This window comes from Rutidosis leptorrhynchoides, chromosome 8, assembly GCF_046630445.1.
Source record: "Rutidosis leptorrhynchoides isolate AG116_Rl617_1_P2 chromosome 8, CSIRO_AGI_Rlap_v1, whole genome shotgun sequence".
Classification (NCBI taxonomy): domain Eukaryota; kingdom Viridiplantae; phylum Streptophyta; class Magnoliopsida; order Asterales; family Asteraceae; genus Rutidosis; species Rutidosis leptorrhynchoides.
Window position 1 is genome coordinate 348,093,954 of NC_092340.1, and position 65,569 is coordinate 348,159,522.

The window sequence follows — 65,569 nt, forward strand, 5'->3', positions numbered from 1 at the left end:
ACAACCGATCGAATGGTAATTTAATTTTCTCATAGCTTACTCTTCCTGCATGAAAAATTTCACCTCCAGTCAATCTACCCCAAAAAGTAACAGTGTTAAAAGGCTCCTGCTTGTAAAATTCAGTCCTCAAATAATTCGAAAGTCGGATATTATCCAATTCCGGATACAAATCTAAAGCTCGAGCAATTTGAGACCGACTCATCGCTTGATTTTAACCACCCAAACAAAACCGCATAAAATTATGCTCATTCAGATCCCGGGTATTAGTAACCACCAAAGAAGAGAAAAACTCCGTGCATAACAACGGATAAATATCATCATGAAGCGAAAACACCCTCTCCTACGGGCGAAGAATCGTGTTATTATAAGACAACATTAGCATAGAATCAAACTCTCGACGAACTTGAGCTTCCTCAAGAAAGCTCCAATCAAAATACCAAGTGAGCCCAATAACCCGATCATTTATCCTTGCAAACTCAGTCAGATACTCATTCCTGATGTACTCAATCCAATCCCTCGGATCCTCTTGCAGTGCTTGTGCTTCTGCTGAAGCATTTGGTACAGTTCTAGTATGCTTTGCTTGACTCTGCATTCACAATTTTAACCACAAAACAACCACAAAAACTCAAAAGTTAGTGTTAGCTAAATTTAAACTCGCAAACATCCTCTTATTGATTAATTCTCCTTTTTCCAATTAAACATCACATAAGTCCATGTTTTAAAATTAACACTATTTTTCATGACAAACACAATCAACTAAAACCACATAATCAATAATATTGCATGTTTCATGAAAAGCTAGCATATAAACAAAATTCGATTTCCAAACAAACAAGGCTTAACCATTCATGAACACAAAATTTTAACCAACTCAAAATCACCTTTGAAATCCCCTACAACACATGAAAAAGTCCTATCAAACTCAACATACCCAAAATTATCAACTCTATTGGCAATCTAACTCAAAACATCAAATACCAAGTAGCTTCACACTTGACCCGCCCAAATTACCCCACACTATCATGAACTACCTCCATTAACCATCTAACACACAAAACCCTAAATTAAAACTTCAAATTCGGATTTAATCTCATAGCAAACCCTAGTATCAATAATATGCACTAATCAAATGTAAACATCATACAAACAAAGCATATTAGGCATTATTAACACTAATCATGTGAATCATTAAGCATTAAACGAATTAGGGTTAACCCCACACTTGAACTTCAACTAATCATCAATTAAAACATAACTAACACAAACAGAGATGAAATTAAGTGTAAGAGTAAGAGAAACGGACCCTAGGAGGCATGATTCACAAGTAATTGGAGAGAAAATCACAAAAAGTTTGAAAATTAAAGAAACCCTAGCTTTGAAGATCGATCATATATGTTTGTTTGTGTTAAAGTGGGTGTAAATTGGTTTAAAATAGCCTTAAAAACCCCTAAAAGTCGACTGGACCCATTTGAAATTCGGGTTATAAAAATTGGATTCGGATTTTTTAAAACAGCGGTTTGGACCTGTCAGCAGAAACGCACGGCGCGCAGAATGAGCGCGGTGCGCTTTTGTGGGTGTGTTAAAGTGCGCGGTGCGCGTAGTGATGCGCGACGCGCAGTATAGCGTGAAACAAAGTCAGAAATCCAACCAATTCTCCAGCTATATTTCTTTGCAAACGCGCGGTGCGCAGATATGTGTGCGGCGCGCATAGGTCCAGACATGAATTTATCCATACTTTTATCATACTTAGCGCATTTTACTTATCTCAATCAATTCCCATGAACCAAAACATTAGCATTGATCATATTGTACCTATTTCAAACATGAAAAATACAAACTACAAAAGCAAAATTATACAAACTCTACAACAAAGATCATAACCACGACTATCACACGTCGTTAGAGGTAAAGATGAGTTTGATCTCATCATCCACCTCTTGCGGTCCATCGACATAGTGTTTGATTCGATGACCGTTCACCTTAAACTCTTCCCCTTTGAATTAACCAAATCAACCGCCCCATGGGGATAAACCTTACGAACAATGAATGGTCCCGACCACTTAGACTTTAACTTTCCGGGAACAAACGGAAACGTGAATTGAAAAGAACCACACGATCCCCCTCCTTAAATTCCTTAGGATCTTTTAAACGACTATCGTGCCACTTCTTTGTCCTCTCCTTGCTAATCAACGAATTTTCATAAGCATCGAGCCTTAATTCCTCTAACTCATTTAATTGGCTCAACCGAAGGCAACCCGCCTCCTTAAGATCAAGATTGCTCATTTTGAGAGCCCAAAAAGCTTTGTGTTCTATCTCCACCGGGAGATGACACGCTTTACCATAAAATAAACGAAAAGGAGTGGTTTCGGTTGGCGTTTTGTACGCCGTTCTAAATGCCCATAAGGCATCATCAAGTTTGAACGACCACTCCTTAGGATTAGAACCAATTGTCTTTTCAAGAATCCTCTTTAAAGCTCGGTTGGTGTTTTCGACTTGCCCATTGGTTTGAGGATAGTAAGATGTAGAAACTTTATGGGTCACCCCATATCGTTTCAACACCTTTTCAAGTTGGGCATTACAAAAGTGAGTTCCCCGATCGCTAATTAAAGCTTTTGGGGCACCAAACCGAGAAAAGAGTTGTTTAAGGAACGCAACTACAACTCGTGCATCATTAGTGGGCAAAGCTTGCGCTTCAACCCATTTCGAAACATAGTCGATGGCAACAAGAATGTAGAGTTTATTATTAGATTTCGGGAACGGGCCCATGAAGTCAATCCCACAAATATCGAAAACCTCGCAAACTTGAATAACATTTTGAGGCATCTCATCTCGTTGGGAGATTTGGCCCGCCCGTTGATAAGCATCGCATGATTGACATATTCGGTGGGCATCCTTGAAGATAGTAGGCCAATAAAAACCAGCCTTAAATACTTTTCGCCCCGTAACTTGGGGACCATAATGCCCACCCGTTGGTCCATGATGACATTGGACAAGAATGCGCTCGCATTCATCTCCGGAAACACAATGGTGGATCATTCCATCAGAACACCGCCTAAAGAGATAAGGGTCCTCCCAAAAATAATACTTAAGGTCACTAAAGAATTTCTTACGTTTATGATGTGACCAACCTTTTTCTAAGAACCCCCCAACCAAGTAATTAGCAAAATCAACGAACCAAGGGTCTTCACACTCCTCCACCTTCATGAGATATTCATCGAGAAAATCATCATGAATAGTAGTCTCATCGAGAACCTCACAGGAGGGATTCTCAAGACGTGAAAAGTGATCGACCGCTAAGTTCTTGACACCCTTTTTATCCCGGATCGCAACATCGAATTCTTGCAAAAGCAAGATCCATCTAAGCAGTCGAGGTTTAGCATCCGATTTGGCGAAAAGGTACTTTAGAGCAGAATGGTCCGTAAAGACTATAGTCTTAGATAAGACTAAGTAGGACCGGAACTTATCAAACGAAAAAACCACCGCAAGGAGCTCCTTTTCAGTGGTAGTATAATTCAATTGCGCTCCTTGCAAGGTCTTGCTTGCATAATAAATGGGTCAAAAATGTTTCTCAACCCTTTGGCCCATCACACATAAGCTCGAATGGAAGGGACCAATTCGGAGCAATTATGATGGGTACATTGATCAGTTTCTCCTTAAGAAGTTCGAACGCCTTTTGGCACTCTTCGGAGAAATTCCAAGGTGTGTCCTTTTTGAGGAGTTTATTCATCGGGTTAGCGATTTTGAAAAATCCTTGATGAACCGCCGGTAAAAACCGGCGTGCCCGAGAAAACTCCGAACACCCTTAACATCGGTGGGAGGTGGAAGGTTCTTAATAGTCGTTACCTTTGCGGGATCCACCTCAATACCATCCCTAGAAATCTTGTGCCCGAGGACTATGCCCCCTTGTACCCTGAAATGGCACTTTTCCCAATTGAGCACGAGATTAGATTTCTCACACCTTACCAACATCCGCTCTAAATTAAGAAGGCATGAATCGAAAGTGTCACCGAAGACTAAAAAGTCATCCATGAACACCTCCATGCAATCTTCTATCATATCATGGAATATGGCTATCATGCACCTTTGAAAAGTGGCCTGAGAGTTACAAAGGCCAAAGGGCATGCGACGGTATGAGAATGTGCCATATGGGCACGTGAAAGTGGTTTTCTCTTGGTCCTCCGGCGAGATAGGAATTTGAAAATAGCCCGAAAAACCATCAAGAAAACAATAAAAGCTATTTCCCGCCAACCTCTCTAGCATTTGATCCATGAAAGGTAACGGGAAGTGGTCTTTGTGTGTGGCGTCGTTCAACTTACGATAGTCATTACAAACACGCCACCCCGTGACAGTCCGAGTGGAAATTAACTCGTTTTTATCATTGGTGGTAACAGTCATACCACCTTTCTTAGGTACACAGTGTACCAGGCTAATCCACAGACTGTCAGAAATCGGGTAAATCAGACTGCATCGAGGAGCTTAATGATCTCTTTCTTCACGACATCTTGCATGTGCGGGTTCAACCTCCTTTGACGTTGCACCACAGGTTTGGAGTTATCCTCAATCAAGATTTTGTGGGTGCAATAGGAGGGACTAATACCCTTGATGTCATGAATTTTCTGCGCAATGGCCGGTTTATGGGCCTTTAGCATGGTCACAAGTTCAGTTTTCTGACCTGTAGTAAGAGAAGAAGAAATAATTACCGGGAGCTTAGATTCCTCCTGCAAATAAGTGTATTCCAAATGATCTGGAAGTGGATTCAATTCTAACTCGGGAGGTTCTTCAATCGAAGACTTACTCTGGTAATCCACATCACGTTCGAGTTCTTTGAACTCCTCCTCAGTCGGCTCATAGCTGTTTTCCATCAAGGTGGTCAAAATATCCACCTCCTCAACCTGCAACTCTTCATCAATTTCAACCAATGAACATTCTCCTGAACCCTGTAACTCTGGAAATTCCTGCAAAAACTCAGACTGGACATTCACAGTGTTAAGAAAATAACATGTATCATCAGTGTAGGCAGGGTATTTTAAAGCATGGTCGATTGAGAAAGTTGCATGTAAATCATCTATCCTAAGGGTCAACTGTTGGCCATAAACATCAATGATACATCTAGCCGTATTTAAAAATGGCCGACCCAAAATCAGTGGAATCCTTTCATCCACTTCCATATCCAAAACCACGAAATCGGTGGGGAAAATCAACGACCCGGTCTTAACTAGCATATTCTTAATAATTCCACGAGGGAATTTAATAGAGCGGTCAACTAGCTGAATAGCCATACGCGTGGGTTTTAACTCCCCGGGGTCTAGCTTTAAATAAATAGTATAGGGCATTAAATTTATGCTAGCCCCCAAATCTACCAACGCTCTCATACAATCCAAATTACCCAGTAAACAAGGGATGGTGAAACTCCCAGGATCCTCAAGCTTCTCGGGAAGCTTGTTTGCAACTACTGCTGAGCACGCGGCATTCAACCTGATTGAAGACACGTTCTCCAGCTTCTTCCTGTTAGTTACCAAGTCCTTAAGAAACCTTGCATACTTGGGCATACCTGCAATCACATCAATAAAAGGCAAATTTATATTAACTTTTTTAATCAAGTCCATGAACTTGGACTTTTCTGCCTACAGCTTCTCCAATCTCTGCTTCCTCAGGAATGAGAGCGGTGGTTGATACTCTTTAACTACCGGTTTCACAACAACGATTTTCGATACCCTTACAACCTTCTCAATCACCTGTTCCGGTTCCTTTTCCCCCCCCCCCGGTTCACTAGCAACTATCGGCTCACTATCCTTAACCAACGGCACTCGCAAATCATACTCATCTGGCTTCTGCGGTGAATCATATGCTAAACCACTTCGGGTAGTGATAGCATTAACGTGCCCATTCTTCGGGTTATTATCTATTTTGCTCGGTAACTCCCTCGGTTTCCTCTCATTACTCTGATTAGCAAGTTGACCAATTTATTTCTCCAGATTCTGAATATCCGCTTGTTGATTTTGAAATATTTGATCATTCTTCTCATTGTTTTGAGTAACAGTAGTAACAAGCTGAGTTTGTGACATCACAAGCTTTTCGATCATAGCTTTAAGGTTGGACTTTTTCTCTTCAGCTTGGGGTTTCTGAAAATACCCGGGAGCTTGCTGTTGATATCCTCCACTAGAACCTGGCTGGAACCTCGAACCTTGATTATCTTGAGGATTATAGGGATTGTTGAAATTCCTATTAAACTGCGCACGTCCCTGAAACTGATTGTTATTTTGTTGACTAATATAAGCGATCTCTTCTTTCTGGTTCATAGTCAAACCTGCATAACAATCTTTTCCTAAGTGTAATCCCCCTCAAAACTCACAACCAACCTTAATACCATGCATGTCCTTCTCCAACTTCTCCAAGTGCCTACCAAATTTGTCTAACTTAGCATTAATATGAAATGTCCCGTTCTTATTGATTAAAAACGTTCCATATTAATTGATTTCGTTGCGAGGTTTTGACCTCTATATGAGACGTTTTTCAAAGACTGCATTCATTTTTAAAACAAACCATAACCTTTATTTCATAGATAAAGGTTTTAAAAAGCTTTACGTAGATTATCAAATAATGATAATCTAAAATATCCTGTTTATACACGACCATTACATAATGGTTTACAATACAAATATGTTACAACAAAATAAGTTTCTTGAATGCAGTTTTTACACAATATCATACAAGCATGGACTCCAAATCTCGTCCTTATTTAAGTATGCGACAGCGGAAGCTCTTAATAATCACCTGAGAATAAACATGCTTAAAACGTCAACAAAAATGTTGGTGAGTTATAGGTTTAACCTATATATATCAAATCATAATAATAGACCACAAGATTTCATATTTCAATACACATCCCATACATAGAGATAAAAATCATTCATATGGTGAACACCTGGTAACCGACATTAACAAGATGCATATATAAGAATATCCCCATCATTCCGGGACACCCTTCGGATATGATATAAATTTCGAAGTACTAAAGCATCCGGTTCTTTGGATGGGGTTTGTTAGGCCCAATAGATCTATCTTTAGGATTCGCGTCAATTAGGGTGTCTGTTCCCTAATTCTTAGATTACCAGACTTAATAAAAAGGGGCATATTTGATTTCGATAATTCAACCATAGAATGTAGTTTCACATACTTGTGTCTATTTTGTAAATCATTTATAAAACCTGCATGTATTCTCATCCCAAAAATATTAGATTTTAAAAGTGGGACTATAACTCACTTTCACAGATTTTTACTTCGTCGGGAAGTAAGACTTGGCCACTGGTTGATTCACGAACCTATAACAATATATACATATATATCAAAGTATGTTCAAAATATATTTACAACACTTTTAATATATTTTGATGTTTTAAGTTTATTAAGTCAGCTGTCCTCGTTAGTAACCTACAACTAGTTGTCCACAGTTAGATGTACAGAAATAAATCGATAAATATTATCTTGAATCAATCCACGACCCAGTGTATACGTATCTCAGTATTGATCACAACTCAAACTATATATATTTTGGAATCAACCTCAACCCTGTATAGCTAACTCCAACATTCACATATAGAGTGTCTATGGTTGTTCCGAAATATATATAGATGTGTCGACATGATAGGTCGAAACATTGTATACGTGTCTATGGTATCTCAAGATTACATAATATACAATACAAGTTGATTAAGTTATGGTTGGAATAGATTTGTTACCAATTTTCACGTAGCTAAAATGAGAAAAATTATCCAATCTTGTTTTACCCATAACTTCTTCATTTTAAATCCGTTTTGAGTGAATCAAATTGCTATGGTTTCATATTGAACTCTATTTTATGAATATAAACAGAAAAGTATAGGTTTATAGTCGAAAAAATAAGTTACAAGTCATTTTTGTAAAGGTAGTCATTTCAGTCGAAAGAACGACGTCTAGATGACCATTTTAGAAAACATACTTCCACTTTGAGTTTAATCATAATTTTTGGATATAGTTTCATGTTCATAATAAAAATCATTTTCTCAGAATAACAACTTTAAAATCAAAGTTTATCATAGTTTTTAATTAACTAACCCAAAACAGCCCGCGGTGTTACTACGACGGCGTAAATCCGGTTTTACGGTGTTTTTCGTGTTTCCAGGTTTTAAATCATTAAGTTAGCATATCATATAGATATAGAACATGTGTGTAGTTAATTTTAAAAGTCAAGTTAGAAGGATTAACTTTTGTTTGCGAACAAGTTTAGAATTAACTAAACTATGTTCTAGTGATTACTAGTTTAAACCTTCGAATAAGATAGCTTTATATGTATGAATCGAATGATGTTATGAACATCATTACTACCTTAAGTTCCTTGGATAAACCTACTGGAAAAGAGAAAAATGGATCTAGCTTCAACGGATCCTTGGATGGCTCGAAGTTCTTGAAGCAGAATCATGACACGAAAACAAGTTCAAGTAAGATCATCACTTGAAATAAGATTGTTATAGTTATAGAAATTGAACCAAAGTTTGGATATGATTATTACCTTGTATTAGAATGATAACCTATTGTAAGAAACAAAGATTTCTTGAGGTTGGATGATCACCTTACAAGATTGGAAGTGAGCTAGCAAACTTGAAAGTATTCTTGATTTTATGTAACTAGAACTTGTAAAATATATGAAGAACACTTATAACTTGAAGATAGAACTTGAGAGAGATCAATTAGATGAAGAAAATTGAAGAATGAAAGTGTTTGTAGGTGTTTTTGGTCGTTGGTGTATGGATTAGATATAAAGGATATGTAATTTTGTTTTCATGTAAATAAGTCATGAATGATTACTCATATTTTTGTAATTTTATGAGATATTTCATGCTAGTTGCCAAATGATGGTTCCCACATGTGTTAGGTAACTCACATGGGCTGCTAAGAGCTGATCATTGGAGTGTATATACCAATAGTACATACATCTAAAAGCTGTGTATTATACGAGTACGAATACGGGTGCATACGAGTAGAATTGTTGATGAAACTGAACGAGGATGTAATTGTAAGCATTTTTGTTAAGTAGAAGTATTTTGATAAGTGTCTTGAAGTCTTTCAAAAGTGTATGAATACATATTAAAACCCTACATGTATATACATTTTAACTGAGTCGTTAAGTCATCGTTAGTCGTTACATGTAAATGTTGTTTTGAAACCTTTAGGTTAATGATCTTGTTGAATGTTGTTAACCCATTGTTTATTATAACAAATGAGATTTTAAATTGTTATATTATCATGATATTATGATATATAATATATCTCAGTATGATGTATATACAGTTAAATGTCGTTACAACGATAATCGTTACATATATGTCTCGTTTCGAAATCATTAAGTTAGTAGTCTTATTTTTACATATGTATTTCATTGTTAATACACTTAATAATATATTTAATTATCATTTAACATAATTAACCAAGTGTATCAATATCTTAATATGATTCATATGTACCTAGTAAGACGTTGTTATAACGATAATCGTTATATATATCGTTTTCGAGTTTCTTAAGTTAATAGTCTCATTTTTATGTATATAACTCATTGTTAAAATACCTAATGAGATACATACTTATAATAAAAACATGTTAACTATATATATAACCATATATATGTCATCGTATAGTTTTTACAAGTTTTAACATTCGTGAATCACCGGTCAACTTGGGTGGTCAATTGTCTATATGAAACATATTTCAATTAATCAAGTCTTAACAAGTTTGATTGCTTAACATGTTGGAAATATTTAATCATGTAAATATCAATCTCAATTAATATATATAAACATGGAAAAGTTCGGGTCACTACATAATAGACCCATAATCATCAAATGCACCAGTGGTTTCGGTTCTCTTAACTGAAGCAGAACGGGTTGACTCATGATCTTGATGCCATTCATGAGTGTAAGCAGCTTGCTTTTCAATAATCTCTAGTGCCTCTTCTTTGGTCTTATCTATTAAAGTTCCACCTGCTGCTTGATCAATACTCTGACGAGTTGGTATGTCACACCCCTTATAGAAAATCTGGACCTTTTGTAAATCATTCAACCCGTGTTGCGGATACGAGTGTAACATATTAGAATAACGGTCCCAAGCATCAAACAATGTCTCACTACTCTTTTGTCTGAATTGCCAAATATCTGCTTGAAGTCTAGCAGCTCGAGACGCAGGGAAAAACTTTGCTAAAAACTGATCCACCAAAACTTCCCAAGAGGTAATCGCTCCCTCTGGCTACTTATCTAACCATCTCTTAGCTTCTCCCTTAAGAGTCCAGGGAAAAAGCCTTGTCTTGATCGAAGTATTGGCAACCTCATGCAGCTTGAAAAGATTGCAAACATCATTGAAAATACGAAGATGCTCGTTAGCATCCTCACTATCCTTGCCATGAAATTGGCAGTCAGAAGAAATCAAACTCAGAATCGGACCTGTAATTTGAAAAGGCTGAGTGATGTTCGGTTGAGTAATCGAATTGCCTTGGCCAGCTCGGGTGGCCTTCAACTTTTCTGCCATAGTCTGAGGATGATTTGGTTGTTCCAGTTGTTCAGCCATCTCTTCAGTCTCGAAAAGATCTAATGAAACGTAAGATTCTTCTTCTTCTCTGATTTCAGGTGGTGTATCGGGCACCACAATATCAGAACTACTACCCAAATTAATTATATTAGCACTCGAAGAAGAAGATGAATCCACTGTAGACTGTTGCTCTTGACTTAACACTCTGAATAACTCTCTTTCGGGTTCATCAAACGGTTGAAGAATCGGAGAATTAGAAGAACGCGTATGTGGAATGCACTACCTGTTATCTCGAAAATCACAACTAACAACTGATTAAACGCACCGACTCAACTGAGAATAAACGAAAATAAATAATAAACTACAACTAAAACTAAACTAAGAACAATTAGATAACAATCTTAATTTTTGACACAACTGTCCCCGGCAGCGGTGCCAAAAACTTGATGTGTAAAATTTATTATATAATTTATCTCTGGAAAATGCTGGTTTAAAGATTACTACACACTAACGGGCAGTGTACCCGATCGTGCAATAGTATAAAGTTGGTAATTCCGAAATCGTTCTAAGGACAGTTTAACGTGAGAATTAAGATTGCAACTAATAAAAATAAACTAAATTAATCTACGAAAGTCGAAAGTACGAGATAATTTTTTGTGTGGCTATTTAACGATTAGCCAAATCAATGATAGATTAAAAGTAAAAGACAATATTTTTGTGTTTTTAAGTTTAAGCTTTAAAGCAAACAGACAAGTAAAAATAAGATAGTTGTAATCAAATAGGAGAACGAATGTTTGTCTAGACCTTTTACACCTAGTATTGGATGCATTTAGATTAAGCCCCAATTATTATCTAACTAATGTGAATTATCTAGTCGATTCACCTGAAATTCCCCAGCGCAAACACTTCAATTAAGATAACACGACACGGAATTCCCCGTAGCTTAAGACCTCCTAATTGTGACCAAATATTCCAACTGAGATGAAGACTCGACCCACAATCACACCAACTCTCGTTGCGTATAATTCACCCCTATTTCGTCTAGCCTTTTGAATCCAATTTACTCTCATCTCCGAGTAAGCAAACAATCAATTAAGACAAATCAATTGTAAATTTATGTATTAAATTAATGAACTCTCGTCCTATCAAACAAATATACAACCAATTGAATCGAAAAGTCTAGCTTTAAAAAGAATCGTTCTTTAATTCAAACATTAAATCATCATTAATTAAAAGAATAACTGATAAGTAGCATCAAATACAAAGGTTTATAAGTCTAGACAAATATTAAATAACTTAGCCAATAACCATGGCAACAATAGAAATCAAAGAAACAATTAATAAAGAAAACATTGTTTGATAAGTAGAATTAACCTAACACGATGAATCTTAATTCGTGCTTGAATTGATCCTTGATAGCGGAATGATTAGAGCGTTAGAGTAACCTTGTAATTCTCCAAAAGTGCCCAAAAATCGCCCTAAGAGCTCCCAAAATCGGCTGTGTAAAGATTACCTTCAATATCAAAAACTGCACCCTATTTATAGCAAATAAAAATCTGGCTGACCTATTATGCGCGGCGCCAAGTATGTGCGCGGCACGCATTAATGAATAAAACATGCTGTCAATATTAAAATCTGACTGAACTCTCTCACAGTTATAACGCGCAGTGCGCAGCCTTATGCGCGGCGCGCACCCTGTATTCAGCAATTCTTCACTGTTTTTTGTATATCCCAAGTCTTGGTCTCGTCCCAAATCAACCAATAACACAGAAACTGCTGTAAATGCGCCATAAACTCCATAAAACACTCAATTAATCACTTCTCGGCCCTCAAATCATAATCTTCATAATAATCGCGAATAATAACCAAAACCGTATCCAACTGGACTAAAAATGACGGATATTGTCATGATAAATATATGAGAAATGTGCAATATCATATATATATATATATATATATATATATATATATATATATATATACAAATATAATTGTTTAAAAATATAGTGTACGCAATAAACCGTCTCCCTGTGGAACGAACCGGACTTACTAAAAACTACACTACTCTACAATTAGGTACACTGCCTATAGTGTTGTAGCAAGGTTTAGGTATATCCCATTCTATAAATAAATAATAAAACGTGTGTAATTTGTATCATATTTCGTAATAAAAGTAATAGTATTTCGTATACGCCACCTCGTACACATCAGTCTCGAGCATTAGGATTGTGATACACTATGACCCAACCTAGCCTGTTAAACATTTATTGATCAACATATGTTCTCTAGGTTGAAATCTATGATTACTTTGCATTCCGAGTTTCGGTCACATCTCGATGAATGACCTTATGTGCTGCAAAGGTGAGTTTCATTTGCTCCCTTTTTAATTGCTTTTGTAATCTATATTTTTGGGCTGAGAATACATGCTCTTTATTTTAAACGCAATGGACACAAGTACATATTAAATTCTACACTGAGTTTGAACCGACAATCCCTTAGCTTTGGTAACTAGTAACTGCCAGTTATAAGAATTGGTGGGCGCGAGTAGTTGTATATGGATCCATAGGGCTTGACATCCCCGTCTGTTCCAGGTATAGAAACCCTATCCTGAACTATAAAACAGACGCATACTATTTGAGTTTAGTACACATTGGTTTGCATGTATTGTACATGTTGGTTGCATGTATGTTAAAACAAGAGTAATTATTATAACGTTAAAGTTTAGTTACCAAGGTGCTCAATTTCGTAGAATCTTTTGATAAATGTTTCGGATGAAACAACTGAAATCTTGTGATCCACCTTTATATACAGAATATGTGCAACATTAAAACTATGAACTCACCAACCTTTGTGTTGACACTTTAAATCATGTTTATTCTCAGGTTTCTATAAGTCTTCTGCTGTTTGCTTATACGTTATACAAGATATGTGCATGGAGTCATACATGCTTTATTCAAGAAAACTTTGCATTCACAAAATCATCACCATGTATCTTATTTTGACTGCATTGTCAACGAATGTATTATGGTAAACTATTATATACGGTGATTGTCTATACGTAGAAATCATCAGATGTCGAAAACCTTGGATTTATATAATCATTTATGGTGTGCCTTTTCAAAAGAATGCAATGTTTAAAACGTATCATATAGAGGTCAAAACCTCACTGTGAAATCAATGAATGATGTATTCGTCCAAGTGGATTTGGACGGGTCATCACAGTTAGCATCAGAGCTTGAGGTCATAGGGAACCGGAATTTGCATTAGTGTGTTTAACTGGTAATTGTTAGGATGCATTAATGAGTCTGGACTATGACCGTATCTGTTTTTACCAAGTTTTGCTTACCATTTATTGTCGGAAATTACTTGCTTATCATTCCTAAGTCTAGACATGTCTTACTACATTTACTGCATAGATAGTGTATCGACAAAATTCATATCTTAGCGTATATGTTACTTTAAACTTTTCCTGACATCTTCCGAAAATTTCTCCGTAATTTATGGGATTTTGGTATTATATATACATATGTAAATTATGTATTGAAGAATACCAAATCTAAGTCCTATAATCTGTTTCACATCAAAAATCATTTCCCTGATTACACAAAATGGATCCTGTATCTAGTTCAAATTCCTTAAACTCCGACAGCTATTCTGATATGGATATTCACCTGAACTCCGAAGACAGTGTAACCGGAATGGATCAACCAATTAGCCATCACCTATTCTGGATGAATTGGGGATGGGTTCGTAGCCTACTTAGTCATTGGAGACAAGAAGAAGGTGATCTCTTTCATCCACCACATTCCCCTCTTGGCGAAGAACCTGAAGCACTTATTGGTGAACCTGTTCGTAATACCATTTTCTCTCTCATCTCCAGAGTATCTCGTCATGATTATATATACTATCTCAAATTCTGAATATTATTCATCTGCTCGTCCGAACCGTCAATCATCCCGGTGCAGTAGAAGAAGTCAACGAGCTTCGCGCTCGGGTAGTGGCTTTGGAGAATATGGTGCAAAGATTACAAGCACCAGCAGCATCACCAGCATCAACAGTACCACCATCATCAACACCAACAGTATCATTACCACTACCAACAACAACATCCGCATCCCACACCTCAACATCACAATCTGTAACTCGAACATCAACGTCATACGCACCATAGATACCAAGGAATACCAACAACAACAAATGATGAAGTGTTGATTCATAACTTCATCGAAGAAATATTCTGCAGAGAATATGTAGTTTCTTAAAGTTTTAGAGATTACTTATTCTAGTTCTAATTGTAAACCAGATGAGTGAGCGAATAGAAATGATAAAATAAAACCCTGATCGAAATGGTGTACGATTTACAAGCTAGATCTGTTTTACCATCAGCATCAACAGTACCATCAGCATCACCAGCACCGTCAGCACCGTCAGCATCAGCAGCATCTACAACATCACAAGCTCCGCCTCCGCCAGATCCATAATCACCGCAAACATCATCACTAATCAACAACGCGTATATCGTATCAACGAGTTATGAAGTATTAACTCATTCCCTCTGAAGAAATTATATGTATATTATATATATATATATATATATATATATATATATATATATATATATATATATATATATATATATGAATTTTGAGATCAAAATAAATCTTTTCGTACTAAGCTATTACGTGTGAATCTTAACTACGCGGTTAGTTCATGTTATTAATATGCTATGATGTACATCCTTCGTTAATGACTTAACAATCGTTAAATATAATCTCTGCTTCGACTTTATAGATTCCATTTCATAATAAATCAAGTGTATTATTCAAATACATGTTTGATTTTACACTTTCATTTTCGATGTACTTGAAACTTTCCAGAAAACATCATTCGTACCTTGCGAAGTTAGCAAGAGTTCCATAAGCACCAACATGATTCACTGAGGAAATATCAATAAAACAGAATAACGAAGTATTGATTACATTAGTGAAATACTCTGCGAAAATTATGAAATCTTTAATGTTCTAGAGATTATTCAATATCTAATCCAGCCAAAAATCAAATGAGCTTAATATGATATTAACTCATTAAATTTGTATTACATCTGAAGAAAATATACATACATATATTTTCATAAAGACTGTAATAAAATTCTCTGGTACAAAATATTACTTGTGAAACTTTTAACGGGTAGGTAATACCCGAAAGATATATAAATTCACAATTTATATGTTACATTCTTCGATTCTGATTCAGCAAATCATCAACTATACTCACTACTTTCACAACGATATATATTCTTTCATAGAAATCAAAACAACCATACTCATTCAAATTCAAGTACATATTCTGATTTTAACATATCAGAATCCAAGTCAAGATATTGATATCATCACTCTCAGATCCCTACACCTTTCAAAGCTATACTTTGACTTCTAAACTGTGCGAGAACATCACTTCTATTCACAAAGCCCAGAAAAATATTTGTATCATTCAAGACTATAAAACATCATATGTATATTGACAATTACAATCTTCATTCAAACCCTTCGAACTCTTGAAAACACCTCAGATTGATAACCGAAGATTCAGTTATGATAACTTTGAATGCTGATGAAGCAGCAAAACTGTAAATGGTCTTAATGGCCAAAAGTTTGATGATAAAGAATAATGTGTTGGAAAAGCTCAGAAAAGGAACTGTAAAACGGATTGAGCAAACCATGAAGGAGGTTGTGGACAAATCACAAAGACTAAACCTGCCTTCAAAGAATCCAAATGATTTAGTATCTGCTGAAGTCATTAACGAATACCTTGCTCCTGACTCTAAACCTTTACGGAAAAATCTTCTTTATCATCTTTCGATATTAGAAATTATAAGATATCATCGTATCTTTCATTATAAATATCCTCGATATTTCTGAAAATATTTTCATAACTATCCTTATCTGAAATCATTTATCTCCTCGCGTTATCTGTATTACATCATAAAGCAAACTGTTTAGTTTCTATATTCTGTAAACCTTCGAATTTAAAATATGAATGTTTTGAAGTAGTGTTGAGAACTGAAGCATGAGTTAGTATAATATAATGACACTTGATCAATGTGATTATATTACAGTAAGTCATGCTGAGTTTCTAATGGAACATGATAAAGGTTCACAGATCATACCCTCATGTTACATAATTCTTTCATTCTATTTAAACTCTAAACATATCAAGAAAATATTTTTCTTGATGATTCGACCTTTTCCGAGGTATTATGGTAATTTGACAAATCAAGATCGTGTCATTACAATTTCCTTCTTATAACATTAACTATGTTCATTCCGAAATTCATATCTGCGAATTCTGGACCATTACATGCGGTGCTTAATGGATAGAAGGGAAAACCGAGCATGAAGCTCCGAAATAGAAATGGGGGTATAAATCGCAGCAAATAGGAGAGAGCATTAACTATGGATGTCAATGATTATAGAAAGACAGAAGCAGGGACTCTGAAAAATAAGGAAAGATATAAAGCCCGACGACAACACATAAATTACAAACTGTGTATATCAATAAGTATTGCAACGTAAAGACACGGGAGAACTAAAAACACTATAAAGCCAAGAGTATAGTAAAAGTGAATAGATTCCTCCGGCGGCAGATGAAAAAGAAGAATGATAGATATGAAAGTTAGGAGTATATCAAGAACCAGAACTGGAGGGAGCATATTGACGAATACTTTTAAGTATGAGTTGAGGGAGGAAGAACAGAAGGTGAGCTGTGGAAATAAAGAAATGAAGGGAGTGGATTTATAGCGAAAAATCTGACAGAGCAATCGTGACTGGTTATCGCATTTAATCAAAGAAGATCCTAATTTTTTTAATTATCGAAGAATCAAATCTTATTATGAAGATTTTCTCTAAATCCCTTGAACTCCGGAAATCAATCCTATCTACGTCAAAAGATATGACGAATCTACATTTATTCATTTCACTCTTTTGTGATAACTTCAATCGTACTCTTCACAGAATCGAATTGTTTTATCTATATTACTCAATGATGATAAAACTCTAATTTTCAGCTCGTATGCGTCATGAAAACATACTTATTGTCAGCTATGACCATCCCAATCAAATTTCAGGACGAAATTTCTTTAACGGGTAAGTACTGTGACAACCCGGAAATTTCTGACCAAATTTAAACTTAATCTTTATATGTTTCCGACACGATAAGCAAAGTCTGTAATATTGATTCTCAAACTTTTTGAACTAATGTTATATATTCAGTTAACCTTTGACTATTGATCGACGATTCACGAACATCTATTTGTAAATATATATATATACAATAAGTTAGAATATTAATTATTCATAAATAACTTACAACGTGTATTTAAAAACTGATTTATGTATATTAATTAAAAATATATACATATATATAATTTCAAGTTATTTAGTAAACGATAGTAACATTCGTTTATTGATTCGATTGATATTTAGATAAGTTAACTAAAACGTTTAAGATGAACAAGTAAAACACTAATTTACTACAGTATTTTCGAATTGCTACAGTACCCGAAAAGCTACAGTGTTTTCGAAAATCACTATTTGCTACAGTAAAAATCATTTTGCTACAGTGTTTTCGAAAATCACTATTTGCTACAGTAAATACTATTTGCTACAGTAAAATACTATTTGCTACAGTGAAAAATATGTCGACGAACAAGAAAACAAAACATATTGGGTGCGTACCAGCTGACCATGCGATCGCATGGCAAATGGGCATAAAACCCATGCGATCGCATGGGGTTTAGTTCCAGGCCACATATATAAAGCTCGCGAGTTCTGACTTCAATCACACACACATAAACACATATTACTCTCCGTATTATATTTATTAATTATATTTATATTATTATTATTATTATTATTATTATTATTATTATTATTATTATTAAGATTAATATAATTATTATTAATCTTATTATTAATATAAGTATTATTAAGTATGTACATAAAATACTACAACGAGGTCATGAGCGAATTATCTCAAAACGGGGTTTTCAAGCGGGATAGAGCTAAGGAAAATATGGGTTATAGCTATGAATGTTATGGGTATGGTTCGAGGCTATTGCTAGTGAGTCAAACTAGTGTTTATAATCTCCGTTGCGTCTACGTACTTTCCTACAATATTGAATCTGATGTTATGCGAGGTGTATATAAAATAGCTTTATATTTTACAAGGAAATACTATTAAATACGATACAATTTTACACAAGATATTTATTTATTTATTGAATGGATATACTTAAACCTTGCTACAACACTTATAGGCAGTGTACCTAATCGTACAGTAGTGTAGTTTTTAGTAAGTCCGGTTCGTTCCACATGGAATCTTTTTCACAAAGCTTAACGCTATATTAGTTTAAATTTATAAAAATACAAATATATATAAGTAATATTATTATTATAAAGGGGGGTTTTTACCGTTTAATGACCGGTTTGTCGATTTTAAAACTTTAGTCGCAGTTAAAACCAAATGTAAAATATTAAATAAATAAAAGACTTAATTTAAAGCGTAAAGTAAATAACGATAATGAAATTGCGAATAATAAAAGTGCGATAAAATAAACTTGCGATAATTAAAAAGTACGATAATTAAAAGTGCAATTAAATACAATAACAATAAATAAAAGTGCTATAATTAGAAGTGCAATTAAATATAAAATAAAGGAAATTAAATATGAAATAAAAGAATTATGCTTATTTAAACTTCCGTAATCATGATGTTTGACGTGTTGATTTTAGTTTTATGCCCATGGGTTAATTGTCCTTTGTCCTGGATTATTTAATATGTCCGTCTGGTTTTTGTCCATAACAATCCATCAGTCATAAATATAAAGTGCGAGTGTCCTCGTCAAATTATCCTTATACCCGAAGTTAAATATTCCAACTAATTGGGGACTTAAACTGTAACAAGGTTTTATTACTTTGTTTAATAATTACACCAGGATGTCGACTGAGTGTAACCCAAGGTTTTAATACTTTGTTAACAATTATGCCAAGTGTCCTTGTACATAATTTCACCCCTGTTTTAATAATTCTAGTGGCTATTAATTCATTCCCGTGTCCGGTTAAATGAACGATTATTCGTACATATAAATATCCCACCCATCGTGTCCGATCGAGTGTATATGGTTATTTATAGGGACGTCCAATTGTAAATCTTTATATTAAAATTAACAAACTATCATTTAGTTAAACGAATATAAAGCCCATTAATAGCCCATAGTCTAATTTCCACAAGTGTCGTTCTTTTGTCCAAACCCCAATTATGGTACAAAGCCCAATTACCCAATTTTAATATTTTTAGCCCAACATCATGATTACTTCGGATTAAATAAGCATAATAATAACTTAGCTACGAGACATTAAATTAAAAAGGTTGAACATAACTTACAATGATTAAAAATAGCGTAGCGTTACACGGACAGAATTTCGACTTACACCCTTACAATATTCGCTAACATACCCTTATTATTAGGATTTAAAATTAAAATTAAAATTAAAATATAAATATTACGTTGAGTGAAGAAGAAAAAGATGTGTTTATTTTGGCCAAAACGCGTTGAATTTATAGGACCTGGGCTGGATTTCAGAGCCATGCGATCGCATGGCTTTTGTGCCTCCAGGCCATGCGATCGCATGGCCAGCTGGGAGAAGTCACATATCTTTGTTTTCTTTCTTATCGACGTTTATAAATAATAATATAATATATAAATAATTATAAGAATTATTTAAATATTATATTTTATTTATGTGCATAGTTAACTTGTAATTTTTAGTCCGTTGCGTCGAGCGTTGAGAGTTGACTCTGGTCCCGGTTCCGGATTTTCGAACGTCCTTGCGTACAATTTAATATCTTGTACTTTGCGTTTTGAATCTTGTACTCTTGTAATTTTGAGACGTTTCTTATCAATAATTGGAACCTCATTGATTGTATTTTGTACTTTTGAGCTTTTTGGTCGTTTGCGTCTTCAATTCGTCGAATCTGTCTTTTGTCTTCACCTTTTATTATTTAAACGAATATCACTCGTAAATAGAACAGTTGCAACTAAAAGTTTGTCTTTCTTGAGGAATAATGCTATGAAATATATGTTCATTTTTAGCATTATCAAATATTCCCACACTTGAGCGTTGCTTGTCCTCAAGCAATATAGTCTTGAAATACTAGAATCACTTCTTTATTCTTCACACTTTGTACATCAGTGATTTCTTTACGGCGGTATAAACAATGGTAGTAACGATGTGGTTTACAGTCCCACATGACTATAAAATTTAGATCCATTAAGGAAATTGAATCTTTATGAAAACAGTTGATCTTTTAAAAATTAAATCTAGTTTTTACCCTAGATAAGTTTTCCGGAATAACCCTTCACCGGTGTTTGCAAAATATTTTTGTGGGCTTGGTGGGTTTCAGATTTGAAAATTTTAGCTCAAAACTTGCGGTTTTGTGTCACCCACTTGCTAACCTTGTATTAGGAAAGCAACACGTCCAGTTTACTTGTCCCGTATATTACCTTTCGGTAAACTACCGTCCGGTTGTAAAGTAAAGCGTTGAACAAGCAACTGTTAAGGCAATGTCCCCTGACATGCTTTTAATTATGGTCTATAACGTGTTGGACGCAATTACTATTCTTTGTAGGAGCAATAGTAAAGCTCACCCTTATAATTTGTCGGTCTGGCACAAGGTCCTATCTTTAACCATGCTATGCAACCACCGTTCTTACGGTTGACACCCGATTTGGTTCAGATGACCTAATGAATTCCAGGTGAATTCCTAGGATTTTACGTTCAATGGTAATGAACGCATTGAAAATGGGTTTTCAGAAAACAAATCGGTTTATAATTTGATCAAAATATTTTCTCGTTCAAGCTCGAGTTTAGATATCATTGAATTCCATGAGTTTGAATTCTCAATCTTTAAGGTCAATCTCTAGGATTGAGTAATATCAGGCTTAAAAGCTGATTTTTAATCTTTAAGGAGATTATCCTTTCTGGGGATCTGATTCATTAGTCTTATCCAGCTAATTTGCACGGTGCCCCCCATTTTACGAGATAAATCCTTCTCATGGTTAGAATAAATCTGACCACTTGGCAACCCTGTTTAATGCTGAGGTCCGTGGATTTCCTGCTGATTTTAGTGATGACTTTTCTAGGTTTTTCATCAACCTACAGCTGGTCTGGACGACAACTTCATGACCTAAATCAAGAAGCGCGTTTCTTTTTCGGAAGACTTTACTTCCTTTTAATGATGGAATTGATTCATCGTGTAGATCCATCTCTTATTTTCTTTCATCGGGTAAAATAGTTTAGTTTAGTCCAAAGCAAAAGTATTTTCAGTTATTTGTTACAGAAATATGTGACATATGTTTAAGATAACTTGGTAATTTTTCCCACACTTGGCTTTTATTTTCCTTTTTATTGTCCTCTATTCCATTTTAAATCAATTTTAACATTTTGGTTTGTTTCTCAATTTATGTCCTTTCTGAGCTAACAATAATTTCGGTGTTAACACCTAGTTTTATCGTTCATAAATTTGTATAAACATGATTTGGAGTTCATTTAATTGAAAATTTTGAAAAATTTTACTAGAATTGGGTAGTCAGTATATAAGACTAGGGCTGTTCTTTATTATCAGAGAGCACTAGATTCTAATACCACTACTACGTTACTAGTATTTTTAATGATAACCAAGTGTTTAAGATAAAAATTTTAAAAATTCGAAAGAATTTAACCCCTTCCCACACGTAAGATCTTGCAATGCCCTCATTTGCAAGAAATCAGTAACAATTTAAATTATTGAGGGTGATTAGCGTAAAAATGATTAAATTTTACCAAAGTTTCCAAACATATTGGCGTTTGGTTGCTGAATGATAAATGGTGCATATCATTTGTTCATTTCGTCTGTTGTTACATCACATTTATTTGTCATCTTGTCGTCAAAATTAGTAGCTTTTGCTGAACTTAATGCCAGTATTTGAAAATGCGCTGTTTTACCCTGTTTTGTACAATTTACAATATACATACATACAAATATAAACATGCATGGCAATTTGAAATGGGACTTAATATCCCACTTTCAAATCCTAAATGTGAAATATTAGTACACAATAATAATAAAAATGATAAAGATTACATAAGTATATTCAATAACATAAGTTTAAACATGAATAAGTAAAAAGATAAAAACATAAAAATCATATAAATAACCAAATGGAACTAAATCAGTCTGGATATGGGTTCCAGTTCATCTCGTCAGGTGGATTCCATTGTTGGTTATAGGTGTTTTGATAGGCATGGTTATAGTCATACCGGTTAAAGGGTGGTCGGATATCGGGGCTATGTGGCGGAAAATGAGCAGGTCGAGTAGGTACATAGTTATTTGGTACCTGATATGATAGATGGCTCATGATTTGGTGCTGATGAACTAACCAGCTATCGTGTTGGAGTCGCCTATAATCCTCGTATACTCGTTCGAAGTTCCACTGCTCATACATACTATGTCTGGCCGCGTTCGTCATTGCTTCCTCATCTATACGAACGTGGACGTCAAGAATAGCATCTCGAAAGACATCCCTAATGTCTTCCACCTCCTCCATTTCCTCGTCTGAGCCTCTCTCTACCTGAGGATGAGATCCCTCATAGGGTACTGCCTGGTTACGTCTACTTTTCAATACCTTAGCACCCACATAAACTTTCAATCCTAAGGGCTCAACCTGTTCTCTACAAAGCTGTAATGGACCCCCTTGGTTCCTATCAACACCTAAATACTCTTCAATGAGAGTAACAAAAATACCTCCTCCTATTATACTCCCGTCCTGCATTCCCTCTACCATTTTAGATAAATAAAAAGCAACACAGTAAGGGATATTGACAAAGCTTCTAGGATCCCGAATACACTTTAGGTAGAATAAATCATGTAAGGTAATTTTTTCTTTATTATGACCTCTCTGTGTAATCGAGTTAGCCAAAAATCTATGAATAATACGAAGCTCGGCTCTGTCAATATGTGTATAGGAGTGTCCTCCTGCTCGTGTAAAAACATCAAAATGTGACATACGCCTCCAAATGGCGTCAGCGTCAAAGTTACTATCTACCCTTTCACCATAATGAATCAAATTTGTACAATCGGGTAATAGCAACTCACCAGGAGTATATATCTGTAAGGCCCTGGCCATGTCCAGCATGGACATTCTGTACATCCTACCACCAAGGATAAACCTAAGAAATCTTCTATCATCTATTCTAACTATATTTGTATCAAGTGATACAGTACTCATCAACTCAACACACCATTCCTTATATACAGGTCTACGAATGGTGAAAAGACGTTCCCAATCTGTAAAAGAAGAACTGCCATACCTTTGAACTAAAAGCTGTCTAACACGGTCAGCTAGATGGACCGTTTCCAAAGGGGCCCAATCGATTACCCTTGGCACCTCTACATTTTTTGTTATCAATTTGAATTTGTTCCTTTGATATGTCTCGTAATCTCTCCATCTCCTATCAAATCTCAGATTAGGATGCAGAGTGTGCTCAGGAATCATTGGGAATTCTACTGGCGGCCTCATTGGGAATACTATGAATTCATCAACAAACTGTACCGGATCATAATAAGGTATGTGCTGATCAGGCTGTTATTGTGGTTCTTGTTCGTGTTGCATTTCTGGTTCTGGTTCTGGTGCTGGTGCTGGTCGTCTAGATGATGATGCTCCTGAACCTCCAGTATCGGCTTTCTGCAAAACACATTAAACACAAAATTTGTGCATCCAAATATGCATTAGTGTTAGCAAAATAACGACTTAAAACAATCACTATAACATGTTAAATCAAAATTAAACGTATACACATTTTCACAATTTTTCACAATTCTACACTTTTCAAATAAGCACATATGAAAATGTATACAAAGTTCATAAGCATTTAACTCAAATAACATGTCAAAATAGTCATTACTAATAATTAAACAAGTCTCAAATGGCAATTACATCAAATTAATCAAGTTCATGAATTTTGGACTTAAAAAGTCCACTTTAATCTCCAAAAATCATGTTTAGGTTCAATGTTTGGATCATTTAACTATCTAAACATGTTACACTACTCAATTTAGCAATAATTCATGACAAAAATCGGCCATAACCTGTTTATATCAAAAAGCCCCAAATTGCTCAAGAACACAAACCCTAGATTTCTAAAATTTTTGAAGTTTTTGGCTTCAAATCATGTTAAATAGCATCAATCTAGGTTATACATGCATAAAATACTAACAATTTAACACTAATTACACTAAAAATTAACAAAATTGCATTAGGTAAAAAATTGGTAATTATCACAAAAACTAGGAATGTATAGAGTTTAGGGGTGTAATTTTTACCAATTTGCTGAAGAATGAGAATCTAGGCATGATTAGAGCAAGAAAAATGACGAATTACGGTGAAAAATGGGGAATTTTAGAGGTGATTTGGGAGTATTTTCGTATGTTTTGTGTGTGTGTTGGTGTGAGGCAGAACAGATAGGCTGTATGTATCAGGCCTGCATTTGGTCCCCATGCGATCGCATGGGTTCCAAGTGCAAACCCCATGCGATCGCATGGGGTCCAAGTGCAAACCTCATGCGATCGCATGGGGTGCCGGCTACAGTACTTTCAGTTTTTTTTTTTTAAACCTTATACTTTATAAAACTTATAATTAATTAAATTTTAAAAATTTTGTTTTCCTTTAGGAGCGAGGGCGTTTCGGATCGTTGTCCTAGTCTGTCCCTCGACAAAATTTTAAAATTTGTCAAATCAAAGCGCGCTTTTTTAAAAGTAAAGATTTTTTGGTTTTTTTAATGTTTTTGGCATACTTTAATTCAATAAGATTAAAAATAATGATAATAAAAGTTCTCGTCCCTCCCTTGGATAAAGCAATTTCGGTTCAAAGACCTAGTCTTCAACTTACGACGAATTTTAAAAATCATATTTTTAACTTAATGAGATAAAGTAAATTTTTGTTTTTAAATTCACACCAAACTTTAAAAAATACATAAAATTCAAAATTAATATTAAAAATTCACACCAAACTTAAAATTTGAAATGCATAAGATTAAAAATTCATATTTTAAAAATTAAAAATTCACACCAAACTTAATTTAAAAATTCAAATTATAAAATTACACCAAACTTATATTAATTTTTCAAATATTTACAATTTTAAATATATTGTTTTTACAAAGTTTACAATATTAATTTAAGATTTATATATTAATTTTAAAAACACGGTAAAAATAAAATTAAAAATCTTTTTGGCTTTTATCCCACTTTAATCGATCAAATATTATCAAAAATATACGCCCCTCTTTTCAGTAAAGTAATTTCGGTTCCATGACCTAATTTAACTCATGACGAATTTTTGAAATATTTTGTGTTGATTGATTAAAGATATTTATACCTTAAGAATAAACGTTAAATTTCGCAGTGATGTAATAAATTTTTGAATGATATCAATAATTTCGGTCGCCAAACCTAATTTATTTAATATCAATTTAATACTTTATAGCGAACAAATTAGCGTTTATTATCAAAAGGTTAAAAATAAAAATAAAAATAAAAACTGTACAGACTTACATGTGAGAAAGGTCCGTCTCTGCATAAAGTAACAAATTCGGTATTTGAATAGGTTTGATTATTTGAACATTTACCTCCATGTGACCATTTTACGCATTTGTGACATCTTTCTAGGTGTCGTGCTCTTCTTTTCGCTGCGGATTTTGATTTTTCTTTACCAAATTGTAACTTATTATCTTCGCATCTGGATTCTTTTCTTACTCCGTCCAATCTTTCTCTGATTACTGATACTATTTCACTCGGTAGTGTGTCATTATTACGTTTAGTGATCAAAGCGTGTAGCATTAGACCATGGTTTAGTTCACAGGCAGTCTTCATTTCGTAAAAACCTAAAAAAATAAAAATTCAGAATGGGGGAAGAAGACTAGTTCTTTAGGGTCTGCTAGGGAAAGACCATTCGAGTTCCATTTTCGAGAACTACACGAAAATAGACAATCTAACTCTAACAGAAATACATATTATCCTTTAAAGACTTGATTCTCCCCACACTTAGTTAGCTGTGGTATCGAAATTGTGATTAACTTCATTGTCGAATTCCATTGGACTATCTATGTAGTGTTTAACTCTGTGACCATTAACTTTAAATTCAATCCCATTTGAATTTATTAATTCTATCGTTCCGTATGTAAAAACTCTTTTGACTATGAATGGTCCAGACCATCTTGATTTCAATTTTCCAGGAAATAGCTTGAATCGTGAATTGAAAAGAAGAACTCTGTCTCCTTCTTTAAATTCTTTTAAACTTCTGATTCTTTTATCATGCCATTTCTTCGTTCTTTCTTTATAGATTAATGAATTTTCGTATGCTTCATGTCTTAACTCTTCTAATTCGTTTAGTTGACTTAATCGTAGACGTCTAGCTTCATGTATATCAAGATTACATGTCTTCAAAGCCCAAAATGCTTTGTGTTCAATTTCTACTGGAAGATGACATGCTTTTCCATAAACAAGTCTAAAAGGTGTGGTTCCAATTGGAGTTTTGTAGGCTGTTCTAAAAGCCCAGAGTGCATCCTCCAATTTAATGGACCATTCCTTCGGATTTGATCCTATGGTTTTCTCTAGAATACGTTTTAAAGCTCGGTTGGTATTTTCAACTTGTCCACTTATTTGTGGATGATATGCGGTGGAGATTTTATGAGTTACTCCATATCTTTTAAGAATTTTCTCAAGTTGATTATTACAGAAATGAGTACCCCGATCACTTATTAAAGCTTTCGGTGTTCCAAACCTTGCAAAAAGATGTTTTAAAAAGTTGACTACAACTCGTGCGTCATTAGTTGGGAGAGCTTGTGCTTCCGCCCATTTAGATACATAATCAATGGCTACGAGAATATATAGATTATTATGAGATTTTGGAAATGGACCCATAAAGTCAATACCCCAAATGTCAAATACTTCACATACTTGTATGACATTTTGTGGCATTTCATCACGTTGACTTATTTTTCCGGCCCTTTGACAAGCATCACAGGATTTGCAAAGAAGGTGTGCGTCTTTGTAAATTGTAGGCCAATAGAATCCAGCTTCATAAACTTTTCTTGCTGTTAGTTGAGGCCCATAATGCCCTCCTGTTGGTCCTGTGTGACAATGGTTTAAAATTTTACTAGCTTCATCTCCGAATACACATCGGCGTATTATTCCATATGGACAACTTTTAAACAGATGTGGATCTTCCCAAAAATAGTGTTTTATATCACTGAAGAATTTCTTTCGTTTTTGATACGATAATCCTTTTTCAAGGAATCCACATACTAAATAATTTGCATAGTCTGCAAACCATGGTATTTCATTATAATCTATCTTCAATAGATATTCATCAAAAAAGTTGTCTTGTATGGCCGATTCATTTAGAACTTCTAATTCGGGATTTTCAAGACGAGAAAGATGATCAGCGGCGAGATTTTCTGCTCCTCTTTTATCTCGGATTTCAATATCAAACTCTTGTAAGAGTAAGATCCAACGGATTAATCTTGGTTTAGCATCTTGTTTCGAAAATAGGTATCTAAGAGCAGAATGGTCGGTATAGACCACCGTTTTTGCTAGAACGAGATATGAACGAAATTTGTCAAAAGCAAAGACAATAGCAAGGAGTTCTTTTTCAGTAGTTGTGTAATTTGTTTGTGCTCCTTGTAACGTCTTACTAGCATAATATATAGGTTGAAATCGTTTTTCAATCCTTTGTCCTAAAACGGCTCCCATTGCAAAATCACTTGCATCGCACATTAGTTCAAATAGTAGATTCCAATTTGGTGTTATCATGATCGGCGCATTAGTGAGTTTCTCTTTAAGAATATTAAAAGATTTGATACATTCATCTAAAAAGATGAATGGAGCATCCTTTTCTAGGAGTTTATTCATAGGAGTGGCAATTTTAGAAAAATCTTTTATGAAACGTCGGTAAAAACCGGCATGCCCTAGAAAACTCCTAACTCCTCTAACATTGGTGGGATGTGGAAGTTTAGCAATTACATCTACTTTAGCTCTATCCACTTCAATTCCTTTCTTCAAAATTTTATGACCAAGAACGATGCCTTCTTTAACCATGAAATGGCATTTCTCCCAATTAAGTACTAGATTTGATTGTTCGCATCTAATAAGCATTCGTTCCAGATTAACTAGACATGATTCAAATGTATCACCGAAGACTGAAAAGTCATCCATGAAAACTTCCATGCATTCTTCTATCATGTCGTGAAAAATCGCCATCATGCACCTTTGAAAGGTTGCAGGGGCGTTGCAAAGTCCAAATGGCATGCGTTTGTAAGCAAAAGTAACATAAGGGCACGTGAATGTGGTTTTCTCTTGATCTTCGGGTGCTATTGGAATTTGAAAATATCCGGAAAATCCATCTAGAAAACAATAGTAACTATTTCCAGCTAGCCTTTCCAACATTTGATCAATGAAAGGTAAGGGAAAGTGATCTTTTCTGGTGGTGTCATTTAATTTTCTATAATCAATACATACACGCCATCCTGTTACAGTCCTAGTAGTAATAAGCTCATTTTTTTCATTTGTAATGACAGTCATGCCACCCTTCTTAGGTACGCATTGAACTGGGCTTACCCATGGACTATCAGAGATTGGATAAATTAAACCTGCCTCTAGCAGTTTAATAATTTCTTTTTTAACTACATCTTGCATATTCGGATTTAGTCTTCGTTGGCGTTGCACATACGTTTTATGACCTTCTTCCATAAGGATTTTATGTGTGCAATACGAAGGACTTATTCCTTTAATATCATGAATCTTCCATGCAATGGCTGGTTTATGAGCTTTCAACACAGAAATGAGTTGTGATTTCTCATTTTCAGTAAGAGAAGACGATATTATTACAGGTAATTCAGATTCACCATGTAAATAAGCATATTCCAAATGGTTTGAAAGTGGCTTTAACTCTAATTTCGGAGGTTCTTCTATCGATGATTTGTATCGATATCTGTCTTCTTCTTTTAGCATTTGAATTTCTTCTATTGTTGGTTCATATCCATTAGCTATAAGTGTAGCTAACATTTCAGCTTCATCAATTGGTTCATTACCTTCTCCTAAAGAACATTCTCCTGTTCCTTGTAATTCTGGAAATTCTTCTAACAATTCTGCATGTGAATCTATAGTTTGAATATAATAACATGTATCATCTGCAGATTGCGGTTGTTGCATTGCTCTATCAACTGAAAAGGTAACACTCTCGTCCTCTATACTTAGGGTCAATTTCTTACCAAACACGTCTATCATTGCTTTAGCCGTGTTTAAGAATGGTCTTCCTAATATGAGAGGAACTTGAGAATCTTCTTCCATGTCCAGAACAACAAAATCTACTGGAAATACTAAAGTACCAACTTTAACTAGCATGTTCTCCATTATCCCTCTAGGATATTTTATTGATCGATCGGCTAGTTGTATGCTTATTCTTGTTGGTTTCAATTCTCCAAGGTCTAGTTTAGCGTATAGTGAATACGGCATTAGATTTATACTAGCACCTAAGTCTGCCAATGCTTCTATTGAACTAAGACTACCCAGAAAACATGGAATTGTGAAACTTCCTGGATCAGATAATTTTTCTAGTATCTTATTCAACAGCACTGCTGAACAATTAGCATTCATAGTAACAGCCGAGAGTTCTTCCATTTTCTTTCTATTCGAGATTAGATCTTTCAAGAATTTAGCATATCTAGGCATTCCTGAAATCACATCAATGAAAGGAAGATTTACATTTATCTGTTTAAACATATCCAAGAATTTGGATTGCTCGACTTCAAGTTTCTCTTTTTTCATTTTACTCGGGTAAGGAAGCGGTGGTTGGTATGGTTTAACATAAGGTTTAGCCTTAACTGTGTTATCTTCATTAACCTTTTCAACTACCGGTTCTTTTTTCTTATCTTGATCAGGTTGTGGTTCTTGTGGAGTAGGAATAGCTTCATCAGAAGTTACAGGTATTTCAGGTGGTTTAAGTGTTGTACCACTTCTTGTGGTAATGGCTTTAGCTGTTTCATTCCGGGGGTTAGCATTTGTATCACTAGGTAGACTTCCCGGTTTTCTTTCACCTATTAACCTTGCTAGGTTACTTACTTCTTGTTCCAGATTTTGAATAGAAGCTTGTTGATTTCTAAATGCTTGAGCATTTTGTTCATTGGTTTGTTTCTGAGATGTGAAAAACTGCGTTTGAGTTTCAACTAGCTTCGTCATCATATCTTCTAAATTCGGCTTTTTATCATCGGTTTGTTGTGGTGGTTTGTTTTAAAAATTAGGTCTTTGCTGGTTGTAAGTATTGTTAGATACTTGTTGATTGCTAGGACCTTGTTGGTTGTTGTATGGAATATTTCGGTTATAGTTCTGGTTTTGATTGTAAATCGGTCTTGGCGGTTGATAATTATTCTGATAATTATTTCCAGGCCTTTGGTTTATGTATGAAATATTCTCTCATTGTTCCATTGTTAATTCAATACTGAGACAATCTCTTGTCAAATGTGGTCCTCCACACTGCTCACAACTAATTCGTATTGAGTGAATATCCTTAGTCATCTTTTCCATTCGTCTCTCGACAGCATCTATCTTTGCGAAAATGGAATCTAAGTCATGGCTAGAATCGGCTCTAGCTGCTTTAGATGATCTAACGATATCTTTTTCTTGGTGCCACTCATGTGAGTGGGAAGCAGTGTTATCAATAATTTTGTAAGCATCAGTTTCGGTTTTCTTCATAATAGAACCACCAGCTGCTATATCTATGTCTTTCCTTGTAGTGATGTCGCATCCTTGGTAGAATATTTGTACTATTTGACAGGTGTCTAAACCATGTTGCGGACATCCTCTCAATAACTTTCCAAATCTTGTCCACGCCTCATATAGAGTTTCATTCGGTTTCTGTGTAAACGTAACAATTTCTGCTTGAAGTCTTACGGCTTTAGATGCAGGAAAGAATTGTTTAAGAAATTTTTCAACTAAAACGTCCCATGTATCAATCGCCCCTTCAGGTAATGATTCCAACCAATCTTTGGCTTCTCCCTTTAAAGTCCAGGGAAATAACATGAGATATATCTGTTCATCCTCAACTTCTCTTATTTTAAATAGTGTGCAGATCCTATTAAAGGTACGAAGATTTCATTTGGATCTTCCTTTGGCGCACCACTAAATTGGCATTGATTAGTCACCATGTGTAGAATTTGTCCTTTGATTTCATAATCTGGTGCATTAATGTCTGGATGAGTAATTGCATGACCTTGGCCAGTGCGTTTAGCTCTCATTCGGTCTTCCATACTTAAAGGTTCCAGATTCTCCATAATTGAATTTGTTGAATCCGAATCACTAGAGGATTCTGATTTAATGGTTCGTTCCTCAACAATCTCTGTTTGAATGATTGGTGGTTCCGGAGGAAAATTTAATGGTTCAGGATCTATGAATCGTCCCTGAATATTCTCCGAATTCTCAATTGTGAGGTCGGGTTCAAAAAATGGATTATCGGAAATTTGAATTGGAGTACTTGGTCGACTGGATGAAGATTCTAAAGAAAAATCAACGGCGGTTATATTTGCTAAATGTCTTGATCTAGTTACAGGTGGTGAACGTACAAAAGGTGGTGAACGTCTTGCTCGGTGCATTCACTGAATATCCTATTAGTTTTTAAAAAGGAAAGAAAAATTATATAAGTTATCCAATCAATAGACTTTTCTGATTTTGCCCACGTTTCGAATAGCCAAAAGATGCAGCAGAGGGGCAGGATTCGTTTGGTCTCAATATAATTGAGGACTGTTTGGCTCCAATAACCCGGTCCACGTACAAATCCAACTATTACTACGAACCAAAAAATTTTGATGTCTATCAATTTAACCACTTAAAATAAATTTTCGTAATTTTAAGAAATTTAGATAAGAAGTAGAATAAAAATTTATGTCCTAAAAACTAGAATAGCGAGAAATAAGAAAGAAAAAGGTCGAAAAAGAAAAGAAAAATTGAAAAAGGCGTTGAAAAATAAGAAATAAAAAGAGTGACTTATAAAACTTTAAAACATTCGCCTAACCCAACCTTATTACTACCACTAACTTAAAATTATAATCGCAAATTGAGAGTACTAATTGGAATGATAATTGATACATAGGTAAAAGGTGTCTAAAAATATTAAAGCTTACAAGAAAAACTATATCCCAAATGGCAATAACTTAAAAAGAAACTAAAACTTAAAAAGGCGTCGCAAAATTCTAAAGCACTTAAATCTTAGTCTAAAGAAAAAGCACTTAAGGAATTTTACGGCAAAGCCTAAAAATCTAGAAGTAAAAATAACTATGGCAAAAACTATGAGTTAAAAATAAATACGAGCGAAAAATACAAAAATTACGCTAAAAGTATTAAAAAGGGACAAAATATAAAAATATATAAAAAGTTGTAAAAATTACAATTTTTATAAAAATATTATTTTTATATTATTTATTTTATAAAACTATTAATTTTATAATTTAATTATACTAATTAAACTAAATAATACAAATTAATAATAAAAGCTAAATTAATAATTAAAAATTAAACCCTAATTAGGGTTATAATAATAATAATTATATATTAATTAAAACCCTAAACAGGCGGCTGAGGTTACCAGGCCTGTCAAATCACCTCATGCGATCGCATGAGGTGTTAGTTGATTTTCCATGCGATCGCATGGCTTGCGAAATTGGGCCAGGCTCTGGGCTGCAACAGTGATCGGGCAGAGTATGTTTTTTATATTATTTTTGTTTTCTTCTTTTTTTTTTGTTTTGCTGTTTTAATAAAATTATGTAATATATTTATATAAATTAAATAAAACTTATATTTTTATAAAATAAAGATAAAGAAACTTTTATATAACTTACAAACTCTTAAAAATATTTATATTTTTGTTTTTCTTTTTATATTTTTGAATATTTAAAACGTATTTTTACAAAAGCGTACTAAAAATAAAAATCTTTTTTTTATGTGTGTGGCGTTTCGCTTCGGCGTTCTCCGGCAGCGGCGCCAAAAATACTTGATGTTATGCGAGGTGTATATAAAATAGCTTTATATTTTACAAGAAAATACTATTAAATACGATACAATTTTACACAAGGTATTTATTTATTTATTGAATGGATATACTTAAACCTTGCTACAACACTTATAGGCAGTGTACCTAATCATACAGTAGTGTAGTTTTTAGTAAGTCCGGTTCGTTCCACAGGGAATCTTTTTCACAAAGCTTAACGCTATATTAGTTTAAATTTATAAAAATACAAATATATATAAGTAATATTATTATTATAAAGGGGGGTTTTTACCGTTTAATGACCGGTTTGTCGATTTTAAAACTTTAGTCGCAATTAAAACTAAATGTAAAATATTAAATAAATAAAAGACTTAATTTAAAGCGTAAAGTAAATAACAATAATGAAATTGCGAATAATAAAAGTGCGATAAAATAAACTTGCGATAATTAAAAAGTACGATAATTAAAAGTGCAATTAAATACAATAACAATAAATAAAAGTGCTATAATTAGAAGTGCAATTAAATATAAAATAAAGGAAATTAAATATGAAATAAAAGAATTATGCTTATTTAAACTTCCGTAATCATGATGTTTGACGTGTTGATTTTAGTTTTATGCCCATGGGTTAATTGTCCTTTGTCCTGGATTATTTAATATGTCCGTCTGGTTTTGTCCATAACAGTCCATCAGTCATAAATATAAAGTGCGAGTGTCCTCGTCAAATTATCCTTATACCCGAAGTTAAATATTCCAACTAATTGGGGACTTAAACTGTAACAAGGTTTTATTACTTTGTTTAATAATTACACCAGGATGTCGACTGAGTGTAACCCAAGGTTTTAATACTTTGTTAACAATTATGCCAAGTGTCCTTGTACATAATTTCACCCCTGTTTTAATAATTCTAGTGGCTATTAATCCATTCCCGTGTCCGGTTAAATGAACGATTATTCGTACATATAAATATCCCGCCCATCGTGTCCGATCGAGTGTATATGGTTATTTATAGGGACGTCCAATTGTAAATCTTTATATTAAAATTAACAAACTATCATTTAGTTAAATAAATATAAAGCCCATTAATAGCCCATAGTCTAATTTCCACAAGTGTCGTTCTTTTGTCCAAACCCCAATTATGGCACAAAGCCCAATTACCCAATTTTAATATTTTTAGCCCAACATCATGATTACTTCGGATTAAATAAGCATAATAATAACTTAGCTACGAGACATTAAATTAAAAAGGTTGAACATAACTTACAATGATTAAAAATAGCGTAGCGTTACACGGACAGAATTTCGACTTACACCCTTACAACATTCGCTAACATACCCTTATTATTAGGATTTAAGATTAAAATTAAAATTAAAATATAAATATAAATATAAATATAAATATTACGTTGAGTGAAGAAGAAAAAGATGTGTTTATTTTGGCCAAAACGCGTTGAATTTATAGGACCTGGGCTGGATTTCAGAGCTATGCGATCGCATGGCTTTTGTGCCTCCAGGCCATGCGATCGCATGGCCAGCTGGGAGAAGTCACATATCTTTGTTTTCTTTCTTGCCGACGTTTATAAATAATAATATAATATATAAATAATTATAAGAATTATTTAAATATTATATTTTATTTATGTGCATAGTTAACTTGTAATTTTTAGTCCGTTGCGTCGAGCGTTGAGAGTTGACTCTGGTCCCGGTTCCGGATTTTCGAACGTCCTTGCGTACAATTTAATATCTTGTACTTTGCGTTTTGAATCTTGTACTCTTGTAATTTTGAGACGTTTCTTATCAATAATTGGAACCTCATTGATTGTATTTTGTACTTTTGAGCTTTTTGGTCGTTTGCGTCTTCAATTCGTCGAATCTTCTTTTGTCTTCACCTTTTATTATTTAAACGAATATCACTTGTAAATAGAACAGTTGCAACTAAAAGCTTGTCTTTCTTGAGGAATAATGCTATGAAATATATGTTCGTTTTTAGCATTATCAGAATCATAATATTGATACGTGAGCATTCATATCTTATCTTTTATATATTAATAGTGTATCCATGTCTAGTGTTCGAGTATATATGTTTATACATGCTTGTATGCTTTAATTTTGTCGTTAGATAGTTTATGATGAATCACGAATTTGATACATATGCTACTGATATAAAGTATATGATATGCATGTTTTTGGAAAGCTGGCGAATAATTATTAACTTTTCATTTAGAAATCGCGTGATTTCGATGAACGGATTAAAAGATATGGTCAACTGAATTATGGTTAACGTTAATTGAAATTGTGTTTGAAACTGTAAATTAATATTTAAACAACTTGTCTATGAGATTGATAAATTGGATTTTCAAATATTACTAATCGAGTAAATAAATTTCTATATAAGGCACGTCTCGTCTTGTTGAGCAATTGTCAAAATTGACTGTCTTATCATGTTTTAAAGCTTTATAAACACTATAATCTGATTTTACAAGTATTGAAAAACTATGTGAAATAATAAAATATTTTCGATTGCCATGATAATTCAAATATAATATAGCTCCTGAAATAAATAATATTTTGAGTTTGATAAACTATAAATTCGTTCAATTATCAAGACTTATACTATGATAATAAACATGTATATATATAAAGATCATATTAGGTTAGGTTGACTTTTGAGATGACTTTTGTTAACTTTTGCATGTCGGTCTCGAACATTAGGATTGTGATACACTATGACCCGACCTAGCCTGTTAGACATTTATTGACCAACATATGTTCTCTAGGTTGAAATCTATGATTACTTTGCATTCCTAGTTTCGGTCACATTTCGATGAATGACCTTATGTGCTGCTAAGGTGAGTTTCATTTGCTCCCTTTTTAATTGCTTTTGCAATCTATATTTTTGGGCTGAGAATACATGCACTTTATTTTAAACGCAATGGACACAAGTACATACTAAATTCTACACCGAGTTTGAACCGAAAATCCCTTAGCTTTGGTAACTAGTAACTGCCAATTATAAGAACTGGTGGGCGCGAGTAGTTGTATATGGATCCATAGGGCTTGACATCCCCGTTTGTTCCAGGTATAGAAACCCTAGCCTGAACTATAAAACAGACGCATGCTATTTGAGTTTAGTACACGTTGGTTTGCGTGTATTGTACATGTTGGTTGCATGTATGTTAAAACAAGGGTAATTATTATAACGTTAAAGTTTAGTTACCAGGGTGCTCAATTTCGTAGAATCTTTTGATAAACGTTTCGGATGAAACAACTGGAATCTTGTGATCCACCTTTATATACAGAATATGTGCAACATTAAAACTATGAACTCACCAACCTTTGTGTTGACACTTTAAAGCATGTTTATTCTCAGGTTTCTAGAAGTCTTCCGCTGTTTGCTTATACGTTATACAAGATATGTGCATGGAGTCATACATGCTTTATTCGAGAAAACTTTGCATTCACAAAATCATCACCATGTATCTTATTTTGATTGCATTGTCAACGGATGTATTATGGTAAACTATTATATACGGTGATTGTCTATACGTAGAAATCATCAGACGTCGAAAACCTTGGATTTATATATTCATTTATGGTGTGCCTTTTCAAAAGAATGCAATGTTTACAAAACGTATCATATAGAGGTCAAAACCTCACTGTGAAATCAATGAATGATGTATTCGTCCAAGTGGATTTGGACGGGTCATCACACAATAATCACCTCTACTCTCTTCTTTGATGTGACTTAATAATTCGAGTGTTATAAAATGCGTTGCAGATTGATAATCCTTGATTGATTCTTGAATCGTGAAACACTTTTCAAATTAAGTATTTCGACCAATTCCTGCCTCGGGTTGCACGAAATTTTAATTGAGATAAGACAAGAATGCAATTTGATTATAGGCAAGAAGAGGTAAAACTATAGTATTAGTGAGAATGTGTTTCTGTTTTTGTTCATATTAAAAGCAATCTGCCAAAACGAAAATGAATATCTGTTATTTTTGGCAGTTGAAATGAAAGGGTTACACCTATCATTTTTGGCGGAAAAATCGGTTGACCAGAAGTCATACCGTTTGATGGGAAAGCAACTTTTCGATACAAAGTAAAGTGCCATTTCGCCAGGGGCTCTACCACGTGGACCCTGCAAGAGGTCGCAACCCCCTTGACCTCTGCTATATTGTGATTGTGTCTAGTTAATCCTTACGAGCGTGCACTCCACACTATTCGAACCTGTTACTAAGTTTATTAGATAACTCTTGCTTTTCAAGTAAATCCCAATTACCTAAAATAATTGTTAGATAACACTAAAAACATTAACGTTCGGGTGATTAATAATACATGCATTTTCAAAGGTATTATGACTTTAAACGGTAAACAAATTTCTCATGATGTAATGTATTTCCAGAGACTTTCAAAATTGTGTTTTATATAGCACGTGAAAAGTCACGTATACGTGATTTATTCACAAGGTTTTAAAATCCCTTTTTAAATTTAAAGTTTGTAGTTACGATAACATATTTTAGTTGCTTATGAATAGGGATTTTAATATGGTAAGATCGTGATCTTTCTATGTAAAAGTTAATGGTTCGATTTCATAGAACTACAAAGTTATGCTTTCTCATGATCATGAAGGTTTGTATGCAATGACTCTGGACTGCTCGCAAAACGGGTAGTTGTTCTAGAAGTAGTCATTCCGAAAAAAATTGGATACTAAAAAAAAGTATGATGACGTATTTAAAAAATAAAAGATGAAAGGAATGGAAAATGAAAAAAAAAAGATTGAAAGAGGTACTGTTCGGGTAAAAGGGGCTAAATAACTGTATCCAAACGTCAGTTTGAAGGTTGTGGTAATGTGTTTTTACTTCTCCGTACTAAACATCCGGTTGCATGTGACTGACACGTGACTGACTTCACTCCACTCCGCCCCACTTTCTAACAGTGTCATAAACTTAACCTATACCAACAATTCACGCCGGCTTCTCTAAGTACATTTGTTTTCACCACTACAATTCCAGTTCAACTATATCTATATCTATATAGCCCTACTGTATTACATCTATATCTATATACCTCTACTGTATTTATGGTGATAGCCGACAGCGATAGTCAAAAGGATGACACGGCGGCCGCCGCCGCCTCTCCGAAGTCACCGTGGAAGACACCGACACCGCCGCCGACGTCTCCACTGACGGAATCTCTCCCGGTCAACGCCGGTCAAACAGATTCACATTCTTGGCCGGCGCTTTCTTCTTCGAATTTGAAGTCCTCCTCACCTGCTACTGTTACTGCTGCAGCTGATGCAGATACTAATACTACTTCAGCTTCTGCAATTTCTGCTAAACAGAATCAGGTGATAATAATGTTTTAATCAAATGCTAGTTTATTTATTTATTTATTTAAATATTTGTCAGGGACTAAGAATATTGTGATAATTTTCATTTTTATGTTAGAAAGTAGCTAACTTTGTGGTATCACTTTTTTATTTATCCAATTTTTATTGTATTTTTTATGTGACATAGCTGGTCTGTGGGAAATGTTACTAAATAATTTTATTATTATCATCATTACATTATTACATTACATCTATGTATAAATGATTTATTAGATATATGAAAAGTTGTTGCAGGTAATGAATTTTTTTGTTAAAAAGTACTTGTAGGATGTTAATTGTATTCAGGATGTTGTAAACTAAAAGGGGCTTCTTTTTTTGAACCATTATAAGGATTATGATAATTGAACGTAATACATAAATAAAGCTATGATGAATGGCAATCATGTTGGTTGTTAACAATCATATTATATTTCTCAAGGTTGAAAAAGATGTGAGATGGAGACGAGTCGGTCAGGACCTTGAAAGGATGAGATGGACGTCGACCAACATTGACTTTCAAATATAAATATATTATATTAAATATAAATATTTTAAACATAAATATTTTTAAAATAGGTGATTTACGAATAAGATGACGTGCTGTTAGTTTAAATCATATGTAGGGTTTTTATGATGTTTTCTATAATCATAGTGTATTTATTAATTTATCTTTAGGGATACTATGTAAGTCGATGTTTTTCTCAGCTAACTTTTAAATGGGCTTAGGATTTTTGTTTACTTAAGAACAAGGCCAGACAAAATGTCAACTTTTGACCGAAGTTGACCGACTTTTGACCATTGCTCGACTTATTAGAAGTTTTTTACGAATCGGGACAGGCTAGTCACCAAACCGCCGTTTGCAACCATGATATTACTACGTAAATATGTGACTTAGGGCTGACAGAAAATGAACAAACTACATCAGATTAAAACGTAAAGAAATAATGTATACACAGTGAGAACCCGAGCATCATGGAGAATATGTGAAATCTGAAACTACTTATTTTGTGGAATGTTATTTATCTTCTTGCAATATGAGGTGCGATTTTGTGTTATTTTACTTATTGAGAAAATTTTTAAAGGCTTTACTTGTAAAGAAACGAATGCTAAACTAGTTTTTATATTGGTTTTATCTTATTGTTGCAGGAGTCACAAAAGCCACATGGTCGTGGAAATCATAATAGACAATCAACACGGCCACATAAAGCAATTAATAAACATAATAACCCAAACAATGCACCATCTTTTCATGGTCCATTGCCTTATCCTCAACCACCACCTCTTTATGGTGCCATGGCACCTTGGCCACCTCATATTCCTCCAGTCCATGGATATGGTTACCCGCCCGTTATCGCTCCCTTTCCTCCTGCAAATGGGTCCGTTACCGTTCCACCAAGAGGCAATTCAAACACGTATGGTGCCGAGCTTCCTAACAGAAGACCTAATGTTCAAGAAAGCCAGAAAAGTTTAGGAGGTTCAAAAGATAATGATGTGCCGCAAAATGCTGCTGGACCAAGACCCTTTATAAGGCCTCCGTTTTTTGGTCCACCTGCGGGGTTTATGGCTGGACCCACCTTTCCTGGTAATTACTTACTTATAAAGTCCAGTGAATTAGTTTTTCTTGAATTATATTGGTCGAAAGTTTATCATTGTTCAGTATCTAGTTTGTTTTTGGGACTCTTAAAAGTAGAGAAGTAGGTTGTTCCTTGACATTTGACACCAAACAGTCCAATTCGCAAGCTACTTTATACAAAATAGTCAAAGGTGGAAAGATGGGCGGGTTTGTGTAATGATCCGTTTATAGAGGTTCGTGACAGTTCGAAAATTGGTTAAGACGGGTCTGTGTGTCAAAACTGGTGGTTTTAATGACCCAAAAACATTTGTTGTCAACTTTTTTTCATATAAATACTCAACTCATTGCATATGATTCAAATAAAAATCTATATCTTCATACAAGAGTAGACTTTTTGAAATGTTCAATCCAGTTGATTTGATTAGATGGTTTGACCTTTTCCCCTTGGTTATTTATATTTCAATAATATAACTGGCTTTTGCAATAACTCAGATAGCCCTATTCGCAGCTCTAAGTGAAAACTTGAAAATGCCGCTGACAAATAAAACACGTTCTTTTGTGAGAGATTCACAACAACAACAAAACCCAATACCACATAAGTGGTGTATGGGGGAGGTGAGATGTAGACAATCCTTCCCCTATCCGAGAATAAAGACAAATCATTTCTCCACGAAGAGTGAAAACACTCTCAAAAGTAGAGAAAGTCATCCCTCTCTCTATTCGACGGATAGAGAGATTGCTTCCGAGTGGACCTTCCGGCCAGTAAGTAAGAAATTTTAAAAAAATAAATAAAATAAAACTAAAAATAAAATTGAGATGCCATGAAAATGGTAAAATCAAATTTCCATGGGTTTTAAATCCTGGCTGCAATTTAATTTAGGCTCTAACAGTCATTCTAGTCGCCAATAAATCGACGCTTACTGTCGACTCAATAACTAGAGCCGTTTTGTGAGAGATTCACCTTTTTATACGTTTCTTCAATAACACTACGGCCATGGTTCTTTATATGCTTGTCTTTTCTCTTTATATTTCATGTATTTTTTAAATTTCTTATCTTTTATTTTGTTTGACTTTTACCATTCTTTTGATGATGACATGGCTGCAATAACTTTTCGTCAGGTCCTCCTGGTTCTATCGTGTATCTACCTGCCATGTCACCTTTTCCTGTTCGGGTCCCACATCCACCGTTTGTTGTTCCACATCCTCCAGGATCCGGGATTCCTGTGTTACCTTCACAGACTCAAGCCCTGAGAGCTAATGTTAGAAGCCAAATTGAATACTATTTCAGGTGAGTAATTGGTGAATAAGAAAGCATCGTCTTACCTAGTTAATAATTTAATATTGATATTTATTAATAATAATATAAATAACTAAAGTGCTAAGCACAGTATCTTCATTGTTTTATGTTCAAGAATGATAAGTATCAAATTTTAGTTTTTAAGAGATGAAGAGATAAACAATCACGAAGATAAAAACAACGGGATTATAGGAGAAATGGAAATAGTTACATGGAAGAAAATCAATAGAAGATGGTACAATGTTGTCATACTATTTTTATTTCTATTGATTTCCGCAGTGATCAGAATCTGGCAAGTGATCAATATTTGATTTCTTTGATGGATGTCCATGGATGGGTTCCAATATCTACCATTGCTGACTTTAAAAGGGTATGTTTATGCTATTAGTGCACATTTATCTCTATATAATATTCAGGGGGTGTTTGGATTCACTTTTCGAAAATTGATCATGTGTTTTAGTTCATTATTTCGGGTAATCAGCTGTAGCAAAACGTGTTAAAAGTTAATGATGTTTGGATTTGATTACGCTGCCATGCTGGTTGATAACGCAATAATTAAATAATCCGTACTAGGTGTTCGCTAAATCAGATTATGTATCAACTTAACAAGTAATTAAGGGAAATAATAGGTGAAAATAGAAAATTTGATTACCACATTATGCTGTAGGAAGGAGTCACTTGCTTTTTCATTTCCACGTTTTGAATCTTTCAAATCGCAATTAGTTGATTTTATAGTTTAACTTGACAAACACGATTAATTAATTATCTACGATTTAAAACGTAATAATCAAATTATCATCTTCTAAAGACTAAACACATCGCCAAACACCCTCAAATGCTCTATTAAGGAACATTCATTACCGATGTGCCATTAGCTGTATAATGAACATGACAAACTAATGTAGCAGAATTGGATTATGTTCTCTTTGGAAATGGTTAAAACGTGTATCTATTTGACGTTCTTTGTATGTGCCAATGTACCATGGTGCAGGTTAAAAGAATGAGCACAGACATACCGTTTATCGTGGATACCTTACAAAGCTCTAGTACGCTCGAAGTGCAGGTTCGAAGTGACGTTTACACTATATGGATCACGGTAAGAGTATCATTACAATTTCGTTTTATAAATGGTTTACTTTTATGTAACAGGGTGACAAGGTGAGAAGGCGTGAGGAATGGTCAAAATGGCTTCCAGCTTCTGCAGTGAATAAATCTTCTATGAATGATGAAAGTTCTCGAAAACAATCTGAAGAAAGTGCGAATAACGATTTAATAAAGAAAGATACTTTTGGTGAGCGTCATTCAACCACAAAAAGTCGGTCAAAATTCTCTAAACAGAATTTGGATAAAGTTTGTGATGACTTTGCAAGCACATTCATGTTTGATGAGGAGCTTGAGCTTGAACACAAGAAAGATGATAATTCTTCTAAAACAAGGTACATTATGTAATTCTTTAATGTTGCATTGCTTGCAAGGTTTCTCCTTTTTCTCTTTACTTTAAAAAAAAAAAAATCAGTTTCACTTTTGTATTTTATGATAAATTATTCTGACTATTTTATAATTCATTAACATGACTTGCCCTAGGGTGGATGAAGAAGATGATGAGATAGTTGATAAAGATCAAGCAGTTGAAAGACTTGTAATTGTTACACAGGTAAAGCTGTTATGTTTGTTTTGTGAAAAGATTTACGTCCTCAGATTTTATAAACGAAAATAAAAATGTTTTTCATTTTCATGTTATCAATGTTTTGTAGTTCACTACCTCACTGGATAAAATATTAATTAGTATGATTAATGAATAATGGTTCATTTTCCCAGCAAAATAACAGGAATCGTCAAGGAACTAAAGGTTCTGTCGACGAAACAAAATCATTTTCCAATGAACTTGCATCTGCCATAAATGATGGCCTATACTACTATGAGCAGGTATTTAATTAGCATTTTTTGTGTTTGATTTATTGATTTGTTTTAGATAAAGTTTGAACCTTTATACGTCAAAATAATACATAAAGCATCTGCTAATTATAGGAGTTAAAATCAAAGCGTAATAAAGGAAGAAGAAAAAATAATAATTCAAGTATTGAAATAAAAGACGGGACCTCTAGATCTCCAAAAGTTGCTTCTCCCGTAGCAAATCAGGTGGCGAGCAGTCCTAATTCTAGAAAGAAGCATAATAAAGGGTATTTTAGGCAACAATCAGCAAAAAATCAACGACTGTTTTTTAGCAACCTCAAGAATAAAGGAAGTGATAATAGCGTATCAAAAAGTCCACCAAGTTCTTCGGTCGGTTTTTTCTTTGGTTCGACACCTCCTGATAGTCACGGGTGAGTTTAGATTCTTGCATATTAACTATTGTTATAAACATGTGTTCTAATAGACGTTGTAATTTATCCACATTAGCGTGTCGATCCGGGGCAAAGGGTATGAAAGCTACCCAAATGTATCTATAGTGCATAATAGATAAAACTTCCTAAATCCTAAACTTCATTATAATTATAATTTTATAGATAATATTATATTATAATAGCCATTAAAATAAATGTCGTTGTAATACAGTGATAGATATAAAGTTATGCATATAACCCAAATTCTATTTTCAACTTTTTACCGACCGTCTTTCTCATATAAACATATTTTGTCTTCTTTTTTTTTTTTTTTTTTATTCAAATGCAATAAACTTGGGCGCCATTATGGTTTTCCCGTTATTTTTATTTACACTAAATACCAAGAAAGAAATAGAATGTCAACATGCCTTGTTTTAATATGTACAAACTTGTTTCAATATGTACAGAGGTACCTGTTTTACCCGTTATTGCTGCGTAACTGATTTGCCCATTTATCCATCTCAAAAAATGATTATTTTTTGAGACCTGGCTAATGTTTTTCTAATCTTACTATCGTATATATAGATTATTAAGGTCTTCAAAGCTTGGTGCTTCTCCTCATGGCGGCTTTACAAGCGGTAGTCCACCGGTGGGGTCCATGCCAAAGCCATTTCCACCTTTCCAACATCCTAGTCATCAGCTTCTAGAAGAAAACGGTTTCAGGCAGCAAAAGTGGGTAGTCGATGACTTATCTTTTATAATTTTTTTCCCTTTTTGATTTCATATATATAATATTTAGGTTGTAACTAACCGATTTGATCTTTGTAGATATGTAAAGTATCACAAGAGGTGCCTAACTGACCGGAAGAAATGTGGCATTGGATGTAGTGAGGTACTTGTACTTTTATCATCTTCAATATACATTGCATGTCTAAATTTACCGAAAATCTTTTAATCATTTTTTCCAACGGATCTAGTTTTGCTGTTTGCACATCATATATTTAATAAAATATATTTTTTGTGAAATTTTACGATAAGGGCTCCGTTGTATTTGTACTTGCAGGAAATGAATACTCTTTACAGATTCTGGTCATATTTTCTAAGGGACTTGTATGTGCCATCAATGTATAATGAATTCAAGAAAATCGCACTGGAAGATTCAGCTGCCGGATACAATTACGGAATGGAATGTCTTTTCAGGTTTTATAGGTAAATAATAAGATTAAGATTTCATTGTTATATTTGTAAGTGAATCAAGAAGTATTCATGCAACTGGTGACTCCTTCATACACCATTTTACTCTTTTGTTCTATACTTGTATGTATAAAGTTAGAAGGTTTTCCGGGAGGGCGAGTAATCCGACCCCATACTCTGTACGCTACCCAACCACTGGCCTTTCTAGTGATGGCTGTATACTTGTATATATGCATATCGAATTGAACGTTTTAGTAAAAGAAAGTACGTATTATTCAAATAACATCATAGTTCTGATTTTATTTTATTTTGCATTGCAGCTATGGTTTGGAGAAGGAATACAGAGAAGATGTTTATGAGGATTTTGAACAGCTAACTCTTGATTTCTACCACAAGGGTAACCTTTATGGTCTCGAGAAGTACTGGTAAGTACATGTGTGTGTCTGTCTGTCTATGTGATACGAACCCAAATCTTGTATCGATATCCAAACAATTAAAACAGTAAATAAGATAGGCAATCGACTTTTAAGAGGTTAATAATCTCTCTTACAGTGATACATACCTACCTTGTAAGTTATGCGCTTAATGTAACGTTTTTCATCTTGATAATAGGGCCTTCCATCACTATTCACAATCAAAGGATCTCAAAAAGAATCCAGAACTGGAAAGACTTCTTAAAGAAGAATACAGAAGCTTGAATGATTTCAAGGCCCACCGTAACAAAACAAAAGTTACTGCGGTGAAAAATGATAGCAACAAGTAATAAGCAGAACTTACAATTGAAGAGAGGTCAGGAGTTACAATTATGGAGAATATTATCTATATGATAATGATAATATCCTACAAAGATAAGAGTGTTTTTTTAGCTCACTGGCTTCGTTGACAACTTAAGAATGATCTTGTACATAACAGCATGTTGTCAGGGGTGGCTACTTGTACCGGCTGACCCTATTTTGTTGTTTGGTTCCTTTTGGCTCTTTGTAACTTTCAGTTTATGAGAACTATTTTCTAAATAGGTGGCCATTTTCTTTGGTCTGTAATATGCATCTTTTTGGTTATAATTAGAACATGAAAATTTTATGGATTTGTTCTTCTTGGTAAGTCATCTGCGCGCTCCAAATCTCATAGCTTAAAATTGTAGAGCTTATGTTTTACGTTTGCTCCCAACCGTTCGTCCAGCAACCCCGCCCACCCTCGCCCAGGCTGGGCGCCGATGGCACCAGACCCGCCCAGCAGCCGCCCAGGCCAACCCGTCCAGCTTCTTGTCTAATCTCAGCATATTTGAGGGCGAAATAATTTGGGTATTTTGGCCCGTTTGATGAATTTGCAACGGCTCTTTTGCCCTCCAACGGCTCCAAACGGCTAGTTTCACCTTCTTTTTTTTTTTTTACTCTATTTATACTCCACATCTCAACCCCATTTTACACACAACTTTCATATTACTTCTCAATTTCTATTAATTTCTCTCACATCTTTCACCAAAAAAAATGAGTTCCAAAAAAACACCAAACAAAGGAAAAACCAAACAACGTCCGGTAGTTCAAGATCCAAATTCGGTTAGTCAAGATATGATGCAAATGCTACTCGATAACTCGCAACAAACTACAGGGTTTTCTCGTTTTGCAAATACTAATGCATTTGCGGGTATGTTCGGAAACGTCCATCAACATCAATCTCAAAATGTTCCACTCTACCATAACCAACATTCTCAAAATGTTCCACTCTTCCCAAACCAACTATCTCAAAATGTTCCAATTTACCCGAACCAACTATCTCAAAATGTTCAAATCTACCCGAACCAACAACAAACGAAACAAACACCTTATTATCCAAGTCTCCGTGACGAATCGTCTGACGAAGAAGTTCCCGAAACACCACTCCAAAATGAACCCGAATCCGAACCCGAGCTCGAACCCGAATCCGAACCCGAATCCGAAGCCGAAAGTGATCCGAAAGGAAAAGGAAAAGGAAAAGTGGTAGAAAAGAAAGTGAGGTGTCCGAAGACCGCGTGGACCGACTTGGAGACAAAAATTTTAGCCGAGCGTTTTGTATATGTTTCCGAACACCCGAGTGTCGGAAACGACCAAAGTCATACTTCATTTTGGGGAGAAGTCCGAAGACAATATAATTCGATTGTCCCGGTGAAAAGACGTCCGGATCAAATAAGTGGAAAATGGTCGAAAATGCAAAGGGATGTCAAGATATGGATCGGTATTTACAACAAATACGAGAGAATGTGGGAAAGTGGTTGTAATAATGACGACATTATGTCCGCGGCACGAATGGCTTTCAAAGCGCAAACAAAGGGACGACACTTTGCGTTTGAGGATGTGTGGCGAGTGTTAAGGAATTGCCCGAAGTTTTTAGAAGACGAAAGCATTTCGAGTAGCAACAAACGAAAAGAACCCGATCATATACCAATTAATGATCAAACCGAGGGAAGTTCCAACCCGAACACAAGCATGCATCCCGACCCAACCCAAATGGAAAATTTGTTAAAGGATATCGACCCAATCCGACGTCCTCCAAGTCGAGCTAAAAGTCAAAGGGACTCTTACTCATCCGATGCCGCGAGCCGTATGTCTTCCGATGAAGTTCGCTTTAAAATTGCTCAATCGGTCCAAGCTTCACAAGATGTGGCGAATCAAACCATGAAAAAGCTACAAGATGATAGTAACATGCGGACTATGTTTAAAGGGTTGAAGCTTCTTTCCAAACCGGTGTCACGAGATTTGCCTCCCGATGAATACGATATGCTAATGCTTGCTCGAGACAAAATTAAGAAAAAATATGCGAAGAAATTGCAAAACATGAACGACGACGACGAGGAGTAGTTTGATTATTTAGCTTTCTAGTATTTTTTTTAATTGTCGTAATCTTTTAATTTTAAATTGTCGTAATGTTTTAAATTTTAATTATTGTATTTTTTTAATTTTAATGAAATGGTAGTTTTATGTTTTTTATTTTAAATTTATCATATAAATATTAATAATTATTTGATAATATAAAATAATTCAAAAATAAAATAAAAAAATGGAAGGAGTGTCTTTGATGAGAATGTTTAGTCCTGGGTTTAGTCCTGGGAAGGAAGTGAGATGGAGGTGCTGATGTGGTGCTGAATAGTTGGTTAGTCCTGGAAGACATTGTGTCATGGTTGGGAGCACTCTAATAAGCTTCTATAATTTTGTATGCCAAACAAAGCTATAAGAATTTATGAAAAATCAATTACTAAAAAGCCCTTTAATATATAAACAATTATATATATATATATATATATATATATATATATATATATATATATATATATATATAGGATCAAGAGGGAAGTAACCAATCGGGGGGAAGCAAAATTTTGTTTTTTTTTTCGTTTTTTGAAAAAACCTTGTTCACGAACATTATAGATGAGATGAAAATATGAACATTTATTAGAGACACTTTGTGATAAATGTTTTTATTTTGGCCGGAAAACGCTCGAAGAAGTAATATATAACAATTATCGTGTTTTTTGAGCGTATGTTGAGGTTTTAGCTATTGGGGTTTAGATATTAGGGTTTATAGGGTTTAGATATTAGGGTTTAGAAATTTAGTGTTTAGGGTTTAGGTTTAGGGTTTAGATTTAGGATTTAGATTGAGTTTTTAACACGAACGGTTTAGAGTTTAGGGTTTAGGGTTTAGTGTTTGGTGTTTTGAGTTTATGGAATAAATCCAAAACACCAAACCCTAAACCCTAAACTCTAAATCGGGCTAAATTTTACTTCACAAAACATGAAGAAAAAAAACGTTCATATTCTTCACGAACAATATTATCTTGAATATTATTTTTGTCGATCGTTTTCCCGCCTAAATAATAACATTCATCACGAAGTGTCTCTTCTAAATGTTCATATTTTCGTGTCATCTTGATGCCGGAAAAAAAAAACTCCAAAAAAAATGAAAAAAAAAATTGCTTCCCCCCGCTTCCCCCGATTGATTACTTCCCCATTGATCCTGCTCCTATATATATATATATATATATATATATATATATATATATATATATATATATATATATATATATATATATATATATATATATATATATATATATATATATATATATATATATAGTGGTAGGATCAAGAGGGAAGTAACCAATCGGGGGTAAACAATTTTTTTTTTCTTTTCTGTTTTTGAGAAAACTTTGTTCACGAACATTATAGATGGGATGAAAATATGAACATTTAGTAGCGACACTTTGTGATAAATGTTTTTTATTTTGGCGGGAAAACGCTCGAAGAAGTAATATATAACAATTATCGTGTTTTTCGAGCGTATGTTGAGGTTTTAGCTATTGGGGTTTAGATATTAGGGTTTATAGGGTTTAGATATTAGGGTTTATAGGGTTTAGATATTAGGGTTTAGAAATTTAGGGTTTAGGGTTTAGATATAGGGTTTATATTTAGGATTTAGATTGAGTTTTTAACACGAACGGTTTAGAGTTTAGGGTTTAGGGTTTAGGGTTTGGTGTTTTGGGTTTATGGAATAAACCCAAAACACCAAACCCTAAACCTTAAACCCTAAACCCTAAACTCTAAATCAAGCTAAATTTTACTTCACAAAACATGGAAAAAAAACGTTCATATTCTTCACGAACAATATTATCTTGAATGTTATTTTTGTCGACCATTTTCCCGCCTAAATAATAACATTCATCACGAAGTGTCTCTTCTAAATGTTCATATTTTCGTGTGATCTTGATGCCGGAAAAAAAAAATTCAAAAAAAAATGAAATTTTTTTTTTTTGCTTCCCCCCGATTGGTTACTTCCCCATTGATCCTGCACATATATATATATATATATATTGGTAGGATCAAGAGGGAAGTAACCATTTGGGGGGAAGCGGGGGGAACCAAAAACTTTTTTTTTTTTTTTTTCATTTTTTGAAAAAACTTTGTTCACGAACATTATAGATGAGATGAAAATATGAACATTTAGTAGAGACACTTTGTGATAAATGTTTTTATTTTGGCGGGAAAACGCTCGAAGAAGTAATATATAACAATTATCGTGTTTTTCGAGCGTATTTTGAGGTCTTAGCTATTGGGGTTTAGATATTAGGGTTTAGATATTAGGGTTTATAGGGTTTAGATATTAGGGTTTAGAAATTTAGGGTTTAGGGTTTAGATTTAGGATTTAGATTGAGTTTTTAACACGAACGGTTTAGAGTTTAGGGTTTAGGGTTTGGTGTTTTGGGTTTATAGAATAAACCCAAAACCCAAAACCCTAAACTCTAAATCGGGCTAAATTTTACTTCACAAAACATGGAAAAAAAAAACGTTCATATTTTTCACGAACAATATTATCTTGAATGTTATTTTTGTCGATCGTTTTCCCGCCTAAATAATAACATTCATCACAAAATGTCTCTTCTAAATGTTCATATTTTCGTGTGATCTTGATTCCGGGAAAAAAAAATTTCAAAAAAAACGAAAAAAAATAAAAAATTTTGCTTCCCCCCGCTTTTCCCCGAGTGGTTACTTCCCCATTGATCCTGCCCCTATATATATATATATATATATATATATATATATATATATATATATATATATATATATATATATATATATATATATATATATATATATATATATATATATATATATATATTCTTTTAGGGTATTTCACAATAATAATGAGTTTTCAGCTTCAACTACTTTACCAAATAATAAATAAATAAGCTTCACCTTTAAGTTTAATAAAATAAGTTTCACCTATCAATTAGCTCATTCGAACACACCCTATAACATTAACATTAACATGATACATGAATTGAGTTCTTAAAGTCAGGGTTCTTAGTTAGGGTATGCAATGTTTTCTAATAACCTAAATCAGATTTGTATTACCGGAAACATCGGTGTTGGAAGAATTGGTTACTTGCTTTCAAATGACCTTGAGTGCATCATAGATACTTGAAAGTTCTTTAAGAAGTTTCTTCATCTCTGGTTAAAATATATTAATCTCCATCCCACATTATATGTATAAGAAGCTAGTTATAAAAGCATGTATTGCATTTTTGTTGCTTAATCAGTAAGTGATGACACTTGGGATACAGTTGTGCTAATTGTCTACTAAATTCCTTGTTGGTTTAATTCTTAGAGTTGATTCAATGGGGTTAATCTCTTTCCACCACAACTCATTTGTTTTGCAATCCGCTGGAATAACTCAGAAAGAGAGTGGCAGAGCGTCTGTTGTCCAGAACGATTTGGACTAGCCCCTTCGCATGACCTAGAAAGAAAAAAAGTCCGTGCTATTATAAGGCCTCTAAACTCGTAAGCCATCAAATCAATGCGCCTTATAGACGAAATTATTAAGGATCTTGAATCGTTTGTAACTCGATCTGATGGCGAAAAACACTAAAACGAGGGTTAATCGAATAACGGGTCGTATCAGGGTCGAATGAATCAAACCTAGGGTGTGAAACTAAATTAGAACGAATAAAACCACCTCGCAATGAAGTTATTTTTTACATCATCTTTTCACTACCTTTATGCTTTTAAACGTTTAATTAACCGACTGTTAACCGACCAAACCAACCCGCAATGAAGCCCCGCAATGAGGTTAAAATCAAATACATACAAGAAAAAAAAAACAAAATTAAATGCATCTTGTGATGACCCGGAAATTTCTAACCAAATTTAAACTTAATCTTTGTATGATTAACATTTCCGACACGATAAGCAAAGTCTGTAAACTGAATCTCAAAATTTTTGAACTGCTTTCATATATTCAAATACCTTTCAGTTGTTCTTGACAATTCGCGAACAATTATATGTATATAGATACATATATATATATATACTATAACTTGAAAACGTAACAATGTATTAATTGTTTAATACCGTACATTAACTTATTGGTTTAAATATTTATTTGAATATATATGATAAGTTGGAATATTAATTGTATGAATAACTTGAGACGTATATTTTAAAACGTGTTTAAAAATATTGAGAATAGATATTAACTTGGTTATGAAACGTTTGATAAATACTATTATATTAATAAATAACGAGACAATGATTTATAGAAGTAAATGACCAAAACACTCGAAAGATTAAGATATACTTTGAGTGATATAGTTTATGGATAATTTAAGGCTATATTTTGACAAAGGTACGTGTCACGAAACGTAAAATGCAAGTTTTCTAAGTGTACAAAAATGCATTTGAGAAACCGAAACCGGGACATAAGTTGAGTAACAACGTACGAGTCATCGGAACGAAAATTACAGGTCAACTATGCACATGAATTTAATATAATATATAATTAATTATATAAATTAAATATATTATATATATTTAAATAATATGTCGACAAACAAGAAAACAAAAGTTTGTGAGCCGGATCAGAGGGCCATACGATCGCATGGCCTTGAAGCACAAATCCCATGCGATCGCATGGGGTGCTTTTTCAGAAAAAGTTCTATAAATTGCACGATTCTGGTTCAGTTTTCTCACACTTTATATTACTCCGTATTACTTATGTTATTTATTTAATTTATTATTTATAATTATTATAATTATAATAATAATAATAATTATTATTATTATTAATATTAAGATTATTGTTATTAATCTTATTATTAATAGTATTAGTATTATTATTTTTACGATACAAAAATAATAATATATATATAATATCACGACGGAGGGATGTCCAAATGATTTCGAAACGGGTTTTCGAGCAAGCTAGAGCTAAGGAAATTATGGGTTATTGTCAAAGAGGTTATGGGTAACATTCGGGGGTATATTTGTGAATCAAACCTAGTGTTTATCATCTCTGTTGCGTCTACGTAATTTCCTACAATATTAAATCTCAATATTGGTACGTAAGCACTCATATTTTATCTTTTATATATTAATTGTGTATCCATATCTAGTGCTCGAGTATATATATTTATACATGCTTGTATGCTAAATTTCGTCGCTAAACAGTTTATAATGATTCACGAATTAAATACATATATTACTGGTAAAAGGTATATGATATACATGTTTTTGGAAAGCTGGCGAAAAATCAATAACTTTTCATTTAAATATCGAATAGTTTCGATGAACGGATTAAAAGATACGATCAACTGAATTATGATTGACGTTAATTGTAATTGCTTTTGAATCTGCAATTAATATTTAAAACAACTTGTTTGCAAGATTGATAAATTGGATTTTTGAATATTACCAACCGAGTAAATGAATCCTTATATAAGGTATGTCTCGTTTTGTTGAACTATTGTCAAAATTGACTTTTTGAAACGACTTTGGATAACTTTTGTATGTCGATCTCGAGCATTAGGATTGTGATACACTATGACCTGACCTAGCTTGATAAACATTTATTGACCAACATATGTTCTCTAGGTTGAGATCTACGGTTATTTGGTAATCCGAGTTTCATTTTGGTGAATGACCTTATGTGCTGCTAAGGTGAGTTTCATTTGCTCCCTTTTTAATTGCTTTTGCAATATATATTTTTGGGCTGAGAATACATGCACTTTATTTTAAACGCAATGGATACAAGTACATACTAAATTCTACACCGAGTTTGAACTGAAAATCCCTTAGCTTTGGTAACTAGTGACTGTCGGTTAAAAGAACTGGTGGGCGCGAGTAGTTATATATGGATCCATAGGGCTTGACACCCCCGTCTGTTCCAGGTATAGAAACCATAGCTTGAACTATAAAACAGACGTATGCTATTTGAGTTTAGTACACGTTGGTTTGCGTGTATTGTACATGTTGGTTGCATGTATGTTAAAACAGGGGTACTTATTATAACGTTAAAGTTTAGTTACCAGGGTGCTCAATCTTGTAGAATATTTTGATAAACGTTTCTGGATGAAACAACTGAAATCTTGTGATCCATCTTTATGTACAGATTATGCAAAACATTAAAACTATGAACTCACCAACCTTTGTGTTGACACTTGTTAGCATGTTTATTCTCAGGTTCCCTAGGAGTCTTCCGCTGTTTGCTTATATGTTAGACAAACTATGTGCATGGAGTCTTACATGACATGTTTATCAAGGAAACGTTGCATTCACCAAATCATCACCGTGTATCTTATTTTGACTGCATTGTCAATGGAAGTACTATTGTAAACTATTATTTACGGTGATTGTCTATATGTAGAAATCATCAAATGTCGAAAACCTTTGATTTAAATATTCATTTATGGTGTGCCTTTTCAAAAGAATGCAATGTTTACAAAACATATCATATAGAGGTCAAATACCTCGCAATGAAATCGATGAATGACGTGTTCGTCCATATGGATTTGGAGCGATCGTCAAAGTTGGTATTAGAGCGTTGGTCCTAGCGAACCAGGTCTTGCATGAATGTGTCTAACTGATAGTTGTTAAGATGCATTAGTAAGTCTGGACTTCGACCGTGTCTGCATGTTAAAAGTTTTGCTTATCATTTCTTGTCGAAAATTACATGCTTATCATTCTTAAGTCTAGACACGTTTTACTGCATTGATTGCATAAATAGTGTATAGACAAAAATTCATATCTTAGCGTATCTGTTACTGTAAACTTTTCCTGACATCTTCCGAAAATTTCTCCGTGATTTATGGAATTTGGTATTATATATACATATGTAAATTATGTATTGAAGAATACCAAACTAAATTCTATAATCTATTTCATATCAAAAATCATCTATCTAATTATACAAGATGGATCCCGTATCTAGTTCAAATTCCTTAAATTCCGACATCTATTCCGATATGGATATTCTCTTGAACTCTGAAGAAAGTGTAACTGGAATGGATCAACCAATTAGCCATCATCTATTCTGGATAAATTGGGGATGGGTTCGTAGCCTACTTAATTATTGGAGACAAGAAGAAGGCGATCCCTTCCATCCATCACATTGCCCTCTTGGCGAAGAACCTGAAACACTTACCGGCGAACCTGTTTGTAATACCATTTTCTCTCTCAACTCCAGAATATCTCGTCATGATCATATACTCTCTCAAATTCTGGATCTTATTCATCCGCTCGTCCTAACCGCCAATCATCCCAGTGTAGTAGAAGAAGTCAACGAGCTTCGCGCTCGGGTAGTGGCTTTGGAGAATATGGTGCAAAAGTTACAAGCACCAGCAGCATCACCGGCATCAACAGTACCACCGACAACAACACCAACAGTACCATTACCACCACCAACAACATCCGCATCGCAAACCTCAACTTCACAATCTGTTCCATGAGCATCAACGTCATACGCACCGTAGTTACCAAGAAATACCAGCAACAATAACCGATGAAGTATTAACTCATTTCCCCTGAAGAAATTTTATGTATATTTAATATATATGAATTTTGAAATCAAAATAAATCTTTTCGTACCAAGTTATTACGTGTGAATCTTAACTGGTAGGTACTACTCGGTTAATTCATATTACTAATATGCTATGATGTACATACTTGGTTAATGACTTAACCATTGTTAACTACAATCTCTGTTTCCAACTCAATGAATTCCATTTCATAATAAACTAAGTATATTATTCAATTATATGGTTGATTTTATACTTTCATCTTCGATGTATTCGAAACTTTCTAGAAAACATCATTCGTACCTTGCGAAGTTAGCAAGAGTTCCATGAGCACCAACATGATTCACTGAGAAAATATCAATAAAACTGAGTATTGATTACATTAGTGAAATACTCCGTAAAGATTATTAAATCTTTAATGTTTTATTCATTTCTAATTCTAGTCAAAAATCAAATGAGCTTAATATGATATTAACTCATCAAATTTGTATTACATCTGAAGAAAATATACATACATATATTTTCATAAAGACGGTAATAAAAATTCTTTTGTACAAAATATTACTTGTGAAATCTTTAACTGGTAGGTAATTCCCGGGAAATATATAAGTTCACAATTAATATGCTATACTGTACACTCTTCAACTTTGATTCAAAATTATTAACTATGCTCACAGCGATATACAATCGTTTCCATACAAATTCAATTACATATTCTGATTTTGAAAAATTAGAATCCAAGCCAAGATTTAACAGAAAACATCACTCTTAGATTCTTACATCTTTCAAATGCTATACTTTGACTTCAAAACTGTGCTAGAACATCACTTCTATTCATAAACCCAGAAAAAAAAAAGAATATTTATCGTTCAAAATTCTAGAACATTATATGTATCTTGACAATTACAATCTTCATGCAAACCCTTCAAACTTTTGAAAACACCTCAGATTGATAACCGGCGATTCGGTTATGATAACTTTGAATGCTGATGAAGCAGCAAAAACTGTAAACGACCTTAACAGCCAAAAGTTTTATGATAAAGAATAATGTGTTGGCAAAGCTCAGAAAAATAGAAGGTTTGGAACTAGAAAACGGATTGAGCAAAGTATGAAGGAGGCTGTGGATAAATCACAAGGACGAAACCTGTCTTCAAAGAATCCAAATGATTCAGTATCTGTTGAAGCCATTAACGAATACCTTGCTTCCGAATCTAAACCCTTGCGGACAATATTCTTCATCATCCTCTGATATTAGAAATTCTAAGATATCATCGTATCTTTCATTATAAATATCCTCCATATTTCTGGAGATAATTTCATAATCATTCTTATCGAAAATCAATTTTCTCTTTACGATATCTGTGTTACACCATAAAAGAAACTATTTTAGTTTCTAAATTCTGAAACTTTCAAGTTTAAAATATAAATGTTTTGAAGTAATGTTGGGAATTGAAGCATGAGTTAATATAATATAATGACACTTGATCAACGTGATTATATTACAGTAAGTCATGCTGAGTTTCTAATGGAACGTGATAAAGGTTCACATATCATACCCTCATCATGAACCATGTTACATAACTCTTTCATTCTATATAATCTCTAAAAATATCAAGAAAATATTTTCTTAATGATTCGGTCTTTTTTGAGGTATTCTGGTAATTTGACAAGTCAGATTGTGCTATTACCATTTCTTTCTTAGAACATTAGTTATGTTCATCTGAAACTTCATACCTACGAATTCTGGACCATTATCCGCTTGAATTAAGGTCGGGAAGAGAAAACGAAAGCATGAAGCTCCGAAATATAATGGAGAATATAAAGCCCGATAACAACCCCGAAATTACAAACCGTGTATATCAATGCGTATAGCAATATAAAGACACGAGATAATGAAAAACACTATAACCCCAAGGTAATAGTAGAAGAAAATAACTTCCTTTGGTGGTAGATGAAAAAGAAGAATGACAGATATGAAAGTTAAAAGTATATCAAGAATCAGAACTGGATGAAGCATTTCACAATCTTTTGAAGTATGAAATGAGGAAGAAGATGTAGGAGTGGTGAAAATAATGAAACGGAAGTAGTTAATTTATAGCGAAATATCAGACATAACAATCGAGGCAGATTACGCATTTAATCAAAGGAAATCATAATTTCCTTAAATTTCGAAGAATCAAATCTTATTATGAAGATTTTCTATTCCTTAAATTTCGGAAACCAATCGTTACTACGTCAAAAGATAAGACGAATCTCTATTTCACTCTATTATGATAACTTCTTTCATACGCTTCGAGTAATTGGATTGTTTTATCCATATTATTCAAACAGTGATAAAACTCTATTTATCGACTCATATACGGCATGAAACCATTTTTATTGTTAGTCATGACGACCTCACCCAAATTTCGGGACGAAATTTCTTTAACGGGTAGGTACTGTGATGACCCGGAAATTTCTAACCAAATTTAAACTTAATCTTTGTATGATTAACATTTCCGACACGATAAGCAATGTCTGTAAACTGAATCTCAAAATTTTTGAACTACTTTCATATATTCAAATACCTTTCGGTTGTTCTTGACAATTCGCGAACAATTATATGTATATAGTGTGACAACCCGGAAATTTCCAACCAAATTTAAACTTTAATCTTTATATGTTTCCGACACGATAAGCAATATTTGTTAAGTTAAATTTCAAGAATTTTAAACTATGTTCATACATTCATTCAACCTCGACCAAGTTCCAACGATTCACGAACCATTAAACGAATATGATTATATATGTATATGTGTATATATATTATAACTTGAAACGTAAACAAAATATTAGATTAAATACTTTATATGATTGTATCTGTTTCAAAATGTTTATCAATGGAATTAGAAGATAAGATCAAATGATTGAATTATCAGATATATTGAATTATGATTACAAGTCTCTGTTGAAAGGCCCACGTTGATTTGAGAAATCTTTCCATTTTAACAATATTCGGAAAATGGTAAAGTGATTTATAAATAAGAACAAATTGTCAATCATTGAGAACTAGACAAAGGATAGTGGAAGATTGAATCTCATAAAGACTCGATTGATCTATTTAGTTTCAAACGTACAAAAACGTTTTCAGTTTAAAAAGAACTTTATTATTAAAACGTATATAACTTTTATAAATATCTAGAACCACTTTTGACAACTCATTACTTAACTAGTATGATAAAGATAACGAATTTATATTTTATTTTATTAAACGATTTAAATTAATATTATATATATTTATACGCATATTATACGTACATAGTTTTATACTTTTACTATACTTAAACTTTATCTTTACTTTATTTTTACTTTACTTTAACTTTAATAATTCACTTTAATAATTCATACTTTAATAATTCACTTTAATAATTCATACTTTAATAATTCACTTTAATAATTCATACTTTAATAATTCACTTTAATAATTCATACTTTAATAATTCATTTTAATAATTCATACTTTAATAATTTACTTTAATAATTCAAAAATCTATTATAAATAGAATTCATTAGGTTTCATTATTTCATAGAAACTTGAAAATATTTTTCTCTAAACTCTCTCAATCGATTTACATATATATATTTACTCCGTATTATTTCAAGATATTATTAGTATACATAAAATATTACGACGGAGTGCTGTCCGAGTGATTTCGAAATTGTTTTTCGAGTAGGATAGGATTAAGGAAATTATGGGTTATAGCTATGGAGGTGATTGAGTATGGTTCATGGGTATGCTCGTAAGGTCAATATAGTGTTTATCATTTCCGTTGCGTCTACGTACCTTTCCTGCAATATTGAATCTCAATATTGATACGTGAGTACTCATAATTTAACTTTTACATACTAATAGTGTATCCCTGACTAGTGCTCGAGTATTTAGGATTATGCATGCTTGTACTTTTGATATTTCCCTTAGACAGGTTAGGTTGAATCTTGAATTAGTTACACTTACGGTTGAGATAAGGTATAAGATATGCATGTCCTTGGAAAGCTAGCGAAAAATTAAGAACTTTTCCTTTAGATATCGAATGGTTTCGATGAACGGATTAGAAGTTATAATCAATTGAATTTTCGATATTTTTATCAAAAATGATTATTATTATCGTCGTTCTAGTTTTATCTTATTATTATCATTATTATTATCTTTATCAATAAAAGGGATTTATCATTAAAAATTGTTATTTTTTTTATTATTACTATCGTTATTATCGTTAAAGTTATAATTAGTATTATTATTATTATTATTAGTATTATTATTATTATTAGTATTATTATTATTATTATCATTATTAATATATATATCATTATTTAAAAATGGTTATTGTTATTGTTATTATTATTATTACTATATTATCATTAAGATAATTATTAGTATTATCATTAATAATGTTATAGTAATTATCATTATTAATATTAGTGTAATTAAAACAAATATTTGTAACACCTAATTATTTTGATTACTATTATTATCATTATTATGAACACGATATAAAAGACGATTAAAAGCTATTAAACGAAACGATTAGGAAATAATGAGTAAGAGTATCATGATGAAATTAAAATATTATAAGATATTGATTTAGATAAAATTATCGTTCTTATTATTTTTATCATTACTATTATTATTAAAAGTATCATTAGTATTAAAACTATTATTTTAACAAAAATTATCATTTTAATAGAAATGTCATTGTTACTATAGAATTATTATTTTAAAGATAATATTAAAAATTATCGTAAATATTAAAGTTATCATAATTAGAATTATCGTTTTATCATAATGTCATCTTAGTAATTATAAATATTGATATTTTTATAATAATAATTATTACTACAAAATAATACAACTTTTACTTACTATCATTATAGATATTATTTTATCAAATAAATATGTGATACAAACATATTTTACTACGTGTAATAACTTACTTTAATAATAACTATCATATTATCTTTATGATATTAAATGAACCTGGCCTATAAATTTTATTACTTAATATATATAAAAGTATATTTTATTATATAAATTTAATATAAAATTTTATTTATTAATAAATAAATTATATTATTTACTCTAATAAATCTTTTAAAAATATTTAAAAATATAAAACGACGATATTTAAACTATATATTAATCATGTATAGATTTTTGGAAATTATTTTGAGTCAAATTTACTTTTGTTGAGTTTTGCATATTAGTCTCGAGCATTAGGATTGTGGTACACTATGACTTGACCTAATTTGTTAGACAAATATTGACCAACACATAAATATATATAATTAATTTAGGTTCGTGAATCCGAGGCCAACCTTGCACTTGTTCAATGACGTTATATGTATTTTTACTACGAAATACAGTATGGTGAGTTTCATTTGTCTTTTTACCCTTTATATTTTTGGGACTGAGAATACATGCGCTTTTATAAATGTTTGACAAAATAGACACAAGTAATTGAAACTACATTCTATGGTTGAATTATCGAAATCGAATATGCCCATTTTTATTAAAGTCTGGTAATCTAAGAATTAGGGAACAGACACCCTAATTGACGCGAATCCTAAAGATAGATCTATTGGGCCTAACAAACCCCATCCAAAGTACCGGATGCTTTAGTACTTCGAAATTTATATCATGTCCTAAGGAGGATCCCGGAATGATAGGGGATATTCTTATATGTATCTAGTTAATGTCGGTTACCAGGTGTTCACCATATGAATGATTATTTTTGTCTCTATGCATGGGACGTATATTTATGAGAACTGGAAATGAAATTCTTGTGGTCTATTAAAATGATAGAAATAAATGATTATGATAAACTAATGAACTCACCAACCTTTTGGTTGACACTTTAAAGCATGTTTATTCTCAGGTGTTAAAGAAATCTTCCGCTGTGCATTTGCTCATTTTAAAGATATTACTTGGAGTCTTTCATAGCATATTTCGAAGAACGTTGCATTCGAGTCATTGAGTTCATCAAAGATTATTATTAAATCAATTTATAGTTGGATAGTGGATATTATGAAATGGTATGCATGCCTGTCAATTTTCGATGTAAAGAAAGTTTGTCTTTTAAAAACGAATGCAATGTTTGTAAAATGTATCATATAGAGGTCAAATACCTCGCAATGTAATCAACTATTGTGAATCGTTTATAATGTATATGAACGGGTCCTTTCAGTTGGTATCAGAGCGGTGGTCTTAGCGAACCAGGTCTGCAATAGTGTGTCAAACTGATAAGTCGATAGGATGCATTAGTGAGTCTGGACTTCGACCGTGTCTGCATGTCAAAAGTTTTGCTTATCATTTTGTGTCGAAAATTAACTACTTATCATCCTCAGGAAATTACCTGCTTATCATTTTTAGTCTAAGACACGTCTTGCTGCATTGATTGCATGAATAGTGTATAGACAAAAATTCATATCTTAGCATATCTGCTAAATCATATCTTATCGTATATGTTACTTTAAACTTTGCCTGACATATCACGCAAAGTCCTCCGTAATCTATGAAATCTTTTGATCTATATATATATATATATATATTCTATGTAATTAGAATACCATCCGTTAGCCAAAATCATTTCATATCAAAAAAAAAAAAAAATCCTTTATCCAATCGTACGAAATGGAATTCGTCATCAGTTCAAGTCACTTAGATTCCGAAATGGAATCCCATTCAAGCTCCGAAAGTAGTGTGACCGGAATAGATCAACCAATCAGTCATCACCTATTCTGGATGAATTGGGGATGGGTTCGTAGCCTCCTCAATCATTGGAGACAAGAAGAAGGTGATCCTTTCCATCCACCACATTGCCCTCTTGACAAAGAACCTGAAGCACTTACCGGCGAACCTGTCCGAAACACCATTTTCTCGCTCATTTCCAGAGTATCTCGTCACGATTATATATTACATCAAATTTTAGATTTTATTTATCCGCTCGTCCGAACCGACAATCACCCCGATGTAATAGAAGAAGTCAACGAGCTTCGCGCTCGGGTAGTGGCTTTGGAGAATATGGTGCAGAGATTACAAACACCAGCAGCAGCATCAGCAGCATAACTAGTACCACCATCATCAACGCCAACAGTACCATTACCACCTCCAACCACAACCGCGTCGTAAACCTCAACTTCACAATCTGTCCCACGAGCATCAACGTCATACGCACTATAGATACCAAGGAGTACCAACAACAATAACTGACGAAGTATTAATTCATAACTTCATTGGAGAAACATTCCGCGGCGATTATGTAATCTCTAAAGTCTTAGAGATTATCTAATCTAGCCCTAACCATAAATCAGTTAAGCAAACCAAAATGATAGAAGGAAGAGTAGAAACCCTGACAAAAATGGTGTGTGATTAACAAGCTAAACTTGCTTTACCAACAGCATCAACAGTACCATCAGCGTTACCAGCATCGTCAGTACAGTCAACATCCGAATCAACAACACCGATAACATCAAAAACTCCGTCAGTTCAAGAATCAATGTGGACATCATTACGAATCAATAACGTGTATATTGTATCAACGAGTTATGAAGAATTAACTCATTCCCTCTGAAGAAATTATATGTATATATATATATATATATATATATATATATATATATATATATATATATATATATATATATATATATATATATATATATATTTTGAAATAAATCTTTCCGTGCTAAGCTATTGTGTGTGAATCTTAACTACTCGGTTAATTCATATTACAAATATGCAATAATGTACGTCCTTCGGCCACAACTTAACCAGCGTTAACTACAATCTCTGTTGCAATTCAACAAATTCCAATTCATAATAAATCAAGTATATATTTAATTTTACACTTTCATCATCGATGTACCCGAAACTTTTCAGATAACATCATTCGTACTTTGCGAAATTCACAAGAATTCCATGAACCGAACATCATACATCAACAAATAACGAAGTATTGATTCATAATTTCAATGTCATTAAATAAATACTGTGTAAAAGTTATGTACTTTTTAAAGCCTTTAAGGATTATTCAATTCTAGTTTCAACCGTAAATCAAATGAGTTTAATTTAACATTAACTCATTAAATCTATGTTACATCTGAAGAAAATATACATATATATATTTTTATAAAGACTGTAATAAAATTCTTTTGTACAAAATATTAATTGTGAAATTTTTTTTAACGGGTAGGTAATACCCGAGAGATATATAAATTCACAATTAATATGTTACATTCTTCGAATCTGATTCAGCAAATCATCCATTATATTCCCTACTTTCACAACAATATACATTCTTTTATAGAAATTAAAACAACCATACTCATTCAAAATTTAATTACATATTCTGATTTTGAAATCTCAAAATTCAACTTGAGATATGACCAAAATCATCACTCTTAGATCCTTACATCTTTCACAAGCTATATTTTGACTTCAAAACTGTGTTAGAATATCAAATGTATGTTAACGATTACAATCTGTGTTCAAACCCTTCGAAAATTTCTGAAGACACTTCGAATGATGAGCAATCGAGATGATGATCCAACCACATGTTACCCACAGTTATGTACCCGAAAAACTCTTGAAACCAAAGTAAAAGTTTAAACAACGTATCCGCGTCAAATTCTTTGGCATTTATTAGCAAAAATAACTTTGCGACTCCTATTCAAAGTAGCCAGTTTTGTCACAGCTCCAGCAAGTCAACTTTGACTTTTCAGTCAGACTAACCTTATTATAACCTTGAGATATACACCATCGTTACCAGGGAACCTTTTACATTCCACCACATTATTAGCAGATGTACCAACAACTTCATTACCCTTTGACTTTAGCCTCTCCAAAAAGTCATTATAATTATTCATTGAAACCCCATCATTTACTCATTCGCATCTTGTAATGAGAATTGCCATACGAATCATTGGGAATTAGCAATCAGTATTTTGAAATCTCGCAGCATGTCTACGCCAACACTTATATGTGTATATATAACGTCTATCTTCTGGACTTAATTTGAATGTGAAGTTTCTGAAAAACACTCCGAACTACGAATTGGTTCTCCGAAAATGGAAAAAAAAATGCTGATGAAGCAGCAAAAACTATAAACGACTTTAAATGGTAAAAGCCGGATGATAATGATGAAGTGTACTGGCAAAGCGCAGAAAAAGAGAAGTTTTGGAACTGGAAAACGGATTGAGCAAAGTAGGAAGGAGGCTGTGGACAAATTATAAAGACTGAACTTGACTTCAAAGGATCCAAATGATTCAGTACCTGCTGAAGTCATTAATGAATACCTTGCTCCTGACTCTAAACCCCTGCGGACAATATTCTTCATCATCCTCTGATATTAGAAATTCTAAAATATCATCATATCTTTCATTATAAATATCCTCCATATTTCTGAAGATATTTTCTTAATTTTTCTTATTTGAAATCATTTACCTCTTCGCGCTATCTGTATTACATCATAAAAGAAACTATTTTAGTTTCTAAATTCTGAAACATTCAAGTTTAAAATAGGAATATTTTGAAGTAGTGTTGGGAACTGAAGCATGAATTAGTATAATATAATGACACTTGATCAATGTGATTATATTACAGTAAGTCATGCTGAGTTTCTAAATGGAACGTGATGATTCACAGATCATAACATCATCATGTGCCATGTTATACGACTCTTGTATTCTATTTAACCTCTAAAATATCAAGAAAATATTTCTTGATGATTCGGCCTTTTCCAAGGTATTCTAGTAATTTGACAAGTCAAGATC

The 65,569-nt window shown here is 33.4% G+C and overlaps 1 protein-coding gene across 1 annotated transcript; it reads left to right on the forward strand.

The window, feature by feature from the left end:
- Positions 1–38,665: 38,665 nt before the first annotated feature.
- LOC139861566 (la-related protein 1A) lies at positions 38,666–46,528 on the forward strand. The gene is made up of 14 exons (XM_071849996.1): positions 38,666–39,035; positions 40,203–40,638; positions 41,749–41,917; positions 42,206–42,296; positions 42,918–42,989; positions 43,076–43,362; positions 43,511–43,580; positions 43,745–43,852; positions 43,955–44,250; positions 44,836–44,982; positions 45,079–45,142; positions 45,314–45,459; positions 45,765–45,869; positions 46,057–46,528. The coding sequence occupies exons 1-14, from the start codon at positions 38,769–38,771 to the stop codon at positions 46,205–46,207; spliced, it is 2,409 nt and encodes an 802-aa protein (XP_071706097.1). The 5' UTR covers positions 38,666–38,768; the 3' UTR covers positions 46,208–46,528.
- The last annotated feature ends 19,041 nt before the right edge of the window (positions 46,529–65,569 follow it).

Excerpts from the sequence above, each read along its gene's own strand:
- LOC139861566 (XM_071849996.1), top strand. The coding sequence starts at position 38,769 with ATGGTGATAGCCGACAGCGATAGTCAAAAGGATGACACGGCGGCCGCC. Across the intron at positions 43,853-43,954 it reads GCCTATACTACTATGAGCAG|GAGTTAAAATCAAAGCGTAA; the intron begins GTATTTAATTAG and ends TGCTAATTATAG. Across the intron at positions 45,460-45,764 it reads TGTCTTTTCAGGTTTTATAG|CTATGGTTTGGAGAAGGAAT; the intron begins GTAAATAATAAG and ends TTTGCATTGCAG.